The sequence below is a fragment of the Hordeum vulgare genome, chromosome 5H (assembly GCF_904849725.1).
Source record: "Hordeum vulgare subsp. vulgare chromosome 5H, MorexV3_pseudomolecules_assembly, whole genome shotgun sequence".
Classification (NCBI taxonomy): domain Eukaryota; kingdom Viridiplantae; phylum Streptophyta; class Magnoliopsida; order Poales; family Poaceae; genus Hordeum; species Hordeum vulgare.
The window spans coordinates 443499222-443571310 of record NC_058522.1 but is presented as its reverse complement, the minus strand read 5'-3'; the positions used below and the strand labels follow the sequence as shown (position 1 = coordinate 443571310).

The following is a 72089-nucleotide window of genomic DNA, read 5'->3' as shown; positions in this document are numbered from 1 at the left end:
GCAGGAGCCATAGGGTTGTCTTTATACTAACGTTTGTGCTTGCAGATGCGTTTACTATTTTGCTAGGATGTAGCTTTAGTAGTAATAGCATAAGTAGCACGACAACCCCGATGGCAACACGTTGATGGATGATCATGGTGTGGCGCCGGTGACAAGAAGATCGTGCCGGTTCTTTGGTGATGGAGATCAAGAACCACGTGATGATGGCCATATCATGTCACTTATGAATTGCATGTGATGTTAATCCTTTTATGCACCTTATTTTGCTTAGAACGACGGTAGCATTATGAGGTGATCTCTCACTAAAATTTCAAGACGAAATTGTGTTCTCCCCGACTGTGCACCGTTGCTACAGTTCGTCGTTTCGAGACACCACGTGATGATCGGGTGTGATAGACTCAACGTTCACATACAACGGGTGCAAAACAGTTGCGCACGCGGAACACTCGGGTTAAGCTTGACGAGCCTAGCATGTGCAGACATGGCCTCGGAACACATGAGACCGAAAGGTCGATCGTGAATCATATAGTTGATATGATTAGCATAGGGATGCTTACCACTGAAACTATACCCAACTCACGTGATGATCGGACTTGGGATAGTGTAACTGGATCATGAACCACTCAAATGACTAGAGAGATGTACTTTTTGAGTGGGAGTTTAGCATATAATTTGATTAAGTTGAACTCTAATTATCTTGAACATAGTCTAAGTCCACTTTGAATATATTTGTGTTGTAGATCATGGCTCACGCGACAGTCATCCTGAATTTTAATACGTTCCTAGAGAAAGCTAAGTTGAAAGATGATGGAAGCAACTTTGTAGACTGGGCTCGTAATCTTAAGCTAATCTTACAAGCTGGGAAAAAGGATTATGTCCTTAATGCTGCGCTAGGAGTTGAACCACCCGCTACGGCTGATCAGGATGTTAAGAACGCTTGGTTAGCGCGTAAGGAGGACTACTCAATAGTTCAATGTGCAGTCTTGTATGGCTTAGAACCGGGACTTCAACGTCGCTTTGAGCGTCATGGAGCATTTGAGATGTTCCAGGAGTTGGAGTTTATCTTTCAGAAGAACGCCCGGATCGAGAGGTATGAGACCTCCGATAAATTCTATGCTTGCAAGATGGAGGAAAACTCGTCTGTCAGTGAACATGTGCTCAAAATGTCTGGGTACTCAAACCGTCTAGCTGAACTGGGGATTGAACTCCCGCAAGAAGCTATCACTGACAGAATCCTTCAATCACTGCCGCCAAGCTACAAAGGCTTTGTGTTGAACTACAACATGCAAGGGATGAACAAGTCTCCCGGCGAGTTGTTTGCGATGTTGAAAGTCGCAGAGTCTGAACTCCGTAAAGAGCATCAAGTGTTGATGGTGAATAAGACCACTAGTTTCAAGAGAAACGGCAAAGGCAAGAAGGGCAATTCGAAGAAGAGTGGCAAGCCTGTTGCCAATCCGCCGAAGAAACCCAAAGCTGGACCTAAGCCTGAAACGGAGTGTTTCTATTGCAAGGGTATGGGTCACTGGAAGCGCAATTGCCCCAAGTATCTGGCAGATAAGAAGGCGGGCAAAGAAAAATCAGGTATATTTGATATACATGTTATTGATGTGTACTTAATCGGCTCTCGTAGTAGTGCCTGGGTATTCGATACCGGTTCTGTTGCTCACATTTGCAACTCGAAGCAGGAACTGCGGAATAGACGAAGGCTGGCGAAAGACGAAGTGACGATGCGCGTAGGAAATGGTTCCAAGGTCGATGCAATCGCCGTCGGCACAGTGTCACTTCAGCTACCATTGGGATTAGTGATGAACTTAAATCATTGTTATTTAGTGCCTGCGTTGAGCATGAACATTATATCTGGATCTTGTTTATTGCGAGACGGTTACTCTTTTAAGTCTGAGAATAATGGTTGTTCTATTTCTATGAGTAATATCTTTTATGGTCATGCACCGAATGTGAGAGGATTGTTCATATTGAATCTTGATAGCGATACGCATATACATAACATTGAGACCAAAAGAGTCAGAGTAAACAATGATAGCACCATATTTTTGTGGCACTGCCGCTTGGGTCATATTGGTGTGAAGCGCATGAAGAAACTCCATGCTGATGGACTTTTGGAGTCACTTGACTTTGATTCACTTGACACGTGCGAACCATGCCTCATGGGCAAGATGACTAAGACTCCGTTCTCCGGAACAATGGAGCGTGCAAGTGACTTGTTGGAAATCATACATACCGATGTGTGTGGTCCGATGAGCGTGGAGGCACGCGGCGGATATCGTAATTTTCTCACCTTCACCGACGATTTGAGTAGATATGGTTATGTGTACTTGATGAAGCACAAGTCTGAAACATTTGAAAAGTTCAAGCAATTTCAGAGTGAAGTTGAAAATCATCGTAACAAGAAGATCAAGTTCCTACGGTCTGATCGTGGGGGTGAATATCTGAGTTTCGAGTTTGGTGCTCACTTAAGACAATGTGGAATTGTTTCACAGTTAACACCGCCTGGAACACCACAGCGTAATGGTGTGTCCGAACGTCGTAATCGTACTTTGTTAGAGATGGTGCGATCTATGATGTCTCTTACCGATTTGCCGTTATCATTTTGGGGTGATGCATTAGAAACAGCTGCATTCACTTTAAATAGGGCACCATCAAAATCCGTTGAGACGACACCATACGAACTGTGGTATGGCAAAAAGCCAAAGTTCTCTTTTCTTAAAGCTTGGGGATGTGATGCTTATGTCAGAAAGCTTCAGCCTGAAAAGCTGGAACCCAAAGAGGAAAAGTGCGTCTTCATAGGTTACCCAAAAGAGACAGTTGGGTACACCTTCTATCTCAAATCCGAGGGCAAAGTGTTTGTTGCTAAGAACGGAGCTTTTCTCGAGAAAGAGTTTCTCTCGAGAGAATTGAGTGGGAGGAAGATAGAACTTGACGAGGTTGTCGAACCTCTCATCCCTCTGGATGGTGGCGCAGGGCAAGGGGAAACCTCTGTCATTGCGACGCCGGTTGAGGAGGAAGTTAATGATGATGATCATGAAACTCCAGTTCAAGTTTCTGTTGAACCACGCAGGTCGACGAGATCACGTGCTGCTCCAGAGTGGTACGGTAATCCCGTCTTATCAATCATGTTGTTAGACAACAATAAACCTGCAAGTTATGAAGAAGCAATGGTGGGCCCAGATTCCAACAAATGGCTAGAAGCCATGAAATCCGAGATAGGATCCATGTATGAGAACAAAGTGTGGACTTTGGAGATACTACCTGAGGGCCGCAAGGCTATTCAGAATAAATGGATCTTTAAGAAAAAGACGGACGCTGACGGTAATGTGACCGTTTATAAAGCTCGACTTGTGGCAAAGGGTTTTTTCACAAGTTCCAGGAGTTGACTACGATGAGACTTTCTCACCCGTGGCGATGCTTAAGTCCGTCAGAATCATGTTAGCAATAGCTGCATTTTTCGATTATGAAATCTGGCAGATGGATGTCAAAACGGCGTTCCTTAACGGTTTCCTTAAGGAAGAATTGTATATGATGCAACCCGAAGGTTTTGTCGATCCTAAGAATGCTAACAAGGTGTGCAAGCTCCAGCGATCCATTTATGGACTAGTGCAAGCATCTCGGAGTTGGAACTAACGCTTTGATGAGGTGATCAAGGCATTTGGGTTTATACAAGTGGTTGGAGAATCTTGTATTTACAAGAAAGTGAGTGGGAGCTCTGTGGCGTTTCTAATATTATATGTGGATGACATATTACTGATTGGAAACAACGTAGAGCTTTTGGAGAGCATAAAAGGTTACTTGAATAAAAGTTTCTCTATGAAGGACCTAGGAGAAGCTGCTTACATTCTAGGCATTAAGATCTATAGGGATAGATCAAAACGCCTGATAGGACTTTCACAAAGCACATACCTTGATAAAGTTTTGAAGAGGTTCAAAATGGAACAGTCCAAGAAAGGGTTCTTGCCAGTTTTACAACGTACGGAATTGAGTAAGACTGAGTGCCCAGCAACTGATGAAGATAGAGAGCATATGCGCTCCGTCCCCTATGCTTCAGCCATAGGTTCTATCATGTATGCAATGCTGTGCACTAGACCGGATGTTAGCCTGGCCATAAGTATGGCAGGTAGGTTCCAGAGTAATCCAGGAGTGGATCACTGGACGGCGGTCAAGAATATCCTGAAGTACCTGAAAAGGACTAAGGAGATGTTTCTCGTGTATGGAGGTGACGAAGAGCTCGCCGTAAAAGGTTACGTTGATGCAAGCTTTGACACAGATCCGGACGACTCTAAGTCGCAAACCGGATACGTATTTATTCTTAATGGGGGTGCAGTAAGCTGCTGCAGTTCCAAGCAAAGCGTCGTAGCAGATTCTACATGTGAAGCGGAGTACATGGCTGCCTCGGAGGCGGCTAAGGAGGGTGTCTGGATGAAGCAGTTCATGACGGATCTTGGAGTGGTGCCAAGTGCACTGGATCCAATAACCTTGTTCTGTGACAACACGGGTGCCATTGCCTTAGCAAAGGAACCACGGTTTCACAAGAAGACCAGACACATCAAACGACGCTTCAACCTCATCCGCGACTACGTCGAGGAAGAGGACGTAAATATATGCAAAGTGCACACGGATCTGAATGTAGCAGACCCGCTGACTAAACCTCTTCCACGGCCAAAACATGATCGACACCAGAACTGTATGGGTGTTAGATTTATTACAATGTAATTCACATGGTGATGTGAGGGCTAGATTATTGACTCTAGTGCAAGTGGGAGACTGTTGGAATTATGCCCTAGAGGCAATAATAAATATAGTTATTATTATAATTCCTGTATCAAGATAATAGTTTATTATCCATGCTATAATTGTATTGAATGAAGACTCATTTACATGTGTGGATACATAGACAAAACACCATCCCTAGCATGCCTCTAGTTGGCTAGCCAGTTGATCGATGATAGTCAGTGTCTTGTGATTATGAACAAGGTGTTGTTGCTTGATAACTGGATCACGTCATTGGGAGAATCACGTGATGGACTAGACCCAAACTAATAGACGTAGCATGTTGATCGTGTCATTTTGTTGCTACTGTTTTCTGCGTGTCAAGTATTTATTCCTATGACCATGAGATCATATAACTCACTGACACCGGAGGAATGCTTTGTGTGTATCAAACGTCGCAACGTAACTGGGTGACTATAAAGATGCTCTACAGGTATCTCCGAAGGTGTTGGTTGAGTTAGTATGGATCAAGACTGGGATTTGTCACTCCGTGTGACGGAGAGGTATCTCGGGGCCCACTCGGTAATACAACATCACACACAAGCCTTGCAAGCAATGTAACTTAGTGTAAGTTGCGGGATCTTGTATTACGGAACGAGTAAAGAGACTTGCCGGTAAACGAGATTGAAATAGGTATGCGGATACTGACGATCGAATCTCGGGCAAGTAACATACCGAAGGACAAAGGGAATGACATACGGGATTATACGAATCCTTGGCACTGAGGTTCAAACGATAAAATCTTCGTAGAATATGTAGGATCCATTATGGGCATCCAGGTCCCGCTATTGGATATTGACCGAGGAGTCTCTCGGGTCATGTCTACATAGTTCTCGAACCCGCAGGGTCTGCACACTTAAGGTTCGACGTTGTTTTATGCGTATTTGAGTTATATGGTTGGTTACCGAATGTTGTTCGGAGTCCCGGATGAGATCACAGATGTCACGAGGGTTTCCGGAATGGTCCGGAAACGAAGATTGATATATAGGATGACCTCATTTGATTACCGGAAGGTTTTCGGAGTTACCGGGAATGTACCGGGAATGACGAATGAGTTCCGAGGGTTCACCGGGGGGGCAACCCACCCCGGGGTAGCCCATAGGCCTTGGGGGAGACACACCAGCCCTTAGTGGGCTGGTGGGACAGCCCACAAGTGCCCTATGCGCCAAGGAGAAGAAAATCAAGAGAGAAAGAAAAAAAAAGGAGGAGGTGGGAAGGAAGGGGGACTCCCTCCCACCAAACCTAGTCCAACTCGGTTTGGGGGGGGGAGAGTCCTCCCCCTTGGACTTGGCCGACCCCCTTGGGGCTCCTTGAACCCCAAGGCAAGGCCCCCTCCCTCCCACCTATATATACGGAGGTTTTAGGGCTGATTTGAGACGACTTTTCCACGGCAGAGCGACCACATACCTCCACGGTTTTTCCTCTAGATCGCGTTTCTGCGGAGCTCGGGCGGAGCCCTGCTGAGACAAGGTCATCACCAACCTCCGGAGCGCCGTCACGCTGCCGGAGAACTCTTCTACCTCTCCGTCTCTCTTGTTGGATCAAGAAGGCCGAGATCATCGTCGAGCTGTACGTGTGCTGAACGCGGAGGTGCCGTCCGTTCGGTACTAGATCGTGGGACTGATCGCGGGATTGTTCGCGGGGCGGATCGAGGGACGTGAGGACGTTCCACTACATCAACCGCGTTCTCTAACGCTTCTGCTGTACGGTCTACAAGGGTACGTAGATCACTCATCCCCTCTCGTAGACGGACATCACCATGATAGGTCTTCGTGCGCGTAGGAAAATTTTTGTTTCCCATGCGACGTTCCCCAACACTGGCATCATGAGCTAGGTTCATGCGTAGATGTCTTCTCGAGTAGAACACAAAAGTTTTTGTGGGCGGTGATGTGCGTTTTGCTGCCCTCCTTAGTCTTTTCTTGATTCCGCGGTATTGTTGGATTGAAGCGGCTTGGACCGACATTACTCGTACGCTTACGAGAGACTGGTTTCATCGTTACGAGTAACCCCCTTTGCTCAAAGATGAGTGGCAAGTGTCGGTTTCTCCAACTTTAGTTGAATCGGATTTGACCGAGGAGGTCCTTGGATGAGGTTAAATAGCAACTCATATATCTCCGTTGTGGTTTTTGCGTAAGTAAGATGCGATCCTACTAGATACCCTTGGTCACCACGTAAAACATGCAACAACAAAATTAGAGGACGTCTAACTTGTTTTTGCAGGGTATGATTGTGATGTGATATGGCCAACGATGTGATGTGATATATTGGATGTATGAGATGATCATGTTGTAATAGAAATATCGACTTGCACGTCGATGGTACGGCAACCGGCAGGAGCCATAGGGTTGTCTTTATACTAACGTTTGTGCTTGCCATAGGAAAATTTTTGTTTCCCATGCGACGTTCCCCAACAGTACCAGCATCACTTGTTTTGCATGTGGAGAAACAGGACACTACGCTCGGTAATGCCGAAAGGCCGGAAATGGTGCAGCCAAGACCAACACTTCCAACTTTGACTCAGCACCAAAGTGCAACAAATTCAACCCCAATAACAATCACTGGAAGGGTCACGTGAATCTTTTCGCCAAGGAAGATGCCATGAACGCACCTGATATTGTACTCGGTGAGTTTCCTGTCAACAAAATTCCTGCCCTGGTTTTGTTTGATTCTGGAGCTTCCCACTCATTCATTTCGAAAAAATTTGTTTCGAAACACGACTTTTCAACCCTCCCCTTGGAAAACTCAATGACTATCAAGTCCCCCGGAGTACAGCTGACTACTCAAGAATATTGCAAGAATGTTACCATTGAAGTCAAAGATTTGGTGTTTTGGGCAAATCTTATTGTTATCGAAAGAAACACAGTGGATATTATCTTGGGAATGGACTGGTTAAACACCAACAAGGGATTCATTGACTGTTTTAATCGTACGGTCACCCTCACTCATCACCAAGGTAAAAAGGTAACTGACGCAACCCTACGAAGGGAAAATCAAGCAAAGCAAGGTTGAACCAAACGGAAGCCAGTGAATTGAAAGATGTTCCAGTAGTGTGCGAGTATCCAGATGTATTTCCAGATGAGCTACCAGGTATGCCACGAGAGAGAGAGATAGAATTTGTCATCGAGCTTGCACCCGGTACAACCCCAATATATAAGAAGCCATACCGCATGGCACCAACTGAGTTAGTCGAGCTCAAGAAACAGATTAAGGAACTATTGGACAAAGGATACATCAGACCCAGCTCTTCACCTTGGGGATCACCAGTACTTTTTGCTAAGAAGAGAGATGGAACGCTAAGACTATGCATTGATTATCGAGCACTCAATTTGGCCACTATCAAAAACAAGTACCCATTACCAAGAATAAATGATTTGTTCGATCAATTAGCTTAGGCTAAAGTATTTTCAAAGATTGATTTGAGGTCTAGATATCATCAACTCAAGATCCGCCCAGAAGACATTCCAAAGACAACATTTACCTCAAGATACGGACTGTACGAGTTTACAGTAATGCCTTTTGGACTAACCAACGCACCAGCTTACTTCATACATCTGATGAACAAAGTATTCATGAAGTATATGGATAAGTTTGTCGTAGTCTTCATCAACGACATACTTGTCTACTCCAAGAATCCCGAAGAACATGTGGAACACCTAATAATTGTATTGGGAGAACTCCTCAAGTATCAGCTATACGCGAAATTCAGCAAGTGCGAATTTTGGCTTAAACAGGTCGGATTTTTGGGACACGTGATGACGCAAGAAGGCATAGCCGTGGATCCAGAAAAGGTCAAGGCAGTAAGTGAATGGCTGCAGCCAGCTAATGTGACACATCCGAAGTTTCCTCAGATTAGCAGGATATTGCCGGAGGTTCATTGAAAACTTTTCTACTATTGCGCGACCTATGACCTAGTTACTCAAGAAAGAAAAGAAGTTTGAATGGACCAAAGCTTGTGAGAAAAGTTTCCAGGAATTGAAGAAAAGGTTGACTATAGCCCCAGTACTAATTGTGCCTGACTTAAACAAGGATTTTGAAATATATTGTGATGCCTCCAGAAAAGGCCTCGGATGCGTACTCATGCAAGAAAGGAAAGTGGTGGCTTATGCTTCACGACAACTCATACGTCACGAAGAGAACTATCCTACTCACAATTTGGAATTGGCCGCTGTGATTCATGCTCTCAAGGAATGGAGACACTTTCTTCTTGGTAATCGTTGTGAAATATACACGGACCATAAGAGCCTCAAGTATATTTTCACACAGCCGGATCTCAAACTACGACAATGAAGATGGTTGGAACGAATTAAGGATTACGACGTGGGCATCCATTACCACCCGGGTAAGGCTAACGTAGTAGCAGACGCTCTCAGCCGGAACCCCGCCTCAGGCAAGAAGCATGTGCCAAAGATGAGACCCGAGCTTGCAAAAGAGTTAGCTCTGCTAAACCTGCTCCTTGTTCCAGAAGGTACAGTGGCACAACTTGAACTGCAACCCACCTTGGACGGGAATATCAAGGAAGCTCACAAAGGTCACCCCAGCATTTAGGGCATAAAGAAAAAGATGGACCTTGGGAAGGCCCCCGAGTTTATTATTGATGAGCAAGGAACTCTGTGGTGCAGAGACCGACTATGCGTATCCAACCAAGAGAACCTCAAAACTCAAATCATGGAGGAAGCCCACAACGTGCCCTATTCTATTCACCCCGGAGGCACAAAAATGTTCAAGGACCTCCAGACCAAATATTGGTGGCACTGAATGAAGAGAGATATTGCCTCTTTCATCGCTCGTTGTGACTCGTGCCAGAGAATCAAGGCAGAACATCAGAAGCCAGCAGGGCTATTACAACCTATGAAGGTACCCGAATGGAAGTGGGATGAGGTAGGAATGGATTTTATTGTCGGACTACCCCGGTCCCTACATGGGCATGATGCTATATGGGTGATTACTGATAGACTCACCAAAGTGGCTCACTTCATACCAGTCAAGACCACATACTCCACCCAGAAGCTAGCAAGACTATATCTCGCCCGCATTGTGTGTCTTCACGGAGTACCCAAGACTATCGTATCCGATAGAGGTACCCAATTTACCTCGAGATTTTGGGATTATCTGCAACGAGCCTTGGGAACACAACTAGTATTCAACACAACCTATCACCCTCAGACGGGAGGACAAACTGAGCGTATAAACTATATCCTCGAAGACATGCTTAGAGCTTGTGTACTCACATATGGGAACAGTTGGGAAGACAGTTTGCCCTACGCCGAGTTTTCTTACAACAACAGTTATCAAGCAAGTCTGGAGATGTCACCTTTAGAAGCCTTATACGGAAGACGATGTTGTACCCCTCTAAATTGGTCAGAGACCGGAGATAGCCGCATCTTCGGACCACAGTTTCTCCAAGACGCCGGGGACAAGGTGAAAGTCATAAGAGAGAAACTCAAGACAGCCCAAAGCCGCCAGAAAAGCTACTATGATCAAAAACACCGGGATGTCGGTTTCGATCCCAATGATTATGTATACTTTAAGGTATCTCCCATGAGAGGACTGTAGAGATTCAAAGTCAAAGGCAAACTTGCACCTCGCTTCATCGGACCATTCCGCATTATTGCTCGTAAACGACAAGTTGCCTATCAACTGGACCTACCAGCAGAATTTTCAAACGTACATGATGTGTTCCACATATCTCAGCTAAGGAAGTGTGTGAGGAACCCCCAGCAACAAGTAGCTCATGATAGCATAGAAGTGCAACGGGATCTATCCTATCAGGAACACCCCATAAGGATGTTATAGGAATCAGAAAGAAGGACTCGACAGAAGGTCACCAAGCTATTCAGAGTAGAGTGGAGCAACCACTCAGAGGATGAAGCCACATGGGAAAGAGAGGATTACATACGAAAAGAGCAACCACGGCTTCTTGAGGAATGGCTTAAATCTCGGGGACGAGATTTTTCTTAAGGGGGTAGGTGTTGTAACACCCAAGTTTTTTCAACTTTTATTTCCTGGATTTCCTTGGATTTTTTTTAAATTTTTGACTTGACAAGAACTTGGAAGTTTTCTTGCTAATCTCCATGAGAGAAAACTTTTTGAGCTTCTTCTCCACCAAACAAATTTAGAAATATTCTCATGGCCTTTCTCATAAATGAAATGGGTAAAAGAATTTTTCTTTTATTCTTAAATTGGATTCCTTTTATTTATTTTTTTGGATTTCTTCATAAGTTTATTTATTAATTATTCAAAGAGAATTAATCAACATTCTGTTTTTAAATATTTTTACTCCTCTCCTAATCCCTGAGCTTATTTTTGAAAGTTTTCCAAAGATTTAGAAGGGTTGGATCACCCCAATTATTTTTATTGCTAAATTGGGAAATTATGTAATCAGTTTGAGCTATAAAAAAATTTCAAAGGAACCTCCTTTTTCCTTTGGAATCTTGACCCCAAACTTTGGCAGTTTGTAGTCCTTAGTATCCTCAACCTATTCCAGCAAAAACTTTGGGACATCAAATTTGAAATTTTCAAATTTGGTTTGACTGAAGTTTGACCCCGGAAACTTATTTTTGATTCAAACCTGCCTTAAACTCCATCAAAAATTCTGAAATTTTTTGCAGCCTATTTTCTTCCACTGAGAGTGCTCCTCTCCAAATTTCAGCATCAAATTCTTTTTCTAGCTAAGGTTTTATTTCTGTCGAGCACCTCACCTGCACCTGTTTGAAACTGTCTGAATTTATTTCAGACCAAACTTCAGACAGGCGCAACCTTCCCCCCTCGTCGTCAATCTCGCGAGTAGCAGCGAGTTTGCCGTCGCTCCTGTGCCTCGACCCTATCCTCGTGCCGCCGGAGGCTTCGCCTCTTCCTCGCGTCGGTAGTTCACCGACAGAGCCGGCCAAAGCCCTGGCAGCAGCTCTGCAGCGGCCGCATCAGCTCCATGCTTCGCTCCCGCGCCGCCCAGTACCGCCCATTGCTTTGGCAGCCTCCTCGCGACCACCTCTTCTGGTTCAGCCCCGCAAAGCTCGTCGCAACGCCCTTGCAACCCCATAGCACAATTCCTGCCGCCGCAGAGCTCCGTGTTGACCGCATCGTCGCCACGTTCTTCTCGTGCATGACCAAGCCTCCTCGGGTCAAAAATGAGTTCCTCTCGGTGATTAGGTTCGTCCAGTACCACCTAATCGCGTGCCCAAGCGCCTGCTTTGCGAGAATTCCTCGTCGGAGTAATGGCCGAAGCCCCTCCCGCGGTGCCTATTTATAGAGCCCTTCCCCAGTGCTTCTGAGCTCACCCACCTCTCTCCCGCACTCCATCTTCCCCTCCAGGAAGTAGCCGATCCAGGAAGAGGCCCTCGAGGGACCTTCTTCCCTAGCTTCGGCCGCCCAAATCCGCTTCGGGATCCGACCGCTCCCGTGCTGTGTAAGTCGAGGTAGGATCCCCTGAGACCTTCGGTCGCATCCAGGAGCTCCTCCCCCTGCTTACCCCGTGCTCGATTTCATCGCACAGGCCCTCGGTTGTCGATTCCGTCGTGTCACCGAAGTTGTTGCCGCCGAAGATCTATTGCCGCTGTCGTGAGCCATCGCCCACCATCCAATCCATCTCCATCAGCCACGCGAGTCAACGGTGAGTGCACCCGCACCTCTAGCTCGCTCTCTCCCCCTCCTATCATCGTCGACGATCACCGGAAGCCTCTCGCGCCGGTGACGAGTTCAAACCCGACATGTGGGCCTCCCCTGTCAGTCTCTCTCCCTCTCTCCGAAACGTTTTCGTCAAAGGCGTATTCGGCAGAAGCCGTTTTCCTTTCTGGGAAACGCACCCCCCCCCCCCTCGAGCGCTTTGGAATCTTTCCAGTCTAGCCCATGTTTCCTTTGAAACTAATTACAGGACAGTCCCTAGTTTTGTTTTGGCTATAACTTTTATTCTATAACTCCTTTTGGAGTGATTCTTTTTGCAAAATGATCCTGATAAGGTCTAGTTTATTTTAAGGTTTTTCTAAAAATATGTCTATACCAATAGCTTATGTCGTTGTTTGTATTATACCGTAGATTCCGACACCGAGATACCGGACGCCAACTACACCGAGCTTGATCCCGACTACGTGGAACCAGGCAAGCATGTTTGTTACTTTTGCTATGCTGTTTGCTATCATGCTAATATTTATTTTTCCAACACCTTGCATATTTCATACTTGTTATACATAATCAACCGTGATATAATATGATGAAGGCAAGTGATGGTTATGAAAGGTTGTTGAATAGCCTAGTCACGCGGAATGTGATAGGTTATGGCCTTGTCATGGCTTGAGCACATTGGTGCTGGTATAAATTTGGTAAACTCCAGTATCGACCTAGATCGAGTCTTGTCCGTGTCATGACAACAAGCTAGCTATAAGATGGCTTATAGCCGGCAGTTGGCTATACTATTAACCATGCTACGAATCGTTCCACCGGCTTCTTCAGATCGGGTCCAGCTTGCGAACTAGCTAGGGAGCAAAAAGCAAGGCCTAAGAGGAACTCTAGCAGGCCCCGCAAAATCTGGACCCGCAAAACGCATTTGCGGTTTCACTTAGATCTCGTTTATGGGTCGAAAATGAGCGCGGCCGAACAGAAACCGTAAATAAAACTGCATAATTTGAAAATATAGTTTCGCTGGAAGTTCATACTGCATACTACATACTACATCAGTGTGAGCTCAGTCCTCCTCGTCGAAGCTGCCGAGATCGATGTACATCGCTTTCTGCTCCTCGCGGATGCGCCGCCACTCGCCGTCCTTCGCCTTGGCGGCGATGTTGGCCTCGACCGCCTGCCGTCACTGGAGGTCTTCGATCTCCTCGTCGTGGCGCCGGCGCTCCGCCTCCTCGTGCAAGCTGCGCTCGGCAATGGCTGCCGCAACCGCTTCCACGTCGGCGACGAAGTCCTCCGGCCCGACGACTCCGCGGCGGCCGAGCTCCTCGGGCTCCTCCTTGACGGCGACGACGTCCTCCGGCTCCTCCGACCACTGCCTCTTCACAGGGAGAAGGCGCGCGGAAGAGGAGGAGCCCGCGGCGACATGCCGACTGTCGTACCCCTCCGTCTCCTGGACAAGGAAGCTCGCAGGCGGCGACATGCCGACGGTCGTACCCCTCCGTCTCCCGGACGAGGAAGCTCGCCGGCGGCGACATGTCGCGGTTGGTCCACCTCCAGGCCCCGCGCTTCCTCGCGGCGTCCGACCGGACGCGCCGCTCGCGCTCCGAGTCGCTTCCGTCGTCGGGTCTGCTGCCGGAGCCGCGTCTGGAGCTCCACATTGCGGCTGGAGGCGGGGGAGGTGGTCGCCGGCGGCGAGAAATGTGAAGAAGGGGTGGGAATCGCGGGGGCTCGGCGGCGGAGGAGGATAGGGTTTCAACCCGCAGCGCCGCGGAACCGTAGATATAGTGGTCGGGACTTGCGTTTTGCGGACCGCGGTAAAAAAATTACGGGCCGGGCGAGTATGCGGGCTCTGTTTTGGCCGAAAAATTGGTTTAACCCGCATACTCGCCGGACTTTTACGGGCTTGTCTCTTTTGCGGGTCTGCTAGAGTTGCTCTGATGAATAAACACAAAAAGTTTCTGGGCACCTGCTTTGCTAGACTTTAGAAACTCCTGCCGGGCATATTCTTGGACAGGTGTAACAGTTTACTCCCGTAGCCGCAGTGAGTGATCAAATCTTGTTTTGGGTGCACATCAGACGAACTGTTTAACCGAGAATACTCTTTGGATTCCCACATTCTCGTGAAAACGGAGTAGCTTACACAAGGAACCAACCGCCATCACTGTATGTTGCAATCTAACGCGCGCGCTAGGCCATTCCGTCTTCGTCCGGCCCACTGTAGCCGTAGCAGCACGGATAGCTAGTCTCGACTCGGGTCGACTCCGGGCACTGGTGGCAGGGTACCCCATGAAGCCGACGGAGAGCGACCGGCGTGGCCACCCCGGTGGAAAAAAGGCAGCCCGTGGCACGTCCGGGTAGACGGACGGGCGGACGAAGAGGATGTCCAAGGTGAACAGGCAAAGCCGCTGTTCTGTTTGGACTTGAGTGAAGAAGCCGCCCAACGAGACGGATCGATTCCGATTCGATTCGGTGGTCACTCGCCCGGCCGGATCAGTCGCTCCTTGGACGCGTTCGGTCGAGATCGGCACTGTGCGCTTGGATCGGGCGGACCGCGCCGCGCGGGGACCTCGCCTCCGTCGCCTTCCCCGGCCGGGCCGGCGAGCCCCACGACCGGACGCCCAACCGCAAGGCGCTGAAACCGCACGTACGTACGCACGTCACGCAGGGAGGCTCGTGCCCTTCAGCCAGCCATGTCCGTGCGGTCGATCGGGCCCGGGGCATTCCGTTCCGGTGGCGGCATGGGCGCGCACAGTGCGCCCGTCCATCGGCCATCCGTGTCGCCCGTCCGTCCGTGCGGTGCGCGCGGCGCGCCCGGTGGCGGTGGTTGCGGGGCGCGCGTCCGGGCCACGGCACTACGCGCGCGGCGTGGTGGATCCGGGCGCCCTGGGAGTACCGTCCACTACAGTGGTACTACGTCCGTCCGTCTCTCTCTCTCCGTCGCCCGTCGGGTCGCGGATCATGCGTACGTGCACGCAACCGTGCATGTGTGGGAGCTAGGCTACACACACATGTACCGGCCGTGCGGCACGGCCGGTACACCACGGGCACGCAGTACTACGTCGGTACGTACGTACGTACTAAAGTGAGATACCGAGATGTGGTACTGCCGCTGTCCTGCTCCCTTCGTCGCGACGCTCTTGGCTGGACAGGCAAACCTACATGCACGGCCAGTCCTACTACTACTACCTAGGTCTAGACGTCTAGCAACCTAGCCGGTCTTGGCGTTTTGCATCGGGAAAGGAACGAGGCAACGAGACCGAACAAAAAGCCGGATCGAACCAAAAGCGACCCCCTGGCCGGGCAATGATTGCGGGGTTAAAAGTGGGGTACGAAACAAGAACCACACCGGTCAAGGCCCGGCCCCCAGTCAAGGACGGCCCGGTTGGAACTCGATGATACACTCGATCTTCCTCCTCCGTTCTCCATCATCGTCTCCACTGGGGCTTCTGTCTGGGTCTGAGATAAGGATCGGCTCGAGGCCGAGGCCATTGCGTGGTGCATCATGAGCAATCATGCACGGAGTCGCACTCACGGGAATGTAGTAGTACGTGGAATCTTGCGGATTTCATCATCGCTCGCCTTAGCAATGGCACCACACACGCCCTGTCATTAGCCATCACTGGCTGACGCCGCCTCGATCGGTTGTTTTCCCTGCGCTTTTTTCGTGGGCGCGATGCCATGGCCGACGAGCACGCACGCAGCAAGTGCAAATTTTATTATCTGCATCATTTCCCTTCCTCTTTTCTTACACCCCTCCCGACGTGCTTCTCTTCGGTCCATGCTTCAGTATACTATATGCGATGCGGTGGTAGAATTGTTTTGCGTCTGGACATCTGCGGGCGTGCGGGCGTCATTGCGCGAATCATGTCCGTCCGTCCCATCGTCCACGCCCGACCATCGACGACCGGCAGGTTCCTCGTCGTGTCCACCGTCCCGTGTCCCTGGGACGAGACCATTGAGATATGGATGGATGGATGGACAGGCTCGGTGATCAGGAAGGAATGGCACAAAGAAAAAGGCTTCCGGTGGCTGCTTCCACGCCACGCTCTCTATCACCTCACCTCACCTGTGACGGTCGGCCGGCCCCAAGTTCCCAGTTCCAAGATTCTGATTCTGATGGACGGGTGTGCCCATGCCGAGCATGCAAGCATGATTTATTCCTGGGGGGAGAGCTCGTCTTCTCTTCTTTCCATTCCCCGAAGTAAAAGCTGGGACAGCCACTCAGTTCAGTTGGGTAGATAAAGTTGTGTTTGGCCTCGAAACTACACAACACCATTTGCGAAGAACAGAATTCGCTCTCTGCGACCACGTTCATAAAAAAGAATGGACACGATGATAGAAAATAAAAAGAAATAAGCAGCTATGGCTATGCTAATCTATACCTTATTTTTTTTAAATAATAAAGCGGCTATTGCTTCCGTCGGAAAACCCACCGTGGCATTTTTATAAAAAAAGCTCATGTAATTTTGGTTATTCAACCCGCCCTCCATCATTTATCTGCAACGCAAAAGAAAAAAACGATTCGTTGCAAAAATTATACCCGTACGCATCGCCTCCTCTTGTCGACCTTGGGCCACCCTGGCCTGTGCCCAGGCCGCCGCCACACCACTCGCCGCCGCGGCTGACCTCAACCGCCACCGGTGCCGATCTCAACCCACCCGCCCCCGCGGCCATACCTCTCCCCGCTCACTGCCCCTGTTGCGGCGCTCGAGCGCATCGCGTCGACCCTGGTCCACCCTGACCTGTGCCCAGGCCGCTGCCACACCACTCGCCGTCGCGGCCGACCTCAACCACCACTATTGTCGATCTCAACCCACCCGCCTCCGAGGCCGTACCTCTGCCCGCTTTATGTCCCCGTTTCGGCGCTCGAGCACAGCTTCTGGATCAAATCAACGCGACACCTACAGTGACTAGGGATGACGTGTCTGCTCGATGCAGAACGGCGGCGGCGCGCAGATAAGGCGCGGCGGAGCGAAGTACTTGCAGGTGGAGGCGGACCTCCATGGCTCACACGAGGAACTCCGAGGTTATAGCGCGGCAACGGCGACTCCTTATGGCCAGATAGAGGCGCCTAACCCTTGCTCCCCTCATCGTATCCCCTCCTTCGGCAGGAACTCATCATCTGATGAGATCCCCTCTCCATGCCTCCAATCGTGTGCCAAGCACCGGCAAGAAATTTTATTTTGTGGGGGTTTGTTTGCTGATGAATGAATGTATTGAATGTAAGATTGTATTGTTGTAGAGACAGAGAATGGAACACCACCTTCAGTTTGTTATATGATCCCATATTCTCTACCCCATGAGTGAAATAAGATAACAATCCATTAATCAATTCACGTAGCCTCTTTGTTTTGCTTTGCTTGTCCTGCTCAATTTCTCATCATGGTGGAATTAACAATGGACGGGTTGACTACATTAATTAGTTAGCTTATTATTTTAATAAATCAAAATGATTATAAAAAAGATTAAAAATGTGTGGTATTTTTTTCTCCCGTTGCAACGCACGGGCCCTTTTGCCCTTTTGCTAGTTACTAGTGATTCACTTGGCAACACATGTGTCGCGCTAATTACGTTTCGACTGCTGAGAAAGGTTGCTGCAGACTGAAAACATGATCGAATCTGTTTTTTCTTTTCTTGACTTGAGGAGACCTCCGTGGTTTGATGTGCCTCAAGACTCATACTAGCACGGTTTCGTAACATTGCACGGCTCAACCTCGCATTCCATTTCCCGAACAGCCAGGATGGATGCATGAACTAGATCATTCAGATGCTTAATCATCACCATACACGAGCAGATTATATGTTCAGGATCAACGTCAACCAATCAACCAGCCTACTCGTAAGAGTATACGTACTGTACTTGCGAGCCTGTTCAGCATGCAACCATGCCTTTAATGCCCAGGGCGGCCAAAGACCCATAGACGTACGATCTTTGAAATTTTGGATTTGGGATCTGGATAGCTAATTAGAGGTCTACAGCACCGAGTGAAGTCCGGCCTGTACCAGTCGTCCTCTACGGCTGATGCCCATGACCCGTCCATGTCCAAGCCCAAATCATTAGACACCTTAGCAAATACGGAGTATATTACAGCTTCTGAGCGGAACGCTGGCAAAGTTATTGGTTGCACGAGGCACCAGCGGTCCAGGCCTGTACAATCTGGCAAACTTAATTAATGAAGCCGGCTCAAGCACTAGTCTGAAAGAGTCAGACCTGCATTGAGACAATGTTCGCTGCTGGCGACATGTGAAACGGTTCCACTAGGTTAGTACTCTAGCTGCGAAGAAGAGAGGTTACTGCGTCAGTTTGGTGTGGCTTCTGGCCTCTTAAGCTCGTCTCTCAGCCTCAGGACCTCACGGCACGTCTCTCTAAGTTTTCTCTTCAGCATGGCCGTTGCTTCCTGATACTTCCCATCCATCAGCGCCCTTTCTTCTACCGCCTCTTTAAGCCTTCCACGGTTTGCGTCGAGCTCTGGTTGCAACCACCGGATTTGCATGCGGAGCTTTGTCCTCTCTTTGTTGTAGGTGGAGGCATCCTGTAGAAAGAAAGCATGTTAGGTACTGTGGAGAGATTGTGCTGGCTGGCCATCTTCTGGCATGCAGATCAGTATTAAATCTTCGTCTTGAACTATGTTCCTAAATATAAGACGTTTCTGCAGTTCAAATTGAACTGCAAAAACGTCTTAAGCACAGGCTGCTACAAGAACCATGCTTGCATGCAAGGACGCAATGAACTCATTTCCAAAGCTCGATACTGATACTCGGCACAGTAATCGGGCACATATTCTGAAAGATTTAACACTTCAAAACTCAAACTGCAGAAATACTCTGCCTGAACCAACCGTAGAGAGTGACGGGTTCAACAGTGCTTACATTTTGCATCTTGACCTCCATGGTAGATATCTGACAGCTCAACTCGTCCATATTAGCTTTGGCCTGTAGTAACTGCATAAAATGGCATATAGAAACAAATTAAATTTAATTTACTGAGATAACTGTAACTTGTAACAAATTAACTGACTTGCCTCATTATTATAAACCTCCACTAAGGCTTGTAATTCATTGATCACTAAGTTCATTTGTTTCGTCTTAGAAAGTAAGCTGTCGCGTTCTTCCGAAATAAGCTGTAGTTGCTTGCAAAGTTCCTGCTCAAATTTAGAGTCAACACAAAAGCTGGAAAATATATCTCCTCAAGTTGTACTCCCTAGAAAATCAACTGAATTTTTTGTTAATTATAAAAAAAAATTGGTTAGCAATCTTATGTGATCCATGGACAACTAAGTCATAGCAAGAAACTCTAGCCAATCATTTCTCAATAGGGAAAGATCATGAAAAGTGAAGCAACATAGCTGTCCTGGTGATGGTACCTACTCGTGTACAACTAGTCCTGACAATATGAATACATATTTTAAATTTGATTTCTTGATTTTGTAAAAGAAATGAATTTTCACATGAAGAGCAAAAATGGGTGGGCTTAAGGCTTACATTTTCATCTACGGCATTTTCATTATCAATATCTCTTCCTTTCTCCACGAGTTGTTCTGATTCTTCACAATTCTCCCTGCTGCATCAAATAACATAACTAGCAGTAAGTTGAGTACATGAGCCTATGCAAACACACCACGCTTTTGTTATTGCTTGGAACCTGTGATGATTTACTCTGTAAACTTACTATGTTCACTAGATTTGGAGTAGCTGCCTGTGTTCTAAAATTGCTTTCACTGCTAATGCTCTAAAGATTCAAAGGAACTTCTGATAATTTTGAGTGCATCGATCATATTTAGGTACAGTTCTGGTGTAAGGCATAACCATTCAGGTTTGTTCTTTTGTTTCTCATCAAACCATATTCAAAATATATGAAGCATTCTTACCTCCATGTGAAATGTATTGAATGAAACTACATTAGTACTCCCTCCTTAAAGAAATATAAGAGCGTTTAGATCACCAAATATATGCGTATGCTGTTACTTACCAAGTCGATACAAAACTGAAGCACAATAGAGAGGTATTGTTGCATTGACAAGAGGTTCTAAGAGAAGACTTGCCAGTTTCACGCCTCCCCCCACTCCCGCGTCGCCCTCCCCACGGGCGACCTGGGAGGCGACGCAGCCCTCGATCCCTCCCTCCCCTCCTCCTCCCCTCCCAATGCCGCCGCCGGTGCTCCACGCTGGGCAAAGCCCTGGCGTATCCGATGGCAGCGGGACTTCGCTCCCAGGTGGCCTTCCCCCTCAAGCGTGGGGCTTGACGAGGCTGGCGGAGTTGTGCTTCTCCGGGTCTAGGGTTTCACGATGGCGGCCCCGGATCCAGAGGGCCGGGCCTCTGGATCTGGCATGGCGAGCACGGGGGCGGCTCGGCGCAACCCTTTGGGGGCGGGGGGCGGTTGCGGCTGCTTGGCTGTGCCCGGCGGATCCGGGTGACGGAGGCTGCGGGACAGCACGGCAGCGGCCATGGTCGGCGGCGGCATGATGCAGGTGGCAGGTCCCGCGATGGCACCACTAGCCCTGCTCGACACGCCCCCCTGCGGTGTCCGGCCTTGTTTGGCAGCCATCCGGCGGCTGCTACACTGTGTTGGCCGGTGCTTCCCTACATCGACGGTGATGATACGTGGTTTCCCTCTCGGTGCTGGTGGTCCTCTCAGGCGATCTGCTCCCCCGTCTCCTGTCCGCTCTGCTTCGGAGGTATTTGGGGTTCTGGTCTTGTGCCGGGGCAAAATCCCTGCGTGGCGATGGCCTGCACTGACAATGGCGACGCCTGAGGGTGTCGTTACCTCCATGGAGGCGCTGTCATGGCCCGGACTAGATCCTCTCCTCGAGCACCGGGATAAACCATTGGTCCTTCACTGGACAAGGCAGCGGCGGCGTCTCAGCGCCGTTCCCTTCTTGAAGGTGCTGCTTCGGTCGCATTTGGAGTCCCCGACGCTGCAGCTGGAGATGGTGGCCTCCCCGGTCTTTCCGGCGAGGCTTGCTGGTATTGCAATGTTGTGATGAGGGCTGCAGCATAGAGCGTGGGAATCCAGGGCGCAATGTACGCCGGCGCCGGCATGTCCAAGACGATGGCTTCGCTAGTTCTGGCTGGGTCCTGCCATCTCCTAGGCACATATGGGTGGAAGGTACGTTGGCCCGGACAGCCCTGGAGATGCAGTCTTCTTCGGAGGCGCCTGCAACGTCTGTGACGCAGCCTTGAGGCTCTGAGTCTAGCTGGACGATGATGTGTGTGCGTGTGTCCCTCCTCCTGGGAGGTTGTACCTGTACTGATGTTCTCTCCCCGGTCCATGAAATGAAACACAAACTCTTTTGTGTTTTCTTAAAAAAAGAAGACTGACCAGCATTTTTCCTCATTTATGTTATGCTCCACAGAAAGGATCATTTTGTCTTCAAGAGTTTTCAACAATTCTCTACATTGCACCAGATCTTGTCTCACCTGTGACATATTCAAATATAATATACAAGTACTAAGAACTGAGAAACAGACAATTATGTAAAAATATTGATGAAAATAGACATGGAACTAACATGAACTCAAAAAATAAACTAAAATTAGGCATCCTGCAGTACCCCATACTTGTTCCAGTATACCAATTCAGGCAAATGAATGTCTAATAAAACAATGCGAAAACAGAACAACAAAATGAGTAAATATAGTGATATCCTTCTACGAGTACTAAATACAGTACAATATGGATCAAATAAACAAGAGGAACTTGAAAAGCTAGTTTGAGCTGTCAAATCGAAATGGCAAAGCATATTAATTCATGTTTTCTTCATGGTATGAAGTTTCTAACAACTTCTACTGCTTACTGATCAACTGATCACTAGTCGAATAATTCTGAACTGCAGATAGCATGCGTGCACAGTGCTTACTTCTGCCTAACTCAAATTATAGATACAGCATCAGTTGATATTCATAATGTGTTCCAAAACTAGACAGAACTGAATTATTCACAAAAAACCAGTTAGAAGATATCCACATAGCATCTGCACGCTAATTGTCAACGTTGAGGATTGATCATGAATTAGATCTGGCAGGTATGTAATCAAGAGAACTCTATTGAACGTACCTTAATCAAATCTTCTGATAATTTACTATTCTCATCAGTGCATATATCCAATTGCTGCTTAGTTTCTAAATATGCTTTCTCCTTGGCTATCCACATTGATCTTTCAGATTCCATTTCCAGAAGAACATCAGTAAGTTGCTGCATTTCAGAACACAAAAAATGAAACAAATTACGGAAAGCGCCGATGCTTTGGATAAAACCGTAAAGCTAATTACCATTCCCAAGTCTTCTTTTTCCTTTGATACAGAACTGAGAGAAGCCTCCATTTTTTTACCAAAAGACTCAGATTCATTAAGTTTTTTGGTCTGTATCACAGACAAGAAATTACATGGTTAAAACAAATGGGGTTAGACAAAAGGTGTGGGGGATCTGGCAAAATATGCTGCAAAACCATTTTAAGTATACCAATACAGCAATCTCGTCGTTCAAGGAATTTATCTTTGATTCTGCAGAAGTAAGCCTGTTTTCGAGATCTTCCTGTTCCAACACCATAAACTCCACTTTAGATAGTGCGTCTTCCTTCTCTGCAGTTGAGGTAGCTAAAGTTTCTTGCAAAGAAGCAATTTCATCTTCCATATCAGAAGCATGAATCTCAAGCCTTTGGTAGTCCTCCTGAATATGAACAAACAAGATACACGGTCATAGATAAACATAAGCTCCAGTAAAATGAAGAACAGACTGCATGCCATTCATGCTGTAATACATACTCCCTCCATCCCACAATATAAGACGTTTTTCCAAGCTAAAACAGCTTGCAAAAACATCTTATATTACGGGACGGAGGGGGGTACATATGTGACACATATAGGTGGCACTCATTTTCTGACTGCAAGTCAACTGAAATGATGAACCTTCTGGATACAAAGAAACGAGACACTGACACCAGGCTTATTAAAAAAACTTGTGGCATAACTACAAGGTATGAGAGCAATAAACTATAATTACAAAAATATAGTTTTTCCTAGCCAGTAGCTTGGAACAAGTGATGTTATATCCACAATGGTACACCCAGCTACTAATGTGCAGCTGTCTGAAACATATAATCTAGAACCACGGTATGATATGAGGTGTAGTTGGCAGTTTGGGTTTATTCCTGGAGCAGTGGTGATTTATGTAAGTCTTGCTATAACAATATCATACCAGCACCTGAACATGTATCAGGGTGCTTAAGAATAGTGTGTTTGCACAAAGTAATACGAATTGGGAAGACTGCAACCTCCAACTGCACAGCTTGATCAAAAAATCCAGCAAGTTCTTCTGGCTTCTTCACATTCATTTCATGTCTTTTATCAACAGTGAGAGAATCATGTTTCCTTAAATCACGTTCAAGATGGGCCCTCTGGCTTTGTAACTTCTTTATTTCTCTGTGTGCCTCTGCTTTTTCACCCTGGACAAAGAGTATGGATTCATACTTGCTACGCTTTGGAGAAGATACACCTGAATTTGTGCCAACCTAATGAACGATCAAATTACTGAGTACAAAATAATAACCTCAAGTTTTCTTTTTTCTTGAACATAATTCTTCAGCTTGTTGTCAGTCTCTCTTAACTTTGTTTTCACTCTTTCAAGTTCCTTTCGGATAGACTCCTTTTCTTTCATCAAGGAAGATGATGACAAGGTCAAGACTTCCTTTTGGAGAGTTAGAAACTGTGAGAGAATGTTATCCTTCTCGAGTTCATGTTGAAGAATACAATCCTGAGTATAAATAACATTGTTAGAGCAGGCACAACAAGTTAGAAACTTGATGACTGACGATAGCTTAGGTAATGACTAATGACAGACATCCTTGGCCTTCTCACTGCTTTGGAGAGTTAGAAACTGTGAGAGAATGTTATCCTTCTCGAGTTCATGTTGAAGAATACAATCCTGAGTATAAATAACATTGTTAGAGCAGGCACAACAAGTTAGAAACTTGATGACTGACGATAGCTTAGGTAATGACTAATGACAGACATCCTTGGCCTTCTCACTGCTTTGGAGAGTTAGAAACTGTGAGAGAATGTTATCCTTCTCGAGTTCATGTTGAAGAATACAATCCTGAGTATAAATAACATTGTTAGAGCAGGCACAACAAGTTAGAAACTTAATGACTGACGATAGCTTAGATAATGACTAATGACAGACATCCTTGGCCTTCTCACAGCTTTCCAGACTGGACTTCATCCTCTGAAGTTCATCCCGTTGATTAAGGAACTGTTCGTGTAGATGCTTCTGCACTCAAGTCAGAGTATGTTAACAGATGGGAGCTGCTTACAATTTAAGTATGTATGGCCTGGTCAAAATTTAAGTGTGGATTGGATAAGTTGACTACCTTCTCCAATTCAAGTCTGCTGATTTTCTCCATCAATGTTTTTGACATTTTCTCATGATCCATGATCACATAACCAGATTGTTTTATATGCCCGTAAGCAGACTGCTTGAATTCCTACAGAGAGAACAATTGAGATCATTTCAAAATATAGTACTTACAAGAAAAACAATATTCAGCCAGAAACACTAACTATGGTATTAGGTCTACATAGATAGATCTATATGCAAATTGATAATAGACAGAACAAAGTATTCCATAGGCACCAGACTTTTGTTAGTATATATAATATAGCCATCTACCCTTTTATACTTATTCCATTGTATAAGGGGTTTCCTGCATATATTCCACACCTGTACATGTATATATATATCGGCCTATGGCTTCATGGGAATACAAGTTGCATATTTTCTAACAAGGTATTAGAGCTAGGTCAATTTTTTGCACGCTGCAACCCGTGCGATTGATCCGTCTCTCCTCCCCGATCGAAGCCGCCGGACTCGATCTCCTCCTTCTGCTCGTCCCGATTGGATCGATCCTGCTGGTTCTCCCGTAGCTCCGCTCGAACCAGCCAGCAGGCGATCGATCTCCAGCAGCCCCGCTCGATCCTGCCAGCAGACGATCGATCTCCAGCGGCCCCGCTCGATCCGGCTCCCGCAGCTCCGCTCAAGCCAGCCAGCAGCCCCGCTCGCTCCCGCAGCTCCGCTCGAAGCACGGGCTTCCGCAGGATTCCGCTCGAGCCAGCCAGCAGGAGATCGCTCCAGCAGCCCCGCTCAATCGAGGCAGGCTTCCACAGGATTCCGCCCCGCCGGCCCTCTGTGCTCGAAGATCCTGCCGGTCTCGATCTCCTCTGCTGGTTTTTCTGATCTGCTGCCGCCGTGAGTTCTAAAAGAAATGGTGCCTTCCGCTTGCCCATCCGTGGCATTTGAGGGTGTTTCTACCCTGCTTCCGTCTCGCCCATGCGTTGTCTCTCGGTTCAGCATGGTGCTCGTTCGTCTCTGACGTCATTTTGTTTGCGGTCTTCAGCCGACTGTGTGGGTCGCTCTTCTCCGACTCTTGCGACTTCCACACATGGTGATTGTCGATCTACATCAACTCCTTCTGTGCCTTCTACCGGTGATTGTCACTCCGCCGACTGTGTAGGTCGCTCTTCTACGACTCCTGCGACCTCCACACTTGGTGATTGTCACTCTACATCGACTCTTTCCGTGACTGCTACCGGTGATTGTCACTCTACACCGACTCCTCTCATCGACTGTATTGGTGCATATGACTTCATCGACACGCGCCTTCCCTTGGCGCTTGGGGCTTGTCTGTGTGCGCCCTCGTCTCCTTCATCGGCTCTTGTGGGTGCTACTGGTTATGCTACACGGCGACCTCTAGCGGCTTCCATAGGCGGTGGTGGCTGCTCCTCTCCCGATGCTACTACGCCGCCTACTTCAGCTATGTACTTCACCCAGGACGAGATTACGCGACTTCGCGCCCTACTGATTGTCTCTGACTCTCTATTGTCGGGTGTGTCTACATCGACATCTTTCGTTACGCCCCTGACTGAGCAGGAGATTGGGCGATTTCGATGTCTGCTCGCTCCATCTTCTGGTTCTTCATCGACAGGTTCTGTTGCTTCTGCTACAGACTCTTCTGGCATTGTGAGACCACCTTCTACACAAGCATGTACATCTCCGTGGATTCTTGATACTGGAGAATCTTTTCATATGACTCATGATTCATCAACTCTGTCATCTACTCGACCTCTTGATTCTCCTGTTCATGTTCTTACTGTTGATGGTACTTCTCTCCCGGTTACTGGCCGAGGCACTCTTAGCACTTCATCTTTTCATGTTCCCGATGTTGCTCGTGTTCCTCGACTTACCATGCAGCTCATTTCTGGTGGCCAGATTGTTGACTCTGGTTGTCGGGTCATTCTTGACTTTGACTCATGTTCAGTTCTGGACCGTCACACTGGTGCTCTTCTTGGTGCTGGCCCCCGGCGCCGTGACTCTCGGGGTCTCTGGGAGCTTGACTGGCTTCACCTTCCATCCGCTGCCACCGCAGCCAGTCTCTCCACCTCTGTTGCCTTGTCTACCAGCTCTTTTCAGCAATGGCATCATCGTCTGGGTCATTTATGTGGCTCTCGTCTCTCATCCATAGTTCGACGTGGTCTTCTTGGATCCGTCTCCGGTGGTGTGTCTTTAGAATGTCAAGGTTGCCGGCTTGGTAAACAGATTCCGTTACCTTATCCTTATAGCGAGACTGTGTCTCAGCGTCCTTTTGACCTTGTTCACTCTGATGTTTGAGGTCCAGCTCCCTTTGCCTCGAAGGGGGGCCATCGCTACTATATTATCTTTATAGATGATTTCTCTCGACACACGTGGATCTATTTCATGCCTTCTCGTAGTGAGGTCTTATCTATCTATAAACGTTTTTCTGCCATGGTTCACACTCGGTTCTCTACGCCTATTCGTGTGTTCCTTGCTGACTCCGCTGGAGAGTATATCTCCAAGATGTTGCGTGGATTTCTCGCTGAGCAGGGTACACTTGCTCAGTTCTCTTGTCCTGGTGCTCATGCTCAGAATGGTGTGGCTGAGCGCAAGCATCATCACCTTCTTGAGACGGCTCGTGCGATGATGATCGCTGCCTCTCTTCCGCCTCACTTCTGGGCTGAGGCTGTCTCTACTTCCACCTATCTCATCAACCTTCAGCCATCCGCTGCCTTGCAGGGTGGCGTTCCTTTCGAGCGTCTCTTTGATCGTTCTCCCGATTACTCGGCGCTTCGTTTGTTTGGTTGTGTTTGTTATGTTCTTCTTGCCCCTCGCGAACGCACCAAACTGACCGCTCAGTCTGTTGAGTGTGTCTTCTTAGGCTATAGTGATGAGCATAAGGGCTATCGTTGTTGGGATCCTATCGGTCGTCGGATGCGTATTTCTCGGGATGTGACTTTTGATGAGTCTCGTCCCTTCTACCCGTGCCCATCTTCCTCGACCTTTTCAATGGAGGATATCTCTTTCCTCACTTTTCCTGACACACCTATCACCCCCATCAAGCCTTTGTCTATTCGTTCTGCTACCTCTGCTTCTCCACCTCTTACCGATTTGCCACCACCATCTCCCACGGTTTCCTCACCTAGCATGTCACCGGATTCTGCACCTTCATCTCCGGTGACTTCTTCGTCTCCACCCCCCGATTCTACCTCAGCAATTCCTCCTTGTATTCTTCCATCTTTTCCTCAGTATTTCACTCGCCGTTCACATAATGTGGATGCCTCTGTGGATGTGTCGTCCTCCTCGTCTCAGCCTACCTATGGCTTGTGCCCTCATCCTCGTCCGCCTGTTGATCGCCTTGGATTTCCCACCGCTGGTGTTGCTGTTCTTGAGCCGACTTCTTATCGTCGGGCTGTTGTTCATCCTGAATGGCAGTTTGTGATGGCAGAGGAGATTGCTGCTCTTGAACGCACTGATACATGGGATCTTGTTTCTCTTCCTCCTGGTATCCGTCCCATCACTTGTAAGTGGGTCTACAAGGTTAAGACTCGCTCCGATGGTTCTCTTGAGCGTTACAAAGCTCATCTTGTGGCTCGTGGCTTTCAGCAGGAGCATGGTCGTGATTACGACGAGACTTTTGCTCTTGTGGCTCATATGACCACTATTCATACACTTCTTGCCGTGGCCTCTACACGCCACTGGTCTGTATCTCAGCTTGATGTTAAGAATGCCTTTCTTAATGCTTAGCTACGTGAGGAGGTGTACATGCAGCCACCACCTGGGTATTTTGTTCCTGATGGCATGGTATGTCGTCTTCGTCGCTCTCTCTATGGCCTTAAGCAAGCCCCTCGCGCCTGGTTTGAGCGTTTTGCCTCTGTGGTGACTGCCGCTGGTTTTTCAGCAAGTGCTCATGATCCAGCATTGTTTGTCCACCTTTCTCCTCATGGCCGGACTCTTCTTCTTCTCTATGTTGATGACATGATCATCACTGGTGATGACCCCGAGTATATTGCCTTTGTAAAGGCCCGTCTTAGTGAGTAGTATCTTATGTCTGATCTTGGACCTCTTCGCTACTTTATTGGGACTGAAGTCTCTTCTACCTCTGATGGCTTTTTTATATCCCAGGAAAAGTATATCCAAGATCTTCTTACTCGTGTTGCTCTTACTGACGAGCGTATTGTTGAGACTCCCATGGAGCTCAATGTTCACCTCCGTGATATTGATGGTGACCCCCTGCCTGACCCGACGCGTTATCGTCATCTTGTTGGCAGTCTTGTTTATCTAGCTGTCACTCGTCCGGATATCTCTTATCCGGTTCATATTCTGAGTCAGTTCGTCTCTGCTCCCACATCGGTTCACTATAGTCATCTCCTCCGTGTTCTCTGATATCTTCGGGGCACGATCTCTCACCGTCTATTCTTTACTCGCTCCAGTTCTTTACAGCTTCAGGCCTATTCGGATGCTACGTGGGCTAGTGATCCTTCAGATCGCCGTTCACTTTCTGCTTACTGTGTTTTTCTTGGTGGTTCTCTCATTGCCTGAAAGACGAAGAAACAGACCGCAGTTTCCCGTTCGAGTGCAGAGGCTGAGTTGCGAGCGATGGCTCTTTTGACGGCAGAGGTGACTTGGTTACGGTGGTTACTTTAGGATTTTGGTGTTTCTGTCACTACACCAACTCTGCTCTTATCTGACAGTACAGGTGCTATCAGCATTGCGCGCGACCCTGTGAAGCATGAGCTCACCAAGCATATTGGTGTTGATGCTTTCTATGTGCACGCTGGTGTGTAGGATCAGGTTATTGCTCTTCAGTATGTGTCTTCCGAGTTACAGTTGGCAGATTTCGTGACGAAGGCCCAGACTAGAGCGCAACATGGCTTCTATCTCTCCAAACTCAGTGTTGTTCATCCACCATGAGTTTGAGGGGGAGTGTTAGAGTATATATAATATAACCATGTACCATTTTGTACTTATCCCGTTGTATAAGGGGTTTCCGGCATATATTCCACACATGTACATGTATATATATCGGCCTATGGCCTCATGGGAATACAAGTTGCATATTTCCTAACAACTTTTACAAGACCATCTGCATATAATTTTCAACTGGTTTATGACCTACAAAGTCAATGACACCCATTCATGCAAATATTTAACAATATATCCAGAAAATATGATCACATTCAACATTTGAATTGCCAAAGTATGTCATATTATTTAATTAATGAAGTGATACCAATAATTTAGTAAAATGCACACAGGCCCAACATTGAATTTTAACCGAGACAACTTGTTTAATGGAATGACTCAAAGGTGAATATTAAGGAAAGCAGAGCGAGGGGAAGAGGGACATGATTAATCAATGAACTATGGAGATACTATCATGATTAGAGAATCATACAGTTACGTTCTCTGCAATCGCAGACAGACACTGAAAGAGTTCCTCAATGAAGGAAACAGCATTGTCGACTGAGTAGGTTGTTTGATCCATCTGCACAGATATTCCTTGAGTCTCCATTAACACATTGCTGAGGAATTCATCTGCTAGTTCCTGGAGTTATACCAAATGTTTAATTCAAGTACGCAATCATGTCAATAAATCAGACTCCGACATCAAAATGGTGTAAGAAGATTAGAGAACTGATTAAACATCCTAATTATGCACTATACTCCCTCCTTTCCGGTTTATAGGGCTCAAATCTGAAATCTCATCAACCAAGGTGAATTGTGAGTGGATGACACTAGTTTTCACTAGCCAATGGAATATTTCTCACATATTCAATTACCAAGGCAATAAATGTAGCATCCTCCTTTTCATTGGACTTGCATGATGGATGTAAAAAAAGATGCATGCATAGCCACTCATCTCCTTTCTCTAAACTCTATGAATTAAATATGGTGTGGGACTCAAAGCACTTTAACTCAATTATACTCAAAATGAGCCTAATATAATGGAAATCTGAAAATTTTGAGATGAGCCCTGTAAACCGGAAAGGAGGGAGTATTAGCGAAGAGAAAGAACAATGCAAGTGGGTGAGGTAGGAAAGTACTTGTTTGGATTTTCCAATAGTAGCCAGAGCTGATAGCTTCTCACTAGCAATTTTTGCTTCTTCTTGTGCCGCCAGAACATTCTTGTGAAGCTGAAACCAGGCCAAGAATCAATAGACAACTACAAGGAAAATATCCAAATCCATTCTAAATAGCTCTCATATGATGCAAGCAGCATGGAAACATAAATGAAGCTAATGCAAGGCAGGTAGAGCAAAATGAAGTAAGAACACCAATGTCTGTAATGAACTTCTTTCAGGCTATTGACTTACCGTTTAAAGAACAGATAACATTTAAGAAAAAAGTATCACATAGATGCTATGTGGTTTTCTTAGCTAAATGGATAGAATAACAGTTGTATTCTTTTATATTTGTGCACTAGAATTAAATCAGAATATGGGAGTCTTAGATGATTGTGAAAACAGACGGTAGCTTCACAAGATGCCAATCAAAATGAGGTTAATGCTCTTACTTTTCACACAGAAAACACGTACAAAATGGTAAGCAAAGTTTCTTGCTCCCTCTCTTTTGGACGATTGGTTCATAGGTAATTTTGATTATCACCATATGTATGCCAATATCATGAAAACTAAAATAACATGACATTGTTTAATAAAGTTAACATACAACTTGGTTATTTAACTATCTTGTGTTCATTGATTGCAGGGTCTGGGCTAGTGCAATTGGCTATACCCAACAAGTGTCGTGTTCGCCAAGTTAGTGCTTATGCTCGTGATTTCAGGCAACCTCCCAACCAAGCCCTTCCTGCTTGTGCTCGCCCTCCAGCGCAAGTGCGCAACCTCATCATCGCCATCAACAGCAAGAACCCCTTACCCAAGTTCCTCATTGGCACCTTTGCCATCATGGTCAGCAAGATCTCCTTATCCAAGTTCCTTTTTAGCATCCTTCCTGCCATGCTCGTCACAACAGGAAAGCAGATGGAAGCCATCGAGGAGGGTCGCTCACTGTCCATGACGTCACTATCAACATGCCCCTCAGGCCCTCATCACCCTGAGGATTTCCTCCGTTGGTGGTCGTTCTCAAATCATTTAGTGCAGACATGTTGATAAATATCTGTAACATCTCTTTTTAGTCCTTAGCAGCACATGTAAGACGCAAGGATCGAACCGCAATTTGGTTTTGTTGTAAAAGATTTGTAACAACTGATTTTGATGAAATCCAAATAGTCCACACAAGACAGTATAAACTCTAAGAAGTAGATGATGGTATTCTTGCCACTTCTCTTGTGGTGAGTCAGAAAGTTGTCTTTAAACTGAGTCGACATGTCCACATTTGATGGCGGCTGTGCAGAAGGACTAGCATTGGCCAAATTTGTGTACACAGATCTATTTGACCAATTTCGTAATTAAGGGAGCAAACTCAGCAATAGGCGATAGTTGACAGACCAAAGTATTACCAAACTGCATGTTAAAGTTGTTAACTCATGATTTATTAGGCAAATATATCGAAAACAAAACATGTCTGACAAGACAACAAAGCTACCTAGCACCCAAAGGGAAGTAACATATTGGATATGTTTGAATTTTAAATATAATAGTACATTATAAGATAATTCACCTCTTCATACTTCTCACTGAAAGAAGCCTTCTGCTGCGTTGCCACCTCCAGAACATCGTCCAAATTATTTTGAATCAAACTCTTCTCTAACTCCAGCGAGTTTACCTACTTGGGATTTCGAGAAATACTTGTTGGAAACACATTTCAGAATAGGGAAATTATAGAAAAAAGACTAGCACCTGGTCTTGAAGCTGTTTAATGACAAGAATTGCCTCGGACTCTCGTGCAGATAAGCCACTAGGTTCTTGACTTAGCATGGCATCTTTCCACTCATTAGGGTCTTGGGGTAGTTCAGGCACTGCCCCCCTAAGTTGCTCTTGATCTGATTTCTTCTGTTAAGACAATGTATTTCAAAATTCAGAAGGTATTTCCAAAAAAAAATATGGAAACACTTTTCCAATCAAGCCTCGATAATGATATGTTGCATTAATACAAATGAGTATTTAAGAGGAAGAACAAGAAAAAGAGTCACACACCATTGTACTTGGCTTTCTTCTGCTGGTAACATGCCACAAAGCATGTGCATCAGGAAGAGAAACAACTTCATTCGATAGATCAGTGAATGAACAACCATGAGCAGAAGGCTCGCCATTGCTGGCATAGTTTTCTTGCATTAGCTCTTCAAAACGTGGGGGCATCGCCATGTTACGCTCGTCACGAACCGAGCTGCTTGAAGAGCCTTGTTCAGCAGGTTCTTGAACCTGGATATTTGTAGAGATGCCCAAAAGATATCTTAATAACATATGTAGTCTTCTACAAATTTGATGAAGTTCTGTCATGGACTGAACATGAAAAAAAAAACTATAACATGAACATTCACATAAGTATATGTCATGTATCCATATGAAATACAAAAAATGGAATATCACATATGTAATTTATCGCAGGAACTAAAGAACAGGAGACAAGTAAAGTCAAAGTATCCACAAGAAGGGCATACAAGTGAATATTTTGGGGTAGTTATTTTAACATTTTGTAAATGATATGAGAACGATCAGCCCATAATGCTATGGCAACCGAAAAAGAATAATGCACCTTTAGATTTTCAGAATGATGAATTTAACATGTTACAGTATATATTATACCTCAACACTGAATTCATTCGACAGGGGTCGAGCACACCATGTTTGCCTTCTTTTGTTCTGTTCAAGGGATAAAGACATCAAAGGTAGGTCTAAATTGGTGTTCCGTTGTCTAAATGGGGCAGCTTGTTATGTCTACTAGTACATACTCCCTCCGTCCGGAATTACTTGTCACCAAAATGAAAAGAAATGAATGTGTCTAGTACTAAAATATGTCTAGAATCATTCATTCCTATGACAAGTAATTCCGGACAGAGGGAGTATGAGATAAAGGAAATGTGTACTGACCTTACTAGAAACAATGGCCCTATCATCTCTCTCTGAATTTAAAACCAACGAACTAAGATTTTCGATTTTTTTTGCTTGCTGAAGCAACCTCTTCTCGCGTTGCTCTTTAGCTTTCCTTTCCTCCTCCAACTCTAAAGCAATTCTCTCTTTTTCCAGTTCACTCTGAAAACAGTACTCAGATTAGTTAAGGCACTACACCCTACAACCAAGAGATAAGATGTGCTTAAGGATTAGAAAGAGACCTGTAGCAGGGTGTTCCTCAAGTGCAAAACATCTTCATCCAAGTGTTCACTTTGAGAGTTCTGTGGCCGCAGGTATACATTTTTTTAGGTTTAAGATGCATTGACTTAACATAATTATTTTTAATACATACCTTAAGTTTTGCTCGAAGTTCCTCGATTTCTTTTCTTTGGCGCTTTAAAAGAGCGGCATCCGTCAAAATCTGTATTTGCATACATACATGTGGAGTAAACGTTTATGCATTTTTAACACCTTAATTAATCAGGAAAACGCAATTTGATTGACAACAAAAAATATGGCATTACCTCATTGATTTCTGCACAATTTGTAACACGTAATGCCCTACTAGCAAATTGCAAGCTGCTTTTAGTCTCATCTGCATGGATCTACAGTACAAATAAAGTGAATAGTTTGCAAGGACATATGTCAAAAAATTGAAGCAAATAGATAATTGTAACTTTATAAGAATAATTGTTTTCTCTATTTTTGAACTTCTTTTCAAATGTCCAATTTTTGTTACTCTAGTATTTTCTAAGCATGGATGTAGATTATTCATATGAAGGGGAGCCTTAGCGCGGCGGTAAAGTCATGGGTTCGAGTCCTGGAAATAGCCTCTTGCAGAAATGTAGGAAAAGGAGTCCTGGAAACAGCCTCTTACAGAAATGTAAGGAAAGGCTGCCTACAAAAGACCCAAAGTGGTCAGGCCCTACCCCGGACCCTGCGCAAACGGGAGCTAAGTGCACCAGGCTGCCCTTTTTAGTTCTAGAATATTCACATCATTTTAGGAGTAGATCATTCGAGGAACACATGGTGCGTAGATAATCATTAAGTCAGAATTCCACCAGTAAAAAGATCTAAAAACACATTTTTATCTTCTAAAGCTGAGGGAGTTCTATCCGCTGTACCACCAGTCCACCACCAATGTCCTTAAAGACTATCCCGCAACGAACTGGCCCGTCACCTGTTTTTCTCCACTTAACAATGACAATTATGTGTGCGAATTGTTAGGAATAAGCAACTTGTATTTCCATGAGGCCATAGGCCAGTATATATACATGTACAGGTGGTGGACTATATGCAAGAAACCCCTTATATATTGGGATAAATACAAAAGGATACATGACTTATATTATAACTCTAACACCCCCCTCAAACTCATGGTGGATGAACAACACTGAATTTAGAGAGATAAAAGCCATGTTGTGCTCTAGTCTGGGCCTTCGTCAGAAAATCCGCCAACTATAACTCGGAAGGCACATACTGAAGAGCAATGACCTCATCCTGCACACCAGCGCGCACATAGAAAGCATCAACACCAATATGCTTGGTGAGCTCATGCTTCACAGGATGGCGCAATGCTAATAGCACCTGTACTGTCAGATAAGAGCAGAGTCGGTGTAGTGACAGAAACACCAAAATCCTAAAGTAACCACTGTAACCAAGTCACCTCTACCGTCAAAAGAGCCATCGCTCGCAACTCAGCCTCTGCACTCGAACGGGAAACTGCAATATGTTTCTTCGTCTTCCAGGCAATGAGAGAACCACCAAGAAAAACACAGTAAGCAGAAAGTGAACGGCGATCTGAAGGATCACTAACCCACGTAGCATCCGAATAGGCCTGAAGCTGTAAAGAACTGGAGCGAGGAAAAAATAGACGATGAGAGATCGTGCCCCGAAGATATCGGAGAACACGGAGGAGATGACTATAGTGAACCGATGTGGGAGCAGAGACGAACTGACTCAGAATATGAACCGGATAAGAGATATCCGGACGAGTGACAGCTAGATAAACAAGACTGCCAACAAGATGACGATAACGCGTCGGGTCAGGCAAGGGATCACCATCAGTAGCACAGAGGTGAACATTGAGCTCCATAGGAGTCTCAACAATGCGCTCATCAGTAAGAGCAGCACGAGCAAGAAGATCCTGGATATACTTTTCCTGGGATATAAAAAAGCCATCAGAGGTAGAAGAGACTTCAGTCCCAAGAAAGTAGCGAAGAGGTCCAAGATCAGACATAAGGAACTGCTCACTAAGACGGGCCTTGACAAAGGCAATATACTCGGGGTCATCACCAGTGATGACCATGTCATCAACATAGAGAAGAAGAAGAGTCCGACCAGGAGGAGAAAGGTGAATAAACAATGCTGGATCATGAACACTGGGTGAAAAACCAGCGGCAGTCACCACAGAGGCAAAACGCTCAAACCAGGCGCGGGGGCTTGCTTAAGGCCATAGAGAGAGCGACGAAGACGACATACCATGCCATCGGGAACAGAATACCCAGGTGGTGGCTGCATGTACACCTCCTCACGCAGCTCACCATTAAGAAAAGCATTCTTAACATCAAGCTGAGAGATAGACCAGTGACGTGTAGAGGCCACGGCAAGAAGTGTACGAACAGTGGTCATATGAGCCACAGGAGCAAAAGTCTCGTCATAATCACGACCATGCTCCTGCTGAAAACCACGAGCCACAAGACGAGCTTTGTGACGCTCAAGAGAACCATCGGAGCGAGCCTTAACCTTGTAGACCCACTTACAAGTGATGGGACGGACTCCGGGAGGAAGGGAAACAAGATCCCACGTACCAGTGGGTTCAAGAGCAGCAATCTCCTCTGCCATCGCAAACTACCATTCAGGATGAACAACAGCCTGATAATAAGTAGTCGGCTCAAGAACAGCAGCACCAGCGGTGGAAAATCCAAAGCGATCAACAGGCGGACGAGGACGAGAACGCAAGCCATAAGTAGGCTGAGACGAGGATGATGACACATCCACAGAGGCATCCACAGAACATGAACGACGAGTGTAACACTGAGGAAAAGATGGAACAATGGAAGGAGGAATCGCCAAAGTAGAATCGGGGAGTGGCGACAAAGAAGTCACCGGAGATGAAGGTGTAGATTCCGTTGACATGCTAGGCGAGGAGAACGTGGAAGATGGTGGCGACAAATCGACTGGAGGTGGAGAAGCAGAGGGAGCGGAACGAATAGGCAAAGGCTCGACGGGTGTGATAGGTGTGTCAGGAAAAGTGAGGAAAGAGATATCCTCCACTGAAAAGGTCGAGGAAGATGAGCGTGGGTAGAAGGGACGAGACTCATCGAAAGTCACATCCCGAGAGATACGCATCCGACGACCGATAGGATCCCAACAACGATAGCCCTTATGCTCATCACTATAGCCTAAGAAGACACACTCAACAGACTAAGCGGTGAGTTTGGTGCGTTCGCGGGGGGCAAGAAAAACATAGCAAACACAACCAAACAAGCGAAGCATCGAATAGTCGGGAGAACGATCAAAAAGACGCTCGAAAGGAACACCACCCTGTAGAGCAGCGGAAGGCTGGAGATTGATGAGATAGGTGGAGGTGGAGACGGCCTCAGCCCAAAAATGAGGCGGGAGAGAGGCAGCAATCATCAATGCACGAGCCGTCTCAAGAAGATGACGATGCTTGCGCTCAGCCACGCCATTCTGAGCGTGAGCACCAGGACAAGAGAATTGAGAGAGAGTCCCTTGCTCAGTAAGAACACCACGCAACATCTTAGAGATATACTCGCCAGCGGAATCAGCACGGAACACACGAATGGGAGAAGAGAACTGAGTATGAACCATGGCAGCAAAATGCTTATAAATGGACAACACCTCACTACGAGAAGTCATGAAATAAAGCCATGTGTAACGAGAGAAGTCATCTATGAAAATAATATAGTATTTATGACCCCCTTTCGAAGCGAAGGGAGTCGGACCCCATACATCGGAATGAACTAAATCAAAAGGACGTTTAGACACTGACTCACTATGTGGATATGGTAACTGAATCTGCTTGCCAAGACAACAACCCTGACACTCTAAAGAGGCATCTCCTGAGACAGACCCCAGAAGACCTCGACGAACTAACGACGACAAACGAGAACCACACAGATGATCAAGTCGATGATGCCACTTCTGGAAGGAACCAGTAGCCGAGGCGACCAAAGCGGAAGAACTGGCGATAGAGTGGGCAGCGGAAGGAACATGGAGCCAGTCCAACTCCCAAAGACCCTCAGAATCACGGCGGCAAGGACCAGCCCCAACCAGAGTGTGCGTGCGACGGTCCTGGACAGAACAAGTGTCAAGGTCAAGGATGACACGACAACCAGAATCAGCAAGTTGACCAGCGGAAAACAGATTCATGGTAAGTCGAGGAACATGAGCAACATCAGGAACAGAATAAGGAGTGGTAAGATTGCCTCTACTAACGACAGAAAGGGGAGTACCATCAGCGGTGAGGACATGAACAGGAGAATCAAGCGATCGAAGAGAGGACAGAGTGGAAGAATTAGAAGTCATATGAAAGGAAGCTCCAGAGTCCAGAACCCATGGGGATGTACCTGACTGTGTAGAAGGTGGTTGCTCAGTGCGGGAAGCCTCAGTCACAGAACCAGCAGTAATCGTTGAGGAAGAACCTGAAGCAGCGAGCAGACGCTTAAGTCTCAGAATATCCTGCTCAGTCAAAGCGATGGCTGAAGCTGTCGAGGTAGATGACGAAGTCGCTGTAGAAGATGATCGCGCCTTGCGCAAGTGTTTCTTCTTCGTGTAGAAGTGGGACTCAATATGACCATCATTGTTGCAGTAGCCACAATGTGGACGGGGGCGACCTGAGCCTCCAGAAGGAGTGGGCAAGAGCGGCGGAGCACTCGAGCGAGAAGGGATCGGTGCAGCAGGTGGCGTAGAAAGAGTCCGAGCAGCGAGCACCGAGGGAACCTCCAGCAAACCAGCACCACGTAAGCGAGTCTCCTCAGCACGAATCTCAGAAAGCGCCTCCATGAGAGAAATACGGCCACGAGCAAACAACTGAGCACGTCGGGGCTCAAACTCCTTACGAAGCCGAGACAGGAACTCGTAGACGCGATGAAACTCCAAGTCGACCTGGACAGCCTGGCAACAGGGGCAAGTACGACAACCAGCACTGCGGAGAGAATCAAGTTGGCGCCAGATAGCAGAACTCTGTGCATAGAAGTCATCAACAGTAGAGTCACCCTGCTGAAGAGCATGCTCCTGACAGACCACAGAGAGGTATAAGGCATCACCAAAGGGCTCATAGCGCTGACAAGGCGGGTCCACATCTCAAATACAGTAGGAAGGCCCAGAAACTCAGAAGCAAACTGAGGCAGAACACTAGCAGTGAGAACAGCGGCAGCACGAGCATCATCATCAAGCCACTGGGTGTAAACGGACAGAGTATCACGATACACCTGAAGAGCCTCCTCATAAGCCAAGACCTTCTCATCATAAGCACTCACAGCGGCCTCATCAGCAAGCTTAGCCGCATCCTTTGCGGCCTGAGGAGCATCCGCAGGAAGAGCCGGTGGGGTTGGCGGAGTGGGAGCCATGGGAGGAACCGGACATGGCGGACAGCAGACCTCGCCAGAAAGAAAACCCCATAGGCGGATGCCACGCATGTGAATGCGCATGAAGCCAATGAACTCGGTGTAATTAGTGCCATCAAAGATCACCGGACAACGAGGAACAGCAACGTACCCGGATGCAGCAGGAAATTTTTTTTAGAGATCACGTCGAGACAGGAGAATCCGGCGAATTCAGCAGCGGAGGGAGGGCGACGAGATCAGAAGCCGGTGGCGACGGGATCCAGCAGGCAGCAATCCGGCGGAGATCTGGGCTGGCTGCTGGTCAGATCGGGCGCAGGGGCTGGCTGCTGGTCAGGTCGGATCCAGCAGGCAGCAATATATTAAGCGGCGCAGGAACTGCCGGCTGGTTCGATCCAGCAGGAGGAATCAGGAGAGGATCCGGATCAGGATCGAGGCAAGGACTGCCGGCTGGTGCGCTCCAGATCGAGGCAAGAATCAGCAGGAATTGTCGGTTGGTGCGCTCCACAGGAAGAGACGGGACGGGATCCGGTGACGGCCTGCAGGCTGATTCGATCCGCGGGAAGGAATCCTGCGACCTGATAAAGACCGGCAGGAGGGGATCCGGATCAGGACAAGTAGGAGACGAGATTGGATCGAAGCACGAGTTGCGCGTGCGAAAAAAGAACCTAAGGCTCTAATACCATGTTAGGAATAAGCAACTTGTATTCCCATCAGGCCATAGGCCAGTATATATACATGTACAGGTGGTGGACTATATGCAGGTAACCCCTTATATATTGGGATAAATACAAAAGGGTACATGACTTATATTATAACTCTAACACGAATTTCTTCAATGGAAGCGTTGTGAAAAACTAGTTTCCCTTGTGTAAAAGGGTTATCATATACTCCCTCTGTAACATTTTATAAGACATTTTTAGATTCTATAGGAGTGTCAAAAAACGTCTTATATCATGTTACAGAGGGAGTACTAGCCTATAAGCTGCAATGCATAATTGCCAAGCAACCATTATGTTAATATTGCTCTTTTAAATTTACACTCGAGAATGCCCCACAAATCTTATTTCGGTTGATGGTATCAATGTAAATTTTCGGTTCACCAATCAAGCACATGAGTACATGACAAGGTAATAGTTGCGGCTAGCCGACTAATGACGGATCTATGATGCAATACCTAAAATTAAAATGGAAATGGAATCCATTGTCATGACCAAAGAGGATGTCATGATAATCGTTTTAAATTTCCAACACCATACAATTACCGGCAAACAAAATAAACAATTGAAATTACAATAGCAATGCACAAGAAATGATGAATACTTGTGGTTCATACTTTGCTGTCCAGATATATGCAGTAAGTGAGAAAAGAGAAACACCTAATATATGCATTCTGCCTCCAATACCAAGCAATATAGGAACCGATTTATAAGAGATAGGGAGATGTTTAATATAGCATACCTGTGCAAGTGTTATATTACAAATAATAGCTGTGTTAGCATTTCCACCCAGAGCAGGTTGCAATATCCTTGTCAACTTACTATCTCGGTAAGGAACGTGCCCCCTGATTACGAAATCCATTACTAAATGAACCCAAAGGGGGAATCAAAATCAACTTGAGTCATCGTAAGAAGTTTCTAACTTACCCCTGGCCCTTTATGCCTTCACTTAGTTTCTTGATTACTGTTCCAAGAGTCATTAGACTTTTGTTAATGTGGGAACCCTCCTTAAGTCTCACACCTTCTGCACCGGTCTTTGCAGCACGTTCTGAACCAGCTAAGTCTACCAGATTCTAAAATGTGAAAATGGATGTCAATTGCAACATAACAAAGCAAACCCCAACAGACAATAGTTGAATAAAGTACAACCAGTAGTGCAAGAGAGATAATGTTTTACTTCCTCCATAATCACAAATAAGTAACACTTTGGACATGCCTCCAATAAAAAAATAAAACTTTTGACTATGAGTATCATTTTAATTATTCCATTTGAAAATCATATGTATAGATTTGTCTTTAATATTTTCATAATATTATATTTTTTACGGAAATCCTATCTGGCGACCGTTCGCTGGGAGAGGGGTGGCAAACGAACCCCTTTTGATGGCAATTTTAGGTCTGAGACGAGGTCAAAACGGTGGCAGTTTTAAACCAAAAATTGCCTTCTCCGACAGAAACTGCAATGTAGCTCTGAAGAAACTGCCACCCCTCACAACTAAAAATGCCAGAGAAATCATTCGCAAATGCCACCCCCTCCTGGCGAACGTTCGTCGGCTAAGGGGGCCCATTTTTTAAGTCTTATACATATATTGTATTATTGTATTATAAATTAGTGTTCAAAGTTACATCATGAAGACCATGTCAATGTCTACAACGTCACTTTTTGTGATATGGAGGGAGTAGCAATTTAGTTTTAGTCTGTGATTAGTTATTGTTTTGATTCAAGGCAACATTTCATTCAAATGCACCTATTTTAGTCATCATCAAAAATCAAATGCACATGTTTTTTCCTTACTGATACGTGTGTTAAGGAGAATGTGATGTATACTAAATGGTTAAATTCATGCAAAAATTGAAGTAATATGTTTTGTAAGTTTTGCGTGTATGAAGCTAAAACAAGAAGTAACTTGGACAAAAGTTTATGGTAGTTAAATCTGAGAATTGTGTGTACCAGAACAGAAACTCGAACAGCATCACAAGAATCTCCTGTGTCACTGTCATCAGCTTTATCTCGACTCTCAATAACCTGAATAATTTGTAGCATAAGATAGGTTGATATTGCTTATAGGACAGCACAATGGAATCTAAGCATACCATGCGAAATATGGTATGAGAACGGCTGCTGTAGACATTCATATTTGTCTCCCCAATATGACGGTGGGCTGCAATTTTTCTAATGATTATTAAAATAACTTAATCGTAGATTAATTGAGATGCTAAACAGTAAAAAACTTACATTCTCCAAACGACACAAAATTTAAAACTTGTTCAGGATACGTCACAATTTCCTCGCTTAAGCCAGCAACATATATGCCTCTCTACAAACAAGAATATCAATACAAAGAGCAAGGAGGATACATAGTATTTCAAAATAGAGTTAATTATTTGATACTAATGATGAAATATTACCTCGTAATTCTCATGAATCTGCAATTTTCGATGTTCTGGGACAAGAAGATCATTTATTTCTTCATTATAAATCTCCATATAAGACATGCGGACAAGAAACTCTCTATCCATATGCTAAAATTGTAAAAATTAAGTCAGGCAAAATTATACACGATAGGCAATGAAAACTATAAGCAAAGCCTCATAGTGTACAAAGGTGATTTCCTATTAAACACAGAAGTGGTTAAGAGTACTTCAAACAGGACTTAAAAACACCAAGCTAGTCACATTAGCCTTTATGAGCATTTACATCTCAACTTTTTTTTACACCGTGAAAACATAGTATGAACATAAGAAGACATCAAGTGCATAATGTATCATAACTGACAGACAAACTTATCCAAACATATCTCCCTATAATATCATAACTGTATATTAAAATTTAAAAGCACATTACAACAGAAAAGGAGAAAAATGTCCAAAAAGTTCCACAAAAGAGTCTGATGGACTTATTTACGACAAGTTAGTCGAGACCAATAGATCTTCATAATCATACCTAGACAGACACAAGCAGTAGAGCACCATAATTGTTTCTAAGAAGATCACAACGGTATATCCTTATAACTACTCCCTCCGTTCCTAAATATAAGTCTTTTAAGAGGTTTCATTAGAAGACATTATACGTATGTATATAGACACATTTTAAAATGTAGATTCATTCATTTTGCTCCGTATGTAGTCATTTAGTGAAATCTCTAAAAGACTTATATTTAGAAACGGAGGGAGTAATAACTAATCTGCATGCAACCTTGAAAGAATGGAATGCAAGTAGAGTCCCAGCCCAATGTGTTTCTACCTGTGTATTCCCTTTCTTTTCACCCTCAAAAATAATCTCATGCATGCAGACTTGGTGCGAAACACGGACTTCCAAAATTCACGGTTCTCAAAATATTTTAGATATTAGTTATGGTTCACTGAGTTGGTCACAACTGATATTTTTTCTAACTATACTTAGGCATAATCCGCTTTAATCTCTAGATGTAATGTGCTCAATAATTTCATGTACTGCCCTAACATCACATAAAAAACACCAGACTGGCTATCAACCTGAACTTCATTTATGTGTACTGATACCTCATAGGCCAACTACATTTACAAACTAACAATCTGCAAACTGACGATCTGAACTTTAATATTGCGCCATTCATAATATTGTATTTCTACAGGTAGCATAACAATGTATCTTTATGTGGGTTCAATACATTAAATATGACTACAAACATTTACCACGCAATTGTGCGGGACACCGTGTGCTAGTTGCACAGAATAAGAATGGCAGTTACAGACGGTACTCCAATAACTAAACGCAATAACTATGTATATGTTGTAAGCAATCCACAATCTGCGGTAAAGAGGAAAGATTGTCTGATGAGTAATGGACATAGAAATCACCTGCTGTATACTTCTAAATAAATCTTGAATCGCAAGCGGTATTATTCCAGGTTCATTAGCCGATCCTCTCATTGTATAGGTCTTTCCACTGTTAGTTTGTCCATATGCAAAAACAGTGCCTGTCATACAAGGAAAGGGACCAACCTTTTCATTAATGCACACATGCTGCCCGAGTGATGGAGAAAAATATATTTTGCAGATAGTTCACAAAATATCTAATAACGGATAATAGATTTAAGAATGTGCAAGCAAAAATATTGTAAAGTAGCGTTTATGGAACTAGAATTCGTGTGATTATAGATTGTACATTGCTCATCCTGTAGCGGTTACAATTGACAGAATTGAGAGGTGAGGCCATTATTGTCAAGCACCACAATGGAAGGACGGACAATCTGTCAGATGTTTGGCTTGCTACACACAACAAAGTAGGTTCTACGGTGATCATCGATATTTTCTGGAATACTTGGAAAAGACGGAATGCTAAAGTGTTTCGCAACGAGACATGGGGCATTCACTGCATTGCTAGAGCTGCGGCAGACAATCTAAAGCTTTGGGCCAATAGATGTAGAAACGCCAACAAGCAATCTCTGCTAAGGGATTGGTGGACCATGTTGTTTCACCTTGCCGCGAGATTATAGCCCTATGTTTTCTCTGAATTTCCTCAGTCTCATCCCCCCCCCCGGTAACCCTCTGGTACTTCTTGTAATTGTTTATGATTCGGTAATATATGGTTCACGCCGGTGTACGCCCACTGTTGATGCGTCAAAAAAAAAAGTGAAAGAGCCCGATATTGCGGCCCTCAGATTCTACTCAGAGCTAGAGTCAATTCTCAACTTTTTTTTTTGAGGGGACTCAATTTTCAACTTAGCAAGCTGTAGAAATCAGAATTCGAAATTGTGCCAAATAAATGTTTACCGTTGAACCCTTGCACGGCAGAGTCGACGATGTGCTTGGTGCGGGCCCCGTAGATGTCGGCCGTGTGGCAGTCCTCGCCGAAAATCCTGTCTGCGAGAACGAAATAGAGAGCAACCTCTCAGCAAGCCAGCGGCCCGAAGCGAGGTGGTGTGCGGGGGGAGGCGGATTCCTCACCGAACTCGAAGCGAATAGAGGGCTGGGCGGTGAGCGCGACGGTGTTTCCGGAGATCCGCCACGGGCTGCTCTGCGCGTCCTCCGGATGGAGCGGCCGCGCGCGCACGGTGACGTGGATCCGGTCCATCGCCGGCCGCCGCGGGTCGAAAGGACTCCGCCGGGGCGGGCCGGCGGTGGGGTTTGGGGGTCTGGGTCTGGTGAGAGGAAGCAAGGGGAGTGGGGCTGCGGGGGCTCGGATTTCGTGGGTGTCCGCGGCTAATTTCGTATTCCCGCTCGCAGAAAGTGTGAAGCGGGCCGAAGAACGCTGGACCGTAGAACCCAAAACTGAGGCCCAAAGCGTTATTAAGGAAAGGAATTAGAGGCGCAAGACTGAGCAAGGGCTGCTATGTGCAATGCACAGCAGGGTGTTTCTTTTTTGCGGGTAAGGAGTCGTATCGGACGCATCCGTTCGTACGAGCGCCTTTTGTACAGACGTATTTTTACTCGCGTCCCAAATCCTTGTATAAATACTTCACATCAATGAAAGAGAGATTATTCGCACAAACACTTTCGTTTCTCAACTTTACACGTTATCAGCACTGCTTTACCAAAAGAGAAGAAAAAAGGCATTACGGGAGAAAGAAGAAAGAGGTGAGAACATGGCAGGAGAAGACTTGTCATCTCTTGCCTTTGCCTTCGCTCGTTTCATCCAGCGGGAAAGCCATCGCCGTCGCTTTCCTCGCACTCAGGACCACCATGCCGCCCGTCGCCGTCATGGACTTGGCGTAACGAGTGGCCCTCGACGCCGCTTTTTCGCCGGGAACAACCGCCAGAACCGCCGTCGTGGAGATGCACGCCATGGCAACCACCCGGTGCACCAGGCCGGGCCTTCGGCTCCGGCCACCGCCAACGGGACCGGACCAGCAACTCCACCAACTGTCTTCTCCAGTCCCTCCGATGGAGTGGCTGGTTGCAGGGCCATCGGCGCCGTTCCTCGAAGAAGAGGAGATGCTCCCATGGCTCGCCTCGCCACCACTTCTCTTGTACTGCCTGCAGCACCACCCGTGCCCAGCACGTACGGACGCACCACCGCGGCTGCCGTCACCGACGTCGTCGGATGAACTGTCGGAGCACTTCTTCCCTCCGGGATACGGTCCCATCCCATAACTGTCGTCCCCGACGTCGGCTGCAGAAGAACTCCATGGCAACTCCACCGTCCCGGACCTGAACATGGAGGCCAAGGTGGGAGAGGAAGAGCTGGAAGGGCAGGACTCCTTGTCCACACCGCCAGCACCACCCCTTCCTCCCACACCTCCACCAGAAGCACGCCGGATCCTGCGGCAGTTTGCCGCAGCCATGGCCCAAAACCGAGCCGCACTCCGGAGCGCATGGTCACCGGCGGCCCTCGGCCTCGCCGGCGCCCCCGGGGAGAGCAGCAGCGGCAAGAACCAGGCGGCGCGGGATGCACCAGAATGAGTGGCTGGCCGCCATGGGGAGGAGAGTGGAGAGCAAGGGAGGGGAGGTGCTTTGCAGATCGAGTGAAGAAGGGGAACGGGAGAAGAGGGGAGGCGTCGGTCTGGATCTGGTCACCAGATCGAGACGAGGGGAACGGGAGAAGCGGCGCCGAGGGGAAACCCTCGTGCGTCTCGCTCTCCTTATCCCCTCTCTCTGTCGGTCGGTGCGCTGCCCCCCCCCCTTTCCTCTCTCTCTCTCAGTGTTGGGCTAGGCCTTCTCCCTCCCAAATAGGCCTACAGGCCAACATCCGAAGAAAAAAAACAAATAAAGAGGTTGCTGGTGTTTTAGCATTTCCATCAGGAAAAAGCCCATAGCACCAATATATTGCATAGCGGCCTGTTTTTTTCTTTTAGTGTAGTATATTGTTGTATTTGAAGAACCTTAGTTTATTTTATGTCATTGTTGTATTATAAGTCTCTATATATTTAGACTATATATCGTCTAGAAATAAAATAAAGTCTCAGACTATGTATACATATTCCATATGATTGCCTCAGCATTCGTTTTTCAAAAAAAATAGAATATGTAAATTCTTAAGTACAACATTTTTTTTATTATTCGAATTTTTGGATCACGAGGTAGATGAGGCATCTACTGCACTTTGCAAATTATCCTCATCACTGAAAGATCAAAATTTTGTCTTCATTCTTTTGGCAAAATGACTATCTTCGAGTGCTCTCCCAAATATACAAACTAATGTGACTACCTCGATTTTTTGCAAATTACAAGTCAATTGTGTGATCTACTGCATAATTTGCAAATTATCCACTCTCGCTATGAGGTCTACATCCAGTCTTTTGACAAGATGATTACCTTCAAAGTGATTTTGTAAAATGCAGTATGACACAAAAGTAATGGACATATGAACATCTACTGGTCAAAACCAGAATATGCTCTCCATTACTGTGAGATCTACATCGCAACGGTGACTATCTTCAAAGTGCCATATACATAAAATAAGGTCTACACATATAAGTATAAAGCATCAGCCATACTTGCAAGTTTTGCTTCACCAAAGCATTTTTTGTTACTTATATTTTACACTCATAGTAAAACTAAATTATGCATGAAAATACCATGCAGGAAATGGCTGGCGTCATGCATCGTGAATTTCATGAACTTGAACTAGATGGTAGTAACTATTTACCATGGGCTACGGATGCAAAGATAGCCCTCGAAAGCCGTAAACTCGGTTCCACTATCATCACACCCGATGAAGGAGCCGGAGAAATCCCCACGGCAGCCAAAATATACAGCTTTAAGTTTCTTAAGGCACCATCTCAATCCGGACTTAAAGTCGGAATATTTGATGGAAGAAGACTCACTAGCTTCGTGGAACTCTCTCAAGGAGAGATATGACCAACAAAGAGCAGTTATGCTGCCAGAAGCACAGAGAGAATGGTCCCTCATAAGGTTCCAAGACTTTAAATATGTGGCAGCATATAACTCTGCAGTTCACAAGGTTAACTCAAAACTAAGGTTTTGCAATCAAGCAACTTCTGAAGAAGACCTTATTGAGAAGACCTTGTGCACTTTCCACCCCTCGATGAGGGTACTACAACAGCAGTACCGTCAACAAAAATACAAAAAGTATTCTGAGCTCATATACACTTTACTTCAGGCTGAGAAACATGATGAACTTCTCGTGAAGAATCATCAAACACGCCCAAGGGGCTCAATACCACTCCCTGAAGCACATGCTAACACTCAGTTTACTAAAAAGTATGAGGGCAACAAAAAGAATTTCAAGAAATTCAAAGGAAAGTGGAAAAAGAACAACAAGTAGAAAAGCTTTGGTCAATCTAAAGGTAAAGGTCACTTCAAGAAAAATGATCGAAACACCAACTCCGAGATTTGTCAAAGGTGTGGATGTACTAACCATCGTACTAACAAATGCCGAACTCCCAAGCATCTAGCGGATTTATACATCAAATCCACTGGGAAAGGCAGACAAGTTCATGGAAAAGCCGAAGCTCACTTCAACGTCTTACAACAAGAAGAAAACCTTGAAGCCAGCACTTCTCAAAGCGCTCCTAAGGAAACAAGGCAGAAGGATGAAGATCTTCTTGATATATGAAAATCTGATGGTGGAATACACCCAAGACGCATATGGAGATCTCATATAATCTCCACATCACTCGTTTGATGTTATCAGCTATTTATTGGAATAATGGATGTTATAATTTGTACAACTCTAAGTAGAATAAAGTCCTACGGACCAATCGTATTATGTAATTCAAACATAATGTCATATTTATATTTGTAACTGTAATATGAATACTTTGTATATATATATTTATATGTGAGTAATATGAATAAAGTTTTATTTTAAAATATTCTCTTACTCTATATAGATTTTACGGGAAAATAATCCAATGGAAGAAGAATTATGTTTGGTGGACAGTTGTACCACTAACACAATATTAATGGAAATAAAATATTTCCAAACTCTAAGTAATAGAAAAGGGAATATTATGACAATCGCCGGTCGTGATGCATCGATTATTGGTTCAGGACGAGCCACACTTGTTCTACCTATGGGTACTACGATTGTAATTGAGGATGTACTCTTGTATCCTCAACCTACACGTATCCTCCTAAGTTTCAAAGACCTCAGATCAAATAATTTTCATCTGAAAACAATTTCTGAAAATAATTCTGAATATTTGCTTTTAACAAAGAGCAATGGGTCTGAGAAACAAATTTTTGAAAAATTCCCCTCACTTTCATCTGGATTATATTACAGTTATATAAACCCCGTACCACATGTTGCGTACAAAATAATTTTTCAAGATCTTGATAAATTCAAGACTTGGCATGATCGCCTAGGTCATCTTGGTATAGGGATGATGAGAAAAATTATTGACAATTATATTGGTCAGAGCCTTCCAACTAAAAATTTCTCAAAATCATCAGATTTTGTGTGCACCGCATGTGCAACTGGGAAATTAATTATAAGACCATCTTATCTTAAAGTAAAAAGTGAGTCACTTAACTTTCTTGAACAAATTCAAGGAGATATATGTGGTCCAATTCAACCACTATCAGGACCTTTTAGATATTTCATGGTACTCATAGATGCATCTGCTAGATGGTCACATGTATGTCTATTGTCCACATGAAATCATGCTTTTGCCAAGCTAATTGCTCAAATGATCAAATTAAGAGAAAATCATCCTGAAAATAGGATAAAAACAATTCGAATGGACAATGCCGCTGAATTCTCTTCATGTGCATTCAATGAATATTGCATGGCTATGGGCATTCATTTAGAACATTATGTGCCTTATGTGCATAATCAAAATGGTTTGGTTGAATCTCTCATCAAAAGAGTAAAATTAGTTGCTCGACCACTATTACAGAATTGTAATTTACCAGCATCTTGTCGGGCACATGCGGTATTACATGCTGCAGATCTGATACAAATCAGACCAACTGCATATCATACAACCTCCCCACTGCAACTAGTACGTGGCACTTAGCCAAGTATTTCCCATCTGCGAAAATTCGATTGCGCAGTATACGTACCGATATCACCACCGCAGTGTACAACAATGGGCCCCCACAGAAAACTAGGGATTTATGTGGGTTATAATTCTCCGTCAATTATTAAATATCTAGAACCTCTTATAGGGGACCTGTTTACTGCCCGCTACGCTGATTCTATTTTTTATGAGGACCATTTCCCAGCATTAGGGGGAGAATCATACCACAAAGAATGTCAGGAAATAGATTGGAATGTAACAGGCATTCAGTCCTTAGATCCACGTACTAAAGAATCTGAAACTGAAGTTCAGAGGATCATAGATTTGCAACACATTGCAAATAATCTGCCAGATGCATTTACTGACCATAAAGGTGTCAGTAAATCACATATTCCCGCTGTTAATGCACCAGAGCGAGTGGAGGTACCAACTAAAATCACTCAAACCCCAAATGAGAGTAAGAGGGGGAGAAATCTGGTTAGCCGGAATATAGCTTCTCAAAAGCCTCCGTGGAAACAGAGGAAACCAAATCCTCAACCAGTAAATGCAATTCAACCTCAAGTTGAAGGACACCAACCAGATGCTCAACATCTTGAACCTAGCATAAATGCGCATAAAAACATAATAGCTAGGACATCGGAACACCATGACTATATTGTTGTGGGAAATCACATAGAGTCTGAAGGTATAAAAGAAATTTTCATAAACTATATAGAATGAGGAGAATCATCTAATAGAGAGACTACAATTGTCGACATATATTTTGCCTCTGAAATTACTGAAACCCTTCAACTGGATCCAAAACCAAAGACCGTCAGGTTGTGCCTCAAGCGTCCTGATTGGCCTAAATGAAAGGAAGCAATTGAGGTAGAACTGCACTCGCTCAACCAAAGAGAGGTGTTTTCCTCAGTAATACCTACTCCTCAAAATGTCTTCTCTGTGGGAGCAAAATGGGTTTTTGTTCGAAAAAGGAACGAAAACAATGAGGTGGTGAGATACAAAGCGAGGCTTGTAGCACAAGGGTTCACGCAGAGACCCGACATCGATTACGATGATACATACTCTCCTGTTATGAGTGGAATAACGTTTCGATACTTAATATCTTTGGCAGTACAAATGAATTTATCTATGCAATTGATGGATGTAGTGACATCATACTTATATGGGTCACTTAAATCGGGCATATATATGAAAGTCCCTGAAGGACTTAAAATGCCGAATCCAAAAGCAAATCGCAACGCATATTGTGTAAAATTACAAAAGTCACTATATGGCTTAAAACAGTCGGGTAGAATGTGGTATAACCGACTAAGTGAGTTCCTTATTCAGAAAGGCTACTCAAATAATGATGATTGCCCTTGTGTATTTATAAAGAAGTCCTCCAATGGATTTTGCATCATCTCGGTGTACGTTAATGACCTCAATATTATTGGGAGTACATATGATATAGAAGAAGCACGCAATCATCTAATGGCAGAATTTGAGATGAAAGATTTGGGAAAGACCAAATTCTGCTTAGGCTTACAGCTTGAGCACCTTCCCTCAGGAATTTTAGTATACCAACATGCCTATATTCAAAATGTTTTGGAAAAATTTAATATGGATAAATCATATCCAACCAAAACACCCATGGTTGTCATATCCCTTGATATGAATAACAACCCTTTTAGACCTCGGGATGATGACAAAGAGATATTAGGACCTGAGTTCCCGTATCTCAGTGCCATTGGTGCGCTAATGTACCTTGCAAATTGCACCAGGCCTGACATTGCATTTGCGGTAAATTTACTAGCTAGACATAGCGCTACTCCAACAAAACGTCATTGGACGGGAGTAAAGAATATCTTTAGATATTTACATGGCACAAAAGATCTTGGCTTATTCTATTAGAAAAACCAAGATATGACTATGGTAGGATATACTGACGCTGGCTATCTATCTGATCCCCACAATACCAGGTCACAGACATGTTTCGTATTCTTATATGGTGGAACTGCTTTTTCGTGGAAGTCAACAATACAGACTCTCATAGCAACTTCCACTAATTATTTTGAAATTATTGCATTATTTGAAGCATCAAAAGAATGTGTATGGCTTCGCAGGATGATTAACCACATTCAAACTACATGTGGTGTTGGTTCATTAGGATCACCAACTATTATTTATGAAGATAATGCAGCTTGTGTTGCTCAAATGCAAATGAGTTATATAAAAAGCAATAGATTGTTCTATCCTCATGAATTACAGAAAAATGGAGAAATTGGTATTTTGCAAACTAAATCATGTGACAATCTAGCAGATTTGTTCACAAAATCTTTACCAAATTCAACGTTCCAGAAATACATTCATGGAATTGGTATGAGACGACTTCGTGATTTGCAAGGTTGAGGAGGAGAAATTTCCTGAAAATATAACCCTTTAGTTATCATCAGGTAATAAATAATGTACTCTTTTCCTTTATGAGTTTTCCAACAGGTTTCTCATAAAATATTTTCAATGAGACAATTAAATACAAGCATTGATGCATGCCATATCATATTTCTCCTTATATTTTTCCTACCAGGTTTTAAAGGAGTTTTTCATGGCACATCTCATTGCACTCTTTTCATTATGAGTTTATTTGAAATTTTCTCTCATGATGTTTTTAATGAGGCAATATCTTCACAAAGAACATATGCTATACTTTCTATTTTTCCTATGAAGGTTTTTAAAGGAAAGTATCTAAAGGCATATTTAATGTTCTCTATAACTCATCAATATTTTTCTCCTTCTTTGAAGGTTTTTCTCATATGAGTTATCAAGAGACAATAATCACTATATGTTGCATCATTTTCTCCTTATCATTTCCCAATGGGTTTAAAGGAGTTTTAACAACATATCTATACATTTCTCCTCATATTTTTCCCACGGGGTTTTTGGAGGAGAATCTATAGAAATGACTGATGAATATACAAGGAGTTTTCAATAATAGATTACTCAAGACGGCGTTGTACAAGGAGGAGTGTTACAAACCGACTAAATCTGAATCGTCATTAGCGAACCGTCATTAGGACGTAATTAGTCTGTTATTAGTCTAAGCGTCGTACGGACGCATCCGTCCGTACGGACGCCTTTTGTACAAACGCCTTTTTACTCGCGTCTCAAATCCTTGTATAAATACTTCAGATCAATGAAAGATAGATCATTCGCACAAACACTTTCGTTTCTCAACTTTACAGACGGGACACGAACTTTTGTACATATACCCTAAATGGAAAAAATGATTATTGAATAAAAAAAAAATATTTAAAATAAACTTGATCTTCATTTATACTTATAAAAATCCAAAAAATACATATTGACTTCTTTTAAGAAAAAGCAAAAAAGGTCAAAGTAGTGTGAATAATGATCTATAATGCAATAAATTTTACCAGGCGTGAGGCCTGGCTAGCAATCTCAAACCATGAATATGCAAAAATAATGCAATAAAAATTGTTTTCTTTGTTCTATAGTAAACGCATGTTTTTTATTGATGAAAAAAATACATTAGTGCAAAATATATTCAAGTTTATACTAAAAAACTTCTAAATTTTTTGACTTTAAAAAAATAGTAAAAAAGATCTACACATCAAGTGTATACACCCAGGAACCGAATGACTTTTTTCGGTGAGGATATTCTTATTAAATCTATAGCACATGCCAAGGGAAGCCATCCATCCCAAGCTTGCCGTGCAATGGTTGAAGGGAAATAAATTTTAAAGCAAGGTCTCATTAGGCGGCTAGATAGTGGGAACACAACTGACGTATGGAATGACAGCTGACTATTCAGAAATCATATGATGCAGTCGATTGTATAGCTAGTATAAAATCCACCGGTGCATGTCTCTAACCTGATTGGTGATGGCAATGCTAGGTGGACTATAGACCTTGTTGAGCAGGCTTTTGTTCCTTGTCGATGCGGAGGAAATCCTCGAGATCCTTGTAGTTGCTAACGGCCGGCGATCGCACGAGGGTTAGAGAGAGAGAGTAGACGTTAGGGTAGACAAGAGAGTCCTTTGTGCTGCGATCAACTGCTGCAGCTTTTTGGGTGTTTTTGTTATTGACTGAAGCTTTCTTGGAGCTTCTGAAAAACAGCTGAAAAATGGTCGTGCTCTCCGGGCTTACAGGTCGTGCCATCCCACGACGCCCAGTCGTGCATCGCCCCTACATGCTCGCGCGAGGAAACCGTGATCCATGCCATCCCATGGCGAGCTAAAAACTAGCTAACAGCCTAATAGAAAAACTAACTGAACCTGAACCCATACGTGCACAGACACACGTTGACGGACAGTTTTATTCAGAGAATGGCTAACTGAAATATCCGACAGTAGCGGCACTGCAACTGATTATCTGACAAATCACCCCCTAATCTGCTGCACCTGCGTCATCCCGAGCCTATGTCGCAACTCACTGAACTGCGTCCTGCCCAGAGACTTAGTAAGAATGTCCGCGATCTGATCACCTGTTCTCACATGCTCAACATCCACCCTCCCTTGCTCAACACACTCCCGTATGTAATGATACCTGAGATCAATGTGTTTGCTCCTTTCATGATGGACTGGGTTCTTACTGAGCTCAATGGCTGATTTGTTGTCGATCTTCAGCTTGACTTTCTGAACTTCTCCGCCCAGCATCTCTGCAAGCAACCTGCTCAACCACACAGCCTGCGTGGCCGCAGTTGCCCGTGTAATATACTCGGCTTCACACGATGACAGCGCCACAATCCTCCGTTTTTGCGATGACCAGGTAATTGCACCTGATCCAAGGAAGAAAACAGTTCCTGTGGTGCTCTTGCGATCACTGGGATCACCAGCATGATCACTGTCGCTAAACCCTGTGAGCACTTCTCTTTCTCCCTTTCTGAAGATGCACCCGTATCCAAGGGTTCCTTTTATGTACCGCAGAATTTGTCTTACTGCAGCCCAGTGATCCTTGCCTGGCGACTCCATGAATCTGCTCACGATCCCCACCGCATAAGCAATGTCAAGTCTAGTGTTCACCAGATATCTCAAACTGCCGATCAAACTGCGATACTCGCTTGCATCCTGAACCGGTCCACTGTTTTTCTTCAGCTTCAGGCGGTTCTCCATGGGAGTGCTACAAGAATTGCACTCGCTCATCCCTGCATCCTCCAGAATCTTCGCCGCGTAGCTAGACTGGCACACCGTGATCCCGTCATCCTCCTCCTTGACCTTGATCCCAAGGTAATACCTGAAAAGACCGAGATCTGTCATCTGAAAGAGCTCCTGCATCTGCTGCTTGAAATGATATATGGCTTCTGCCTTTGTGCCCGTGATCACCAGATCGTCCACATACACGCCAACCAGCAGAAGCTCATCTTTGCCTTCACGCCTGTACAGTGCATGATCGAGCTGGCATCGCTCAAAACCAAGCGAATGTAGGGTGGAGTCTAACTTTGCATTCCATGCTCGCGGAGCCTGACGAAGACCATACAAAGCCTTCTGAAGCCTGAGCACGCAGTGTGCGTGGTTGCTGTCGACGAAACCTGCAGGCTGGTGGACGTATACCTCCTCCTGGAGATCTCCATTCAAGAACGCGGAGCGGACATCCATGTGGTGCACGCCCCAGCCCTGGTGAGCCGCCACCGCCAGCAGTAGCCGCACCGTCTCCAGACGAGCGACGGGGGCGAAAACCTCATCGAAGTCCACCCCCTGCCGCTGTGCATATCCTTTCGCTACCAGCCTAGCCTTGTGCTTGATGATTTTTCCCTCTGGATCGCGCTTGACCTTGAAAACCCACTTCAGTCCAATGGCACGGTGGCCGGCGGGCAGCGTGGCCGGGACCCAAGTGTTGTTGGAGCGGATTGACTCCATCTTCGCCTCCATGGCGCTGCGCCATGCAGGTTCGTCCAAAGCCTCCTGAACTGACGCAGGCTCCTCTGCAGCTGAAAGACAGAGCCCGCTATACTCCAGTGTGCACGCCGGCGCATGGTCGATCACATATTCCATCGATTTGAAATGGACGGGCATCCCCTCGGTGTCGTAGTCCTCACCGGTAGGTGGAGTCACCCACCCGTCATCTGAGTCGTCGGGAGTTGCCGGAGTGAGCGAGGTAGGTCCTTCTGACGACTGCGTGTTCGATGCCCACGGTGAGCTCACATCGGTTCTGCTGGACACGGGCGTCCGCGGTGAGCTTGGTCCTCTCGGTGGGCTTGGTGTAGTAGGTGTTGCTGGTGTGCTAGGAGGTGTCACCGTGTCCGGCGACACGGAGTAGGCCGTAGTCACGGGCACACCCGCGTCGATGTGCACGACCGTGAACTCGTCGGCGCGCTCTGAGTCGCCGCCGTCCTTGCTCCAGTCCTAGTGACGCTCCTCTTCAAAACGCACATCTCGCGTGACGTAGAGGCGCTTGCCAATTGGGTCATATACCCGATATCCCTTTGTGCCCGCCTCGTACCCCAGAAAGATGCCCGGGAGCGATCTGTCCGCCAGCTTGGTCACGCCTGGCCCGACGAGCTTGACGTGCGCGACGCAGCCGAAGGTGCGGAAGTAGTCCACCGTCGGCTTCTTCTTGCGCCATGCTTCGTAGGGAGTCATCCCTTGCAGGCTCCTCGTCGGGGAGCGGTTGAGGATGTGTACCGCCATGCGCACTGCCTCGCCCCAGAACGTGCTCGGCACGCCCATGCTTTTCATGAGGCTGCGCGCCATCTCCACCACCGATTGGTTGTGGCGCTCAACGACTCCGTTTTGTTGTGGTGAGTACGGTGTCGTCGTGTACCTTAGGATCCCGAGCTCCTCGCAGTACGTGGTGAACTCGTGGGAGTTGAACTCTCCACCGCGGTCGGTGCGGAACGCCTTGAGTTTGCAGCCACTCTGCGTCTCCACTGCTGCCTTGATCTTTCTGAAAAGCTTGAAGGCCTCGTCCTTGCTCCTGATCACTTCCAACCACATATACCTACTGTGATCATCCACAAGGAGCAGGAAATACTTGTTATCAGACGTAGTCGCCGGCGTGATGGGCCCGCAGAGATCGCCGTGGACGAGCTCGAGTCCCTTCTCCACGCGGTACGCCGACGCGCGCGGGAAAGGCGTGCGATGCATCTTGCCGATTGTGCACCCCTCGCAGAACTGGTCGACGTGCTGGATCGCCGGCAGGCCCCGCACCATTCCCTTGGCAGTGAGGTTGTGTAGAGCCCGGAAGTGGAGGTGACCGAAGCGCCCATGCCAGCGCCATGCTTCGTCACCGCCATGTGCCAGGAGGCACACGGGCGCAGCCAGGTTCAGAGCCACGGCGTAGAGCTGGTTGCTCGTCCGCTGCACCCGAGCCAAGAGTACGCGCCGCCTGTCGTAGAGACAGAGCACGCCACCCTCGATCACCGATTTGCACCCATGTTCATCGAGCTGCCCCAGGCTCACGATGCTCGTTCGCAGCTGGGGAATGTAGTAGACGTCGCTGAGGGCCCGGTGCTCACCGTTCTTGCAGGTGAACATGACCACCCCGCGCCCGTAGATCTTCACCACGGAGCCATCGCCAAATCGGACCGTGCCGCACACAGACTCGTCCATTTGCGAGAGCATGTCACGATGACCCGTCATATGATTGCTGGCCCCAGTGTCCAGGTACCAGCGATCATCGTTGGTGGCGATCGGTACCACACGCGCCTCGTTGAGGACGATGTCCGTGTCCTGCCCATGTGCGCCGTTGTCCGCGCTCGCCTCGCTCACCACCGTGCAGGTGGCAAGGAGCAGGCTGGGCTGTTCGACCTCGACCTGGGCAACGTTGGCCTGCGGCTCCTGCTATTCCCGTTGCTCCCTTTCCTTCTTGCGACACTCCTTCACCCAGTGGCCGGGGATGCCGCAGTAGCGGCAGTTGCCCTTTCGTTTGGGAGTCGCTGGACCGCCGCTGCCGCGGCCACCGCTCTGGCCATGGCCACCTCCCCCTTGAAAGTTCTTCGGCTTGTCGTTGCCGCGCCCACGCCCCGCTCCAGAGCCCGAGGATGCGCCGCCTTGCTCGAGCAACTTCTCGTGCGCCCGCCACTGGTCGACAGTGTACAACAACTGCGTGCCGGGTGCTGTGGGGTTCTCCTCGCGTTCCCGCTCCTCGACGACAAGGAGTCGCTCGCACAGCTCTTCGAGAGAGAGCTGCTTGGTGTCGACGAGTGACTCAATCGCCACGGCCATCTCCCGATACGGCCGCGGGACAGTCCGCAAAACCTTCAGGACGGCCTTGTGTTCATCAACCGGATCGCCGAGAGCGTTCAGATCGTCGATGATCGTCCGCAGCCGCATCACGTACGACTCGATCCTTTCGCCGTCCTTGTACCGGAGTGACTCGTACTCCGAGCGGCGTGTTTGCGCCTTGGCCTCGCGAACACGCTCGACCCCGACACGCATCGTCTTCAGGGTGTCCCACGCCTGTTTGGCCGTGGCCTTGCCGCCCAGGATGCGCATCAGATCCGGCGGCACCCCCTTGAGAAGAGCGATCATGGCGCGCCTGTCATCACGTTCTGTTCCCTGCCCCGTCTCCACGACGCGCCAGAGCTCGTCCGCCTGCAGCTGTAACTTTGTGATCATAGCCCAGTCAGAGTAGTTTGTGCGGGTGAGCATCCTCGGGGGTCCACCGCCGCCGCCGCTGTGCACGACGCGCTCAACGACGCGCACCCTCGATCCCTCCCAAGTGGAGAGACGCGCCAGGGTTTTCTCCAGAGCTAGGACGTCCGCCGCGGCCCTCTCCTCCTCGATCTGCTGCTTCGCCTTCTCGTCGTCGCTGCCGGCCATCTCCCTGACGGATCAGACACCGCCGGCGCCCCGAGTGGATCGTACACCACCAAAGCTCTGATACCAATTGTAGTTGCTAACGGCCGGCGATCGCACGAGGGTTAGAGAGAGAGAGTAGACGCTAGGGTAGACAAGAGAGTCCTTTGTGCTACGATCAACTGCTGCAGCTTTTCGGGTGTTCTTGTTATTGACTGAAGCTCTCTTGGAGCTCCTGAAAAACAGCTGAAAAATGGTCATGCTCTCCGGACTTACAGGTCGTGCCATCCCACGATGCCCAGTCGTGCATCGCCCCTACATGCTCGCGCGAGGAAACCGTGATCCATGCCATCCCATGACGATCTCTACGGCGAGCTAAAAACTAGCTAACAGCCTAACAGAAAAACTAACTGAACCTGAACCCGTACGTGCACAGACACACGCTGACGGACAGTTTTATTCAGAGAATGGCTAACTGAAATATCCGACAGTAGCGGCACTGCAGCTGATTATCTGACAATCCTCATCCGTATAAGAAATATCAGTGAGTTTTGGGCTTGGAACTTTGAGAAGAACGGTGTGTTCAAGGTGCAATCAACTTACCGAATGATAGTTGACACAAAGATACGGAGGGGGAATTGGTTATAAGAAAGAAAAGCTCATCTAATAACGAGGAACCATGAAAATCTTGGGTCAAGCTATGGAAGGTGATGGTGCCACGGAAGTTGGGGCGTTCTTATGACTGCTTACGCATCAGCCTTTGCCAACAAAGGATGTCCGCTTGTGCAGAATGTGTCATGAGCTGATACCTGCTCCTGTGTGGTATGCAAGATTCATGGAGACATTCTTTGGTAGAATGTTTGATGACTCGGTGTATCTGGGCGTTAGTTGATGAAAAACTTTTAGAACACGTGATTGCTACGACCGAAGTGAACACCAAGAACTGGTTATTCTCCACAATTGAGGTGTTACCGTACGAAGCTTTTGACGTGTATGACACACATGCTTGGGGAAATTTGGAGTACTGTACGTAAATTGATGCATGATGGTATTAATCAATGTCCTTTGTCTGCATATTTGTTTGTATCCAAAATTATTGCGGACCTAGATCAGTTGAAGGAACCATCACATGCAAAACTAGCTATGGCCATTCCCAGTTCACGTACTCGGTGTTGGATCAAACTCTATTACGACCCGGTCCCTGTTATGGGCCCAAATCTCTATGCTTATTGTGTCACTCTCTCAATCAATAGCTCACATGCACAATCGATGATGAAATACCAAAAATATATCACATGTCATAGTATTGGATTGTAGACTAGTGCTTTACAATTCACACTTGTTTTCGCTCGTGGGCTAGCTTACATTTCAAACATGTGATGGATATAATATTCTAGTCTTGTGGCGTCCATCCACTCACAGGCAAGAGTTGATTATAGTATCATAACCCTACTTCATACTTTTCCTTTGATACAACATACCTACAACATGATATATTGCGACCACAAAGGTCAATGCATTAAGTGTATTAGCAAACTTCACCAGGGTTGGCTTGTTGGAACATAAACATGCAATTTGGTGTGGTTGGGTTTTCAGTTTTCCTACCTTTGTAATAGTGGTCCACTCTAATGGTTGAACATATCGTATCATGTGGTATTCCTCGACATACCATATCACGTGTTAGTCCTGGACAGATCATATCACGCGATCGTCCAAGATAAGCATTTGAGTATGTGGGTCTCCGTATCACACTTCTCCCCTAGACCACTCCCAGAAGATCCCCCTGGTTGACAAGCATCCAAGTATGTCCAAGCCTTTCTCCAAATATCCTGGTACGCCCCAGTTCTGTGAGATCGGCTCCAGACTCCCCTTTGATTTAACACATTAATTTTATTACAAGAGGTGATGCGATCAAGATGACAATTCTCCGATGAGTTGCTCAAAAGTTGTTCGTAATCAAGGACACGACTAATCATGGCCAGTTTTATACACCCTGTAGAGGTTTTGTGTACATTACCCATGATTTCCGATCATACCTTCATGCTACTAAACTTCACTCATAAAAGTAGATAGGTAGACCAAGATGAGACTTTTGGGAAGTAGTAACCCTCTCATAAATGGGAGACCTGGTCCAATTTTCCTACATGCAATTCTACATCTATTTGGCATGCCCAGGAGGTTCCCACAACTTAATTGGTCCAGATAGAGCCCATATTGTCTCACGGTCACACATAGGATCTACTCAACTTTGAACTCGTACAATCGCTCCGATACCTAGATGGCATTCCACACCAATGGCTACACTTTGATGACCATCCAGATTGATTTATTGATGAAGTAGTAGTTAAGTAGTCAACTATGAGGTTGTACGGTCGAGTAATCCTTGATGTTTCCCAATCCACGTAATAGCAATTATGCAACTACTCATTGGTTACAAGGTCAAGGTATTGGGACCTAAAATTTATCTAATGGGTTCTCTCAAGCATAAAGTACAATCATATAGAGGATTCCTAGTTGGAAACAACTACAATGCATGGAAACATATATTACGATCAAAGGTTCCACTTTCCAGGTACTAATGGTGTTGGGGAACGTTGCATGGGAAACAAAAAAAAATCCCTACAAACATCCAAGATCTTGTTGGGTAACGTAGCATAAATTCAAAAAAAAAATCCTACGCATATTCAGATCTTCCTATGGAGAGACCAGCAATGAGAGAGGGGTGAGTGCATCTTCATACCTTTGAAGATCGCTAAGCGGAAGCGTTGCTAGAACGCTGTTGATGGAGTCGTACTCGCGGCGATTCAGATTGCGGTGTGATTCAGATCTAGTGCCGAACCACGACACCTCCGTGTTCAACACACGTGCAGCCCGGTGACGTCTCCCACACCTTGATCCAGCAAGGAGGAAGGAGAGGTTGGGGAAGATCTCCGGCAACACGACGGCGTGGTGTCGATGGAGAGACGAGGTCTCTCGGCAGGGCTTCGCCAAGCACCAGCACAGAGGAGGAGAAAGAAGAGCAGGGCTGCGCCGAGGGAGAGGGAAAACTGTATCCTCAAAAGCCCAAAAGTGCCCACTATATATAGGAGGAGGGGAGGGGGGTGCCACCCCTAGGTTTCCCACCCTAGGTGGTGCGGCAGCCCCCCCCCCCAGATTGGAGGTGTGGCGTCCAAGGCAAGGGGGAGGGGTGGCGCACCCCTAGGTGGGCCTTAGGCCCACCAGCGCCTAGGGTTTCCCCCCTCTCCACCTCCTGCGCCTTGGGCTGAGTGTGGGGGCGCACAAGCCCACCTAGGGGCTCGTTCCCTCCCGCACTTGGCCCATCTAGCCTCCGGGGTCGTTGCCCCCTTTCGGTGGACCCCCGGGGCCACCTCCGGTGGTCCCGGTACGTTACCGGTGACGCCCGAAACACTTCCGGTCTATATATCAATCTTTACCTCCGGACCATTCCGGAGCTCCTCGTGACGTACGGGATCTCATCCGGGACTCCGAACAACTTTCGATAACCTCGTATAACAATTCCCTATAACCCTAGCGTCATCGAACCTTAAGTGTGTAGACCCTACGGGTTCGGGAGACAGGCAGACATGACCGAGACACCTCTCCGGCCAATAACCATCAGCGGGGTCTGGATACCCATGGTGGCTCCCACTTGCTCCACGATGATCTCATCGGATGAACCACGATGTCAAGGATTCAATCAATCCCGTATACAATTCCCTTTGTCTGTCGGTATAGAACTTGCCCGAGATTCGATCGTCGGTATACCTATACCTTGTTCAATCTCGTTATCGGTAAGTCTCTTTACTCGTTCCGTAGCACGTCATCGTGTGACTAACTCCTTATTCACATTGAGCTCATGATGATGTTCTATCGAGTGGGCCCAGAGATACCTCTCCGTCACACGGAGTGACAAATCCCGATCTCGATTCGTACCAACCCAACAGACACTTTCGGAGGTACCCGTAGTGCACCTTTATAGTCACCCAGTTACGTTGTGACGTTTGATACACCCAAAGCACTCCTACGGTATCCGGGAGTTGCACAATCTCACGGTCGAAGGAAAAGACACTTGACATTAGAAAAGCTTTAGCATACGAACAATACGATCTAGTGCTACGCTTAGGATTGGGTCTTGTCCATCACATCATTCTCCCAATGATGTGATCCCGTTATCAATGACATCTAATGCCCATGACTAGGAAACCATGATCATCTATTGACCAACGAGCTATCCAACTAGAGGCTTGCTAGGGACACATTGTGATCTATTTATTCACACATGTATTATTGTTTCGTGTTAATACAATTATAGCATGAACAATAGACGATTATCATGAACAAGGAAATATGATAATAACCATTTTATTATTGCCTCTAGGGCATATTTCCAACAGTCTCCCACTTGCACTAGAGTCAATAATCTAGTTACATTGTGATGTATCGAACACCCATAGCATTATGGTGTTGATCATGTTTTGCTCGTGGAAGAGGTTTAGGCAACGGGTCTGCGACATTCAGATCCGTGTGTACTTTACAAATCTCTATTACTCCACTCTGGACATGGTCCTGGATGGAGTTGTAGCGACGTTTGATGTGCTTCGTCATCCGGTGAAACCTGGGCTCCTTGGCTATGGCAATGGCCCTAGTGTTATCACAGAAGAGTGTCATTGGACCCGACGCGCTTGGAACCACTCCAAGGTCGGTGTTGAGCTCCTTCATCCAAATTCCTTCATGAGCCACTTCTGAAGTAGCTATGTACTCCGCTTCACATGTAGATGCTGCCACGACTTCTTGCTTGCTGCTGCACCATCTCACTGCCCCACCATTCAAAACATATACGTATCCGGTCTGTGACTTAGAGTCATCCAGATCTATGTCGAAGCTACCGTCGACATAACCCTTTATGACGATCTCTTCGTCACCTCCATAAACGAGAAACATTTCCTTAGTCCTTTTCAGGTACTTAAGGATATTCTTGACTGTTGTCCAGTGTTCCATACCGGGATCACTTTGGTACCTCCCTACCAAACTTATGGCAAGGTTTATATCAGGTCTGGTACACAGCATGGCATACATAAGAGAGCCTACGGCTGAAGCGTAGGGGACAAAACTCATCTTCTCTCTATCTGCTGCCGTGGTCGGCGACTGAGTCTTACTCAATCTCATACCTTGCAAAACTGGCAAGAACCCTTTCTTTGAGTTTTCCATATTGAACTTCTTCAATATCTTGTCAAGGTATGTACTTTGCGAAAGACCTATGAGGCGTCTCGATCTATCTCTATAGATTTTGATGCCTAATATCTATGCAGCTTCTCCAAGGTCCTTCATTGAAAAACTCTTGTTCATATAGGCCTTTATGCTCTCCAACATCTCTATATCATTTCCCATCAATAATATGTCATCCACATACAGTATGAGGAAAGCTACAGAGCTCCCACTCACTTTCTTGTACAGACAGGCTTCTCCGTAAACTTGTATGAACCCAAACGCTTTAATCACCTCATTAAAGCGAATGTTCCAACTCCGAGATGCTTGCACCAGCCCATAGATGGAGCGCTGGAGCTTGCACACTTTGTTAGCACCCTTAGGGTCGACAAAACCTTCTGGTTGCATCATATACAACTCTTCCTTAAGGTTCCCGTTAAGGAACGCTGTTTTGACGTCCATTTGCCAAATTTCATAATCATAAAAGGCGGCAATTGCTAACATGATTCAGACTGATTTCAGCTTCGCTATGGGAGAGAAAGTCTCTTCGTAGTCAATTCCTTGAATTTGTCGAAAACCCTTTGCGACAAGTCGAGCTTTATAAACGGTCACATTACTGTTTGCATCAGTCTTCTTCTTGAAGATCCATTTATTTTCTATGGCTCTCCGGTCATCGGGCAAGTCCACCAAAGTCCATACTTTGTTCTCATACATGGATCCTATCTCGGATTTCATGGCTTCAAGCCATTTGTTGGAATCCGGGCCCGCCATCGCTTCTTCATAGTTCGAAGGTTCACCGTTGTCTAACAACATGATTTCCATTACAGGGTTGCCGTACCACTCTGGTGTGGAGCGTACCCCTGTGGACCTTCGCGGCTCAGCAGTAACTTGATCTGAAGCTTCATGATCATTATCATTAACTTCCTCTTCAGTTGGTGCAGGCGCCACACGAACAACTTCCCGCGCTGCGCTACTATCCTGTTCGAGAGGGGGTGTAATTACCTCATCAAGTTCTACCTTCCTCCCACTTACTTCTTTCGAGAGAAACTCTTTCTCTAGAAAGGATCCGTTCTTGGCAACAAAGGTTTTACCTTCGGATCTAAGATAGAAGGTATAGCCAATAGTATCCTTAGGGTATCCTATGAATACGCATTTCTCCGCTTTGGGTTCGAGCTTTTCTGGTTGAAGTTTCTTCACATAAGCATCGCAGCCCCAAACTTTAAGAAACGAGAACTTAGGTTTCTTGCCAAACCATAGTTCATACGGTGTCGTCTCAACAGATTTAGACGGTGCCCTATTTAAAGTGAACGCTGCAATTTCTAATGTGTATCCCCAAAATGATAGCAGTAAGTCGGTAAGAGACATCATAGATCGTACCATATCTAATAAAGTGCGATTATGACGTTCAGACACTCCATTGCGTTGCGGTGTGCCAGGCGGCGTCAGTTGTGAAACGATTCCACACTTCCTTAGGTGTGTGCCAAACTCGTGACTCAAATATTCTCCTCCACGATCAGATCATAGACACTTAATTTTTCTGTCATGTTGATTTTCGACCTCACTCTGAAATTCCTTGAACTTTTCAAATGTCTCATATTTGTGCTTCATCAAGTAGATATACCCATACCTACTCAAATCATCGATGAGAGTGAGAACATAACGATAGCCACCGCGAGCTTCAACGTTCATTGGACCACACACATCAGTATGTATTATTTCCAATAAGTCGGTTGCTCTCTCCATTATTCCTGAGAATGGAGTCTTAGTCATCTTTCCCATGAGGCACGGTTCGCATGTGTCAAATGATTCAAAGTCAAGAGACTCTAATGGTCCATCAGTATGGAGCTTCTTCATGCGCTTAACACCGATATGACCAAGGCGGCAGTGCCACAAGTATGTGGGACTATCATTATCAACTTTACATCTTTTGGTACTCACACTATGAATATGCGTAACATCATGATCGAGATTCATCAAGAATAAACCATTCACCAGCGGAGCATGACCATAAAACATATCACTCATATAAATAGAACAACCATTATTCTCTGACTTAAATGAGTAGCCGTCTCGCATTAAGCAAGACCCTGATACAATATTCATGCTTAAAGCTGGTACTAAATAACAATTACTAAGGTTTAAAACTAAACCTCGACGATAGATGTAGAGGTAGCGTGCCGACGGCGATCACATCGACCTTGGAGCCATTCCCGACGTGCACCGTCACCTCGTCCTTGGCCAGTCTCCGCTTATTCCGCAGTTCCTGCTTTGAGTTGCAAATGTGAGCAACAACACCGGTATCAAATACCCAGGAGCTACTATGAGCGCTGGTAAGGTACACATCAATAACATGTATATCACATATACCTTTAACGTTGCCGGCCTTCTTGTCCGCTAAGTATTTGGGGTAGTTCCGCTTCTAGTGACCCTTTCCCTTGCAATAGAAGCACTCAGTCTCAGGCTTGGGTCCATTCTTTTTCTTCTTCCCGGCATCTGGCTTACCGGGCACGGCAACGGCTTTGCCGTATTTCTTGAAGTTCTTCTTACTCTTGCCCTTCTTGAAACTAGTGGTCTTGTTGACCATCAACACTTGATGCTCTTTCTTGATTTCTACTTCTGCAGACTTGAGCATCAAGTACAACTCGGGAATGGTCTTCTCCATCCCTTGCATGTTGTAGTTCAGCACAAAACCTTTGTATCTTGGTGGGAGAGACTGGAGGATTCTGTCAATTATAGCATCATCCGGAAGTTCGACTCCAAGTGAAGTTAGACGACCGTGTAACCCAGACATTTTGAGTATGTGCTCACTGACAGAACTGTTCTCTTCCATCTTACAGCTAAAGAACTTGTCGGAGACTTCATATCTCTCGACACGGGCATGAGCTTGAAAAACTAGCTTCAACTCTTGGAACATCTCATATGCACTGTGTTGCTCAAAACGCCTTTGGAGCCCCGTTTCCAAACTGTATAACATGCCACACCTAACCAGAGAGTAGTCATCACTCCGCGTTTGCCAGGCGTTCAGAATGTCCTGGGCTGTTGCGGGAGCGGGAGGGTCACCTAGCGGCGCATCAAGGACATAAGTCTTTTTAGCTGCTTCAAGAATGAGCTTCAAGTTGTGAACCCAGTCTGCATAGTTGCTACCATCATCTTTCAGCTTGTTTTTCTATAGGAATGCATTGAAATTGAGGTTGACGTTGGGCATCTACAATATTTATAAAGACAAGTTTTAGACTAAGTTCATGACAATTAAGTTCATTTAATCAAATTAAGTATGAACTCCCACTTAAATCGACATCCCTCTAGTCATCTAAGTGATACATGATCCATGTTGACTAACCCGTGTCCGATCATCACGTGAGACGGACTAGTCACCATGGTGAGCAACTTCATGCTGATCGTATTCAACCATACGACTCATGTTCGACCTTTTGGTCTCTTGTATTCGAGGTCATGTATGTACATGCTAAGCTCGTCGAGTCAACCTAGGTGTTTCGCGTGTGTAAATCTGGCTTACACCCGTTGTATGCGAACGTTAGAATCTATCACACCCGATCATCACGTGGTGCTTCGAGACAACGATCCTTTGCAATGGTGCACACTTAGGGGAATACATTCTCGAAATTTTAAGAGGGATCATCTTATTATGCTACCGTCATTCTAAGCAATAAGATGAAAAACATGATAAACATCACAATGCAATCATATAGTGACATGATATGGCCATTATCATCTTTGCTCTTTCGATCTCCATCTTCAGGCATCGCATGATCATCATCGTCACGGGCGTGACACCATGATCTCCATCATCATGATCTCCATCAACGTGTCTCCGCGAAGTCGTCACGCCAACTACTACTATCACTACTACTATAGCTAACCGTTAGCAATGAAGTAAAAGTAGTAAGCACATGGCGTTGCATCTCATACAATAAGTTAAGACAACTCCTATGGCTCCTGCCGGTTGTCATACTCATCGACATGCAAGTCGTGAAACCTATTACAATAACATGATAATCTCATACATAATACATGCAACATCACAACTTTGTCCATATCACATCACATGTCAAACCCTGCAAAAACAAGTTAGACGTCCTCTAATTGTTGTTGCAAGTTTTACGTGGTTGATTTGGTTTTCTAGCAAGAACGCCTTCTTACCTACGCGACAGCCAAAACGATGATATGCCAAAGCTATTTACCCTTCATAAGGACCCTTTTCATCAAATCCAATCCGACTAGAGTAGGAGAGACAGAAACCCGCTAGCCACATTTATGCACGGTGTGCATGTCTGTCGGTGGAACTAGTCTCACGTAAGCGTACGTGTAATGTCGGTCCGGGCCGCTTCATCCCACAATACCACCGGAAAATAATAAGAATAGTAGCGGCAAGCAATTGACAAATCATCGCCCACAACCTTTTGTGTTCTACTCGTGCATAGCCTCTACGCATAGAAAACCTGGCTCGGATGCCACTTTTGGGTAACGTAGCATAAATTCAAAAAATTTCCTACGCATATTCAGATCTTCCTATGGAGAGACCAGCAACGAGATAGGGGTGAGTGCATCTTCATACCTTTGAAGATTGCTAAGCGGAAGCATTTCTAGAACGCGGTTGATGGAGTCGTACTCGCGGCGATTCAGATCGCGGTGTGCTTCTGATCTAGTGCCGAACCACGGCACCTCCGCGTTCAACACGCGTGCATCCCGGTGACGTCTCCCGCACCTTGATCTAGCAAGGAGGAGGGAGAGGTTGGGGAAGATCTCCGGCAGCACGACGGCGTGGTGTCGATGGAGAGACGAGGTCTCCCGGCAGGGCTTCGCCAAGCACCGACAGAGAGGAGGAGAAAGAAGAGCAGGGCCGCGACGAGGGAGAGGGAAAATTGTATCCTAAAAAGCCCCAAAGTGCCCACTATATATAGGAGGAGGGAGGGGGGTGACACCCCTAGGTTTCCCACCCTAGGTGGTGTGGCAGCCCCCCAGATGGGAGGTGCGGCGGCCAGGCCAAAGGGGAGGGGTGGCGCACCCCTAGGTGGGCCTTAGGCCCACCAACACCTAGAGTTTCCCCCCCTCTCCACCTCCTGTGCCTTGGGCTGAGTGTGGGGGGTGCACCAGCCCACCTAGGGGCTGGTTCCCTCCCGCACTTGGCCCATCTAGCCTCCCGGGGTCGTTGCCCCCTTCCGGTGGACCCCTGGGGCCACCTCCGGTGGTCCCGGTGGTCCCGGTAAGTTACCGGTGACGCCCGAAACACTTCCGGTCTATATATCAATCTTTACCTTCGGACCATTCCGGAGCTCCTCGTGACGTCTGGGATCTCATCCGGGACTCCGAACAACTTTCGATAACCTCGTATAACAATTCCCTATAACCCTAGCGTCATCGAACCTTAAGTGTGTAGACCCTACGGGTTCGGGAGACAGGCAGACATGACCGAGACACCTCTCCGGCTAATAACCATCAGCGGGGTCTGGATACCCATGGTGGCTTCCACTTGCTCCACGATGATCTCATCGGATGAACCACGATGTCAAGGATTCAACAATCCCGTATACAATTCCCTTTGTCTGTCGGTACAGAACTTGCCCGAGATTCGATCGTCGGTATACCTATACCTTGTTCAATCTCGTTACCGGTAAGTCTCTTTACTCGTTCCGTAGCACGTCATCGTGTGAGTAACTCCTTAGTCACATTGAGCTCATGATGATGTTCTACCGAGTGGGCCCAGAGATACCTCTCCGTCACACGGAGTGACAAATCCCGATCTCGATTCGTACCAACCCAACAGACACTTTCGGAGGTACCCGTAGTGCACCTTTATAGTCACCCAGTTACGTTGTGACATTTGATACACCCAAAGCACTACTACGGTATCCGAGAGTTGCACAATCTCACGGTCGAAGGAAAAGACACTTGACATTAGAAAAGCTTTAGCATACGAACAATACGATCTAGTGCTACACTTAGGATTGGGTCTTGTCCATTACATCATTCTCCCAATGATGTGATCCCGTTATCAATGACATCTAATGCCCATGACCAAGAAACCATGATCATCTATTGACTAACGAGCTAGCCAACTAGAGGCTTGCTAGGGACACATTGTGATCTATTTATTCACACATGTATTACTGTTTCCTGTTAATACAATTATAGCATGAACAATAAACGATTATCATGAACAAGGAAATATGATAATAACCATTTTATTATTGCCTCTAGGGCATATTTCCAACAGACCTATCTATGGATATGCATAGCAACGAGAGGGGAGAGTGTGTCTACCTACCCTCGTGGGCCATTAAGCGAAAACGTATATAACATGGTTGATGTAGTCGTACTCTTCATGATCCAATCGCGATCCAAACCGATCCAGCGCAAACGGACGGCACCTTCACATTCAGCACACGTGCGGCTCGATGACGCCTTCGCCTCCTCGATCTAGCGAGCGAGGGCGGAGTATTAGATGGGATCTCGACCAACACGGCGGCATGGTGGAGATGATGGTGGAGCAGTGTTAGCACGGCTTTGCCAAGCGCCTACGGAACTACGAATGAGGAAGAACGAGAGAGAGGGAAGACCGTAGGGCATGGGGATTGTTGTGCCCAGCCCTTGTGCCTCCTCCCCACTATATTTAGGGGTGTTGGAGGGCTCGGGGCGCAGTCCTATCCCCTTCTCCAATGAGGGGAGGCGACCAAAGGGGAAGGAGTGTCCTCCAAGCCAAGTGGATGGCCCTCCCCCTTAGGCTTTCCCTTCCTCTAGGTGCACGGGCCTTAGGAAGCCTGGTGCGCCTGGCCCAATAAGGATAGCGCGCCCCTACATCCCATGCATGTCCTAGGTGCTCGAGGGACCCTTCCGGACTCCTCCGGAACCCTATGGAACCTTCTAAAACCTTCCGGAAGCTTCTCGGTACAATATCGGTAAAACCCAAAACTTTCCCGATAGCCAAAATATGAATTCCCATATATAAATCTTTACCTCCGGACCATTCTAGAGCTCCTTGTGATGTCCGCGATATCATTTGGGACTATGAACAACATTCGGTCACCAACATACATATCCCCAAACTACTCTAGCGTCATCGAGCGTTAAGCGTGCGGACCCTACGGGTTCGAGAATCATGTATACATGACCAAGACACCTCTCTGGTCAATAACCATTAGCGGGACCTGGATGCCCATATTGGTTCCTACATATTCCACGGAGTTCTTCTTCGGTCGAACCACGATGCCAAGGATTCAATCAATCCCGTATGCAGTTCTCTTTGTCCAGCGGTATGTTACTTTCCCAAGATTTGATCATCCATATCTTCATACCTAGTTCAATCTCGTTACCGGCAAGTCTCTTTACTCGTTCCGTAATACAAGACCATGTGACTAACTCCTTAGTCACATCGCTTGCAAGCTTCTTGTGATGTTGTATTACCGAGAGGGCCCAGAGATACCTATCCGTCAAACGGAGTGACAAATCCCAGTCTCGATACCTACCAACCCAACAGACACCTTCGGAGATACCTGTAGCATACCTTTATGATCACCCAGTTACTAAGTGATGTTTGATACACACAAGGCATTCCTCCGGTGTCATGGAGTTGCATTATCTCATGGTCTTAGGAACAGATACTTAACATGAAGAAATCAGTAGAAATAAACAAAGTGATACGGTCAAATACCATGCTTACAGTTTGGGTCTTGTCCATCACATCATTCTCCTAATGACATGACCTTGTTATCAAATGACAAGGCATGTCTATGGTTAGTAAACCTTAACCATCTTTGATCAACGAGCTAGTTTAGTAGAGGCTCACTAGGGACATGGTGTTGTTTATATATCCACACATGTATTTAAGTTTCCATTCAATACAATTATAGCATGGATAATAAATTATTATCATGGACAAGGAAATATGACAATAACCAATTTATTATTGCTTCTAGGGCATATTTCCAACGGTCTTCCACTTGAACTAGAGGCAATAATCTAGTTCACATCGCCATGTGATTAGCAACCAATGAGTTATGGGGTTTGATCATGTTTTGCTTGTGAGAAAGGTTTTAGTCAACGGGCCTACAAACATTCAGATTCACGTGTACTTTGCAAATCTCTATGTCATATTGTAGATGTTTCTACCACGTTCCACTTGGAGCTATGCCAAATGGCTGCTTCATTATACGTATCTCGTTGGCTACTGAG

At 46.1% G+C, this 72089-nt stretch overlaps 2 protein-coding genes across 3 annotated transcripts; both read right to left on the bottom strand.

Annotated features, from left to right (window-relative positions):
- Positions 1–18430: 18430 nt before the first annotated feature.
- LOC123398081 (kinesin-like protein KIN-7I) lies at positions 18431–45290 on the bottom strand. Of its 2 annotated transcripts, none has more exons than XM_045092588.1 (33): positions 44984–45290; positions 44810–44899; positions 43895–44013; positions 42464–42577; positions 42291–42372; positions 42149–42216; positions 42006–42080; positions 40982–41127; positions 40797–40899; positions 34272–34352; positions 34100–34168; positions 33969–34028; positions 33727–33888; positions 33442–33498; positions 32833–33057; positions 32536–32688; positions 32357–32461; positions 30781–30870; positions 30132–30281; positions 24756–24869; positions 24569–24655; positions 24398–24481; positions 24227–24310; positions 23936–24139; positions 23661–23831; positions 22850–23056; positions 22660–22749; positions 22445–22582; positions 21710–21807; positions 19873–19951; positions 19413–19532; positions 19261–19332; positions 18431–18923 (listed from the first exon to the last, which is right to left on the bottom strand). In XM_045092588.1, the coding sequence occupies exons 1-33, from the start codon at positions 45108–45110 to the stop codon at positions 18690–18692; spliced, it is 3858 nt and encodes a 1285-aa protein (XP_044948523.1). In that variant the 5' UTR covers positions 45111–45290; the 3' UTR covers positions 18431–18689. The 2 variants fall into 2 exon arrangements, with proteins under 2 accessions (XP_044948523.1, XP_044948524.1); XM_045092589.1 differs by having other exon boundaries at positions 19873–19948; positions 44984–45218.
- LOC123398082 lies at positions 19918–21699 on the bottom strand. Its single transcript, XM_045092590.1, has one exon. It carries the CDS (start codon positions 21158–21160, stop codon positions 20663–20665), a length of 498 nt encoding a protein of 165 aa, XP_044948525.1. The 5' UTR covers positions 21161–21699; the 3' UTR covers positions 19918–20662.
- Positions 45291–72089: the final 26799 nt, after the last annotated feature.

Bases quoted from the DNA above. Each gene is read 5' to 3' on its own strand.
- LOC123398082 (XM_045092590.1), bottom strand. From the start codon at position 21,160: ATGGAGGTAACGACACCCTCAGGCGTCGCCATTGTCAGTGCAGGCCAT.
- LOC123398081 (XM_045092588.1), bottom strand. From the start codon at position 45,110: ATGGACCGGATCCACGTCACCGTGCGCGCGCGGCCGCTCCATCCGGAG. The intron at 32,689-32,832 runs GTGTGTGACTCT...TTGTCTTAACAG, and splicing joins GAAGAAAGCCAAGTACAATG to AAGAAATCAGATCAAGAGCA. The intron at 24,656-24,755 runs GTAGTCAACTTA...ACTTGAGTGCAG, and splicing joins GCAGACTTGAATTGGAGAAG to AAGCATCTACACGAACAGTT.